Below are 71,384 nucleotides of genomic sequence, written 5' to 3'. Positions count from 1 at the left end.
ATACATCAGCACCAAGTTTGGGGTTTTTTTTGCAAAACAAGGTTCTAAAGAAATAGATTGTCCTTTGAGGTGTTGAATGACACCACGGATACACAAGTGGACCACTGAATATCAGTAGGGCTTTTAAGAGAAGCAAAGATGTCATAATTGAGCTGATGGACACAGCTGCCTTACCAGCTGGTGGCTGGAAGAGGCGAACACAAGGGCTTGATTCACTCAGACTGTTCTGGTTCCAGCACCACACGTCCATGTTTTGTCCTCTCTAGCAGTGGAATTTGTGCCAGTTTCTGGCCACAGGCATCTGCCACTTGTACAGAGCTAGCTGCTCTAAGACCTCGCATCCACGTTACGAGTTTGGTGGATGATTGCCTGCTGCATAGAAGAGCTCTTCTATGCCATAAATCACCCATGTAGACTGTACCTGAGTGTAACAAGGCTGTGAAAAGTGGTATACTTGTACTTTGAGTGATAAAAACAACTGGGATTGAGAACCACCTGATATTTCATCCAGGAGACAAAATACCTGTACTCATGTGAAGACTGTAACTTATTCCTGCTTCGTGTCATGCAAAGAGGTGATCTCAGCTGTGTAGCAATTCCTCCTTGTTGTTTTGTGTTCTGTACAGCCTGTGGATCTTTATTTCAGAAGACTTCACAGACTTTTTTTTTTTCATTCTTCCCAAAAAGTGTTTATTTTCTTCTGTCTTGGCTGGCTCCATCATCTTTATTATTCTTTTTTTTTCTATTGTTTTCTTTTGGAGCGCTCAGCCAGGGAGATATCAGTGCCACATGTGCAGTAGAGCATTAAGGAGTTTCAGAGTCAGAACTACTGTTCTGTTTGCAGACAAGGAGGGTTTGCTAATGCAGCCATACAGCTGTCCTCTGTGCTTCAGAATATTCCTTGCCATATAAATCAGAGTAGACTTTATGTCCAGGCAAGAGCTCCATTCTGAAATGCTGAAATTTTCATGCTGTAATAAGCACCTGCTGGAGCTTTACTTCGGTAATGTGGATGTTGTGGTTGCAACTAGGCAGCTGCAGTAGATCCCTGGCCAATCTTAATAGCCTTGGATTTAATAAATCACAAATGAGAGCAAACAAGGTTCTGTGACATGGACAGACACCTTGACTTTTTCGTACTTTCAGCGGAGTTTAAACTTGCCAGTGACCTGAAGGCGTGCTCCTTTATGCTCTCTGAGCAGACAGTGATTTATGTGGAGCACAGAGTGTGTTTTTAATGTAGCTTTCTTGGGCCTTGCTCCAGACACAAAGCTATTATGTGATGTTCATCTCATCCACTTCCCATCAGAGGAGTGCAGATCTTGCACTTGGTTTTATTACAGCCGTTGCTGCTGTGTGCTTGATGGCTACTTCTTGTTAATTTGTGCACAGGCCAGGCAAGCTAACAGCAGCGTCTCAGTGTGACAGGGTCCAGTTAGATTAATCAAGACTTGCTGAATCCCAGGCGCTGCGGTGAAAGATGTTTTCTCTGACAGCTGAACAAATTATTTCTCATTTATTTTACATCTGTGCCAGGTTAATGAGGAATAAATAGAGTTTGTACCTGGCTGGGAATGTTTATGACATTTTTGCAAGAATGAGCCAAGAGCGGTTTTGATTAAGGGCTCTTGACCAAAGGTTAGGAAGGGCTTTTCAGCTTCTCTCCTCCATTTCAGGAATAATCATTTCTCAGGTTTGTGGGCCTCCAGTGCTGTCACACTCTGTGGACTGAATACAGAGATTAAATAGTTTTCTAAAGATAGAAGCACGGACAACGTGATAATATTTCCAGTGTACCTTCACAGAGGCTGACAATGTCCTTGCACATGACTAGTTCACAGCATCCTTGGGATACAGCCTGCTTGTCTGCTTTTACTCCTTTTTCTCCTTCAAATCAGTAGTGTTGTGTGGATCCTGTGCTGCCAGGAGCTGGTTACTTCGTCTCCCTCAGGGGAACGTTATGTAGTTCTGTGTGGTGCCAGCAGTGAGTCTATATGGCCAGGAATCAAAAGTTACTACGCACACACCGTAGTGAAATGCACTTAAGATTGCATGGTTTTCAGTCTCAGAGAAGGCAGCATGGTGGGATATTCACCTTGCCTGACCCGAGCTGCTAAAATCTGGGCTGTAGCTCCATGGCGATTCAAGCAGTGATGGCTGGCTGTGCTGCCCAGTCCACTTCTCGTGCTTCAGCCTTTCCTCCACGTAATCTCTGGCACTGGCTTGCTCGTGCACTGTGCTGCTTTGGCACTTCAAGCTGGCAAAACTTAACCTGGCAACAAAGACAACTGGCTCATGCCAGCAGAGCCATGGGAATCTCAGAGTCAAAGCAAAGGAAGGGAACACAGCAGGGCCCTGTTGGTGCCAGACGGCTCTTGAGTAGGCACAGCAGTCCCCTGAAGCCTCAGCCAAGCTGGGAGGTGCTGCTGCTGGGGATGATGGGCTCCTGGGGGGCAGGACAGCAGTGCAGAGTGGTCACCCACCATTAGTATGGTCAGTAATGAAGAACTTTGGCTGGAAATACTATTTCTCAGTTCACTGGCCGTACGATTACACAACCTTGGCACACTTGTCTTTGCTCATCTCAGGCAACATCTGCAGAGATCAGGGCTGAGCAGGGCTGGCAGTTTTGAGTGCAGTTAACCTCGCTTTGATTCCCCATCCTTTGGATGATAGTGAAACATCTGGTAGATTGCTCCTCTTGACGCTGTTCTCTATCCTGTGTGATCCAGGAAGAGAAACTTAGTGACCCAGTTGGCCCAGCATCTTCTGTGGCCTCTCCAGACTACCAGATTATAAATAAATAGATAGATAAATAAATAAATCCTGCTTCTATGTCTTATTTGATTTTATACAGTGCAAACGTTTGGATCTGTTAATTTGTCTGAGTTAATTAATCACATAGAACTTGACGCACTGTGCACTCAGCAGCTGCACAGCAGCCAGGAATGGCCATGTTCATAGAATGTTTGATCTGGAGAACTTTCTCTGTCCTGTCACTCTCCTGTGACAAACCTGGGGAGCGAGAGCCTGAAGATGCACACAGCTGTGCCTCCGGGGGCTCTATAAAGCCCATGTCTACTTCTGTGCGCAGATATGTGCAATATCAAGCCCAAGGACTATCCTGTTAAGTGCTTTATTCTGAATCAGCTTTAGTTGAAGCAGCTTATTAGTCACTTGTGTGCTGTATTCCTTGGCAGCAGTAAACTTTTTACACATGCACTTGCTGCTTAAATGTATCTTAGCTGCAAATATTCACAGTCAGGTAATCCTTTATCTCACAGTGTTTCAGCAGCTGGTCTTTCTCCTCTCCAGGTCTGCTAGCTAAGTATAGCAACAAAGTCCTGTTTTTACTCCATAAAACTTGGCTCTCTTGATTTCAGATTGTATCATTTTAGGGAGGGAAGTCATTTTGTATTTCAAAGTTTCAGGGTTTTAAAGGCTGCTGATCTCTTGGGATTATCTGGAGAAATCATTTGAGGCTTTCAGCTACAATGAGTGGGAAATTTATATTTATTAAGCTTTGTTCCAGATTTCCATCAGGCTCATATTAAGTGTTTCTTAATTGGCTGTAAATTATAATAATGGCCAAGCAGAGCATGAAAAAGATGTGCTGCATACCACTAAACAAAGGCACTATTACTGTTATTTAGTAGTCTCTTCCGTCAAGTCACATTGCAGAACACCTTCCTATTCCTGAGCCTTGGCTCACAAGGGAACTGCCCCTTGATACTGGGTGGCTGTGCACCAGTCCAGCTGGGCAGTGGTCTCTGCACATTCTTCATGTCAAGCAAATGCAAGCAATATGACAGAGACTTAAACCATTAGGATTACGTCAGTCTGAATTTGCTATAGACCAAGGAGCCATGCATTATACTTATTACTGTGATGTTTGACAATTTACTGAGCTAACATCCCTGTGTGTGTGAGTAGTAACTGCCCTTCAGTGGCCAATGTTGGCACATACTGATTTAAGGATGAAAACATTCTGACAGTGCTTCTCTATTGCAGATACCAGAACTGCTGGAGCTTCTTTTATTCCTTGTTGAATACAGGAAGGAATGACATTTTTGCATTGCCATCAAATAATCAACAATTTAGCCTTTTGCTAAATTCTGAGGTAGATTTCACAGTATAATATGCCACATAAGTTGCTGCACCTGATACTGTTTTGTCTTGTGGCTTCTTCTTCTTGCTGCTTTCCGTTGAGGGAGACAACTCAGAAAACTGAGTGATGGAAGTATTTTAATGATTGCACCATTAATTCATGGCACCGTGGCAAGAGGCCATCAGAATGAATAATGCTAATGGCTGGGACAGGGTATTCTTGTCTAAGACAAGATTATGGATTTTTAGTTCTTCAGTATTTGCTTTAGTCCCTGTCAGGGGAGGTTTTGTCACAGCAGGTCAGTATCCTGCTAGGTTTTACAGCTCTTGGTTCAGCTGTGAGTTGTTTCCCTAACAAAACCATTCTACTTCTTATTGTATTTATTGATAGTGCTTAGGTACAGAATCATCCCTAAGTTCTTGTGAAACTGAAATGCAGTAGCAGAATTTTCTGTGTTTTGTATGCGTATTTTATATAGCAGCTTCAGATGTATTCTTTATGTTAATATTCTTAATGCTCTTTTCTTCCAGTATTAAATTAAATTTATTTTAAAATATTCACTGTATTTTATTCTACCAGAGTAAGCTGCAGGGAAAGTTATATGATCACACACACACAGAATGGCTGAGGGTGGAAGGAACCTTGGAGATCACCTGGTCCAAGCCCCCTTCTCAAGCAGGGACACCTTGAACACGTTGCACGTTATCACATCCAGGAAGGTTTTGCATACCTCCAGAGAAGAAGACTGCACATCCCCCCCTAGCAATGCGTTCCAGTGCTCTGTACCCTCACAGTACATTTTTCCTCATATTCACCTGGAATTTGCAGTATTTCACTTTGTGCCTCTAGCCTCTTGCCCTGTCGCTGGGTACCACTGAAGTCTGGTCCCATCCTTTTGACACCTCCCTTAAGATATTTATAAGTTTAGATAAGGTCCACTCTTCAGGCTAAACAGGCCCAGCTTTTCCTCCTGAGAGGTGCTGCAGTCTCCTACTCATCCTTGTAGCTCTTTGCTGGACTCTCTCCAGTAGCTCCATGTCCCTGTACTGCAGGCCCAGCACTGGATACAGCACTCCAGATGTCCCTCCTCTGAGGCTGAGTAGAGAGGGAAGATCACCTCCCTCAACTTCTTGGCTGTACTTTTCCTAATGCACCCCTAAAATAACAACAATGCAACCCAAAGTCATTTGTGAGGGTATCTGACTGAATTCTAGAAGGGTATTTTCATTAATCTTTTGGACAGGCTTTCGTAGATTTGCCTTTCTAAGGCAGGGCTAACAGACTAGCTTTGCTTCTGGTTTAGGTCAAGAAATACAAGCAAGGAGACTGGTAAATGGTGAGGTTCTACATGGAACTACTGCTAAGGGATGCCAAGTGCATGTTTTCTTCTTTTCCAGAGATGTGTCAAAACGTAATTATTTCCATAGTAGCTGCTTTGTTGTTGTTTGTTTGTTTGTTTTTCCTCCCAGAGGTTTCATTGCCTCTCAAAAGGTGCACTGTTTGCATTCATTTCTGTTCCACTCTCTTCAATGCCATTGTCCAAGCAGAGCTTACCCACCCTTGGAGCTGCTATCATAGATTTCCTCAAGCACCAAACTGTGTGGAGCTGCTAGCACCGGCTCTGCTGCTGCTGTTCCCAAACAGGTCCTCTACAATTCCCTCGGTCCTGAATTTATTTATGTTTTCAGATGTGAACTTGATATTCTCTGTTTGCACATGAGTAGCGTGCGTGCAGCCTAACATAGAAGTGTCTCTACGCAGGATTTAGGAGGAGGCATGGAAAGCCCCTCAAACGTGTGTGTGCTTTTATTACAGAAAACCAAGATGAAGCTGTATTGTTGAAACATCTGTTAGCTGGTTTATGTTATGCTTTGTTTTCATGTTTTAAGTGCCTAATGATTTTTTGTTGTCAAGGAGGCAATGGTTTCACTGGTATAATGCATACTTGGAATTCTGCACTTGTTACTTGCTCTGTAATAGAATATTTTTGCAGTTTCTGTTTGGAAATAAAGACTTATTGGGCATAATTGTGATTTTATTTTTCCCTTTTGAATTCCCAAGTCTTAATAATAACTTCAGTCTTTTCTGTTTCTGTATGGCATCGCAATTAACCATTTTCTTTTGTTACTTCTAATGCCTGGAAATTATTTGCTTGTTTATTTATGTATTTCTACTTCAGCAAATGAATTGAAGAAAAAGCAAACAAGAGAAAGAACTAAACAAGGAAAAAAAATTACAGTTTTTCTCTGAAATTAGCCATCAGTTTTGAATAATATCCCTAAAAGCAACTGAACACTTTGAAATGTGATTAACTGGAAATGTTAAAACCACTCATGTAAAAGATTTTCATAGAAAGCACTGATCACAAATACACACCCAGTAGACATGTATCTTGTAGACCTCAGGGTTTTGCTTATAGAGTACATACACAGATACCTGTAGTGAGTGAATTTCAAATGTATGAATTTCAGAAGAAAGTCTTTTCCTTCACTGCAGTTACTTCTTCCTTCAAGGCATAATAAGGCCATATAGTTCTGTGCTGCTTACTGTGACTTCTCCAAATAGAAGCTGACTGTCTCATCAACTCAAGGCAAATATATACATACAGCTGTTTTGTGATGTGGACTGTTATCCTTTAGGGCCCTCTAGGGACTGAACTGTAATTGCCAAATTTTATTACAGCCAGAAGAGAGGATTAGAACTGAAAGATTTTATTTGACGTCACAGACCACCAAGTGGCTTCTGCCCAAAGGTGAAGATCTAGGCGGCTGTTGCCTCTCCCCGCATTGTGTCAGTCTTCCATAGATAAACAAAAGCGAAGAGTTTTGCTGGAATTGCATAGATGAGTGATACAAATGTAAATATGATGTATTGGTTTTAAATGTACAGATGGAAACAAAATGTACAGAAGGTATATAAGTGAATAAGTAAAGGAAAAACTCACCAATGGTGGTGCCTTGACTGAAGCAGCTGAGGCAGTCCTCCCTGGTGAGCGATCTCCAAGAGATACTGCTCCAGTGGGAGTCAGCCCTTAAATGAGGTCTCAGAGGGGATGGAGTCAAGCTCCACCCCTCCCGGGAGCACAGCTACATCACTCTCACCTGTGCTCCCACAGCTGACCCCATACTTGCCTCAGCTGATTAATCAGAGGTTCAGGCTGTGATTACCAATCTCCCATACACATGTCCTCATAAACAGAAACATTTCTAAAGTAGAAGTGTAAGAAATAATCTTAAAAAGATCTCAACCATCGCAAATATTTAGCTGAAGGGCCATTACTTGCCAAAAGAGCAGCACTGGCTGTTGATGAGGGCTGCTTGGTCCAGGTACAGAATAAGTAAGCGCTGCCCTAGGCATTTTTTGGTTTTGTAGCGAGATTAGCCAAAACCAGGCTAGGTTTTCCTCCGCTCTCAAAATTTTGTCAGGTAAAAACTGTCATGTGAAGATGTTGCAACATAAAGACACTTATGGTCATTGGGTTAGTCCAGGAGAAGAGAATGGCTAAAAGCCAGTCCACACAACGAAAGTCATGGCAGTGGACTGGCATACCTAGGGACATGGCCATACTGCTTCACTGTTCAATACCATCGCCCTCAACTGCAAAAATACTCATATGGGCTGAAGAAGACTATCAGCATTTTAGAAAGAGAGCCAAGAGAGCTTCCTCTGCAGGATCCCTTAATCTAGTGTCTGAATCTGCCCGGGATTTGAGATTCACATACAAGTTTTAGCTTGTCTCTTGCATCCTACATGAAGTGTCTGTGCCATCCTCACTCTGTGTCCAGAGCCAATTCATAGCAGGTGGGAATGGTAGGGTCTCACAGACTGCAGGGCCTGATAGATGGAACCATCTGATAAATGGAGATGCTGTTATGAAAGCCATAGCTCTTAAGTATACAAATGCAGATGAAATTCTTTTATCATGTAAGTGAAAAAAGAGAAAGCCCAGCAAGGACCGTATTTAAGCTGTTGCCCATTTTCTGCAGCAAAGAGAATCAAAGCTGAATTAGTCCAGAAGGTCACATCCTGCTGCTGTTATTGGAGGAAGAAATACTGGGTATGCTGTGAGAAAGATATAAGTATTAGAAATGGAAAAACTTTCATCTTCTAAATTACTTTATTAGGCATTTTGGGAGACTTTAGGGGCAAAAATAATTGGACTGAATTGTAAAAGCAGTGCTGCTTCTGTAACTCTAAACCTGCAAGGGCATTAGTTCTTTTGTTCAGCTTTTAATCTTCTTTGTAAGAAATAAAATTGCTCTTTTACTATGTATGGAGTTTTAACAGAGAAAAAACGCTCACTAATGGCCCCTCAATTCGAGCTTCACCATGAACAAATAAGTATACATTATGCAGAATTTGCTGTTTGCGGGGGAGGCAGCCCCGTGCTTTCTCTGCCATCTAACAGCGCTTAGTCCCAGCCTCTGCCTGAGGGCTATCAGTGACTCGTGTCTGCAAAGGCCAGCAGCTGGGTGCCTAAAGCTCTTTCCAGAAAGGCAGAAACTGCAAATGTGAATCACCTGTAGGAGAGGAAGGAGCTGAGCTGGAAGTAGGATGCCCTGGTAAACATCCTAAAACTGGGTTATGATATAAAAGAGGAACAAAGGAGTCTTATCCTAGCTGGATTTTAAATGCATCAATTCCAGTCTTCCAAAATCCAGAGTTGTCAGAAAAGGATTCAGAGCTGGTTGCAGAGAAAGCAAAAATATTCTCTGAGGCGCTGGAACAGAAGTAAGAGAGACCAGATTTAATATCCTTTGGATATGCTCATGCATGACACATCACAGAGAAATGTGATGAAAGAAGGAAGAGGGATCATTATTAAGTGACATGGGTAATGACCTACAATGGGAGATTATGGTACTTTAATGATAAATACTGTTCATCAAAAACTAGCATAGAATAACTTCCTTTCAAAGAGCCAAACACTGAAGTTCCAGATGGCAGCTGCAGGAGGCAGATCTAGCAGCGGTGACACAAGTTGACTGGCTGTCTTTGGGCACTTCACTTTGCCATAAAGCCAAATGAGGCAGTAGACAAAAACAGCCTGAGATTTGTCTCACCAACTGCAGTCCCCCCTTCAAGGTAGGACAACTTGTGTGCTAAACTCTATGCTCCATAATAACCAGATGCTATTTCATAGCCAGAGTAAGTACTTGGTATGTAAATTTCTACATCACAAACTCCTACTCTTTTCAGACAAGTCCCATCGTTTCTGTCCAACAGTTCTCATGTCTGCATTGAATGGTTTTTAACAGTGCCTTAATTACAGAGCTCTGAACTCTCTTGGCCCTGCTCGCTGTTCTGTAACATGGATAATAATTTCTAGGATGAAATCTCTTTTTCTGAATATATTTAACATTTTTTATAAGAGTCTAAAATAGAAACTCTGAGAACATTAACTTAGAGCACTTTTCAAGTTCATCTCACTTGCAGTGCATTAAAGTGAAGTGACAAGCGAGGTGTGACGTGGAGTAATTATACTGATTGTGTTGTATGTGCTCTGCAGGAGCTGAATGATTTGCTGAGGAGATTAATTTCAAAAGCCAGACAGCAAGAGATCAGCTGAGATGAAAGATCACTGCAAAGTGACCTCAGACCAGGGGAAAAGAAAAGGAGAAGAGGGTGATGTGGTTCAGAATGGGAATTTGGTGCTGTATAGTCTAGCAGTGAACCACATCAGATGTATTTTGACACCAAAGGTGATCTTCATGTGACTATGGTCACGGTCTATGAAGAGAAGGGGAGCATAATTCACCTGGCTTATTTTAGATAGTGACACTGGGATGTGATAAATTAATACCCTAGACTCACAGGTTTATAAAACTTGGGCATAATTTCTGCAGTCAGATGCCTCACTCCAGAGCCCACAGGGTTGGTGAAGGGTAGGTACGTATAAACCTAAAATGAGTCACTACCTGCCTTGTAGCTAAGTAGAGACAGCATATAATGAGAACAAGTTGATCAGGACCTTTGTAAAAAACAAGCATAGTAAACTTAATTTCTTTGATCTTTAAAACAATTTTCACAATCATGAGAAGTTAACAAGAATTTAAAAGCTTTTCTCCGTTAAATGTTCACTGTTAAAATCAGTATTGAATTTGTGTAGTTAAGCTGTTATACATCCCTGAATAGATACATTAAAAGAAGTTTAATCTTACTGTACTTTGGCTTAGTTGGCAATCTAGCAGTACAAGTAATACTGCTTTCACTTAGGGATTGTCACTGCTTCACTTTAATAAATTAATTAGCAAGGCATAAACTGAGTGAATCTGAGGGCCTGTGAGAGCCATGGGCTTGATCTTCCCCAGAGAACCAAAAGCAGTGGTAGGTGGGTGCCAGTTCTCAGTGTAGCACAGCATTAATGAAGAGGTTGTCATGAAGCTTGTTTGGGTGCCATATTCCTTGAGTCTGACTATCTGAGCTTATCTGTGCTCAGAGTAGGAGGTAGACAGCAGCAAAAGCATGATTCTGTGCTAACAAGGACCTCCATCCTCAATCCGCTCCACACTACTTCATCTGCCAGAAGAAAAGACAAATTACTTTTGTTAGACTGAAATGTTGATTTGGCCAAGAAACAATGCTTTGTCACGTCCAAACAAAATAAAAACAAAACTCTGTAATCAGCATGGCCGTCATGGTTACTGGCTCAGACTCTACAGGGCTAAACACAGGCAGTTCCTGAGCTGGAAGCCTTTGGCTCATAGGCTTGAGGCACATGCTTGAGGATCCCTGGGCACTTGTATTTGCAGCTGATAAGGGTCAGCCTGTGCTGAAGAAGACTGGACAATGGAACCTCTCCACTGAAAAGTCTGGGTGCACCTGACCCTCATCAGCTGTCAGTGAACTTTTTGGAAATGAGTCTTTTGTCTCATCCACCAAGGTGCTGATATACGTCCAAGAAAGCCAATTCAGACAAGGCGTTTAACTTTCTGACAGATAACACAGAAGAAAGGATCATGTTGCTCATTAAGGTTCTGTCCTTTTATGACATCAACTGCATCAGTACTACAGCCTCTGCAATACAGGCACCATCTGTGGACATGTTGGTGAGAAGGAATGATAAGCAATTTCTGGCCATCAGGAATCTTTTCTCTCTTTCCTTCCCACACACACCCTTGGAAATGAGGTATGATTTTGCTGTTCAGAGAGAAGGATACCTTTGTAAGGATCATTTAATTTCCATGTAGTGATAGTAGTAAGCAGTCTCTTGATTTCTCTATGGCCAAACACTTCATCCCATGTTATTCCCTCTTTAAGATGGGAAAAGGGATGTTTGATCCTCTCCCATTAATGCCACAGGGGTAAATACACAACTATCTTAAGGTTCATTTTTGTTCTATGTGATGAAATCTACCTATGAACTGCAGACAGACGGCTTGCTTTCTCTCTTAAAACTTCGGTTCATTTATTGCTGCTGTTTCACAGCTTGATCTGCTTTTTGTTGGACCATGATATAAAGCACAACTGAATGGTTTAGATGTATAGTGCCATGATTATGAAACCTGAATTACAAAGACAGAAAACAAATCAGAAGAACAAGGAGAGAATTAAACATTTTTGATCAGCCTTTCTCCTGCACTTCCTATTTCATTTAAACCAGAGCTGTTTCTTTTCGTCGTAGTCATTCATCTCCAAGAAGTGAAAATACACTTGCAAAACTAATAAATGTGAATCTATTTGCAAAGAAATGTATTTATACGCCCGGCACTTCAGGGTGTTTAGAGGGTAATCTCAAACTGTGAGCACTGCACTCTGTAAATTTTGAAGCGATTTTTCTAAATGTCAAGTATTTATTACATGAAAAAAACATTTGGAGTGTGGAGCAGGTCCCTGGTGATATATGGTGCATTTGGGGAAGGGCTTCTTGGATGAACGGAAATAATATCTGAGTGCTGAAAAGCAAATCCTCTGCGTGAAATTTCTTTGTGTACACGGAAAGGAAATTGAACAAAGCTGGAAAGCCAGCCAAATATTTTGCTTTGTCTCTTGCATAAACTTAATATAAAATAGTGATTTTCCAAGCCTTTTATATGTAAGCTTATTCCAGTCTTTTCTTAGTCTTGTGGCACTTCTGCCTCCTCAGCTCAGATTGCTGCTGTCTCCTTCTCATCCCCTTAACAGCTCCAGAGGGCTCAGTTCAGACCACAAGCAAATAAACCCTGCAGGATTTATTCATGTTAGCTTTTACCCACATAATACCTCACCTTAATGGCAACATATCTCAAAGTGCAAAGTAGTGAAGTGCATCTCTCTGACTGGAGGCTGATGATGTGGAATATCAGGTAGAAGTTTTACTCACCTCCCTTGGAAGACTGACTTCTCATTAAAGCCTCAGCCTTTAATGTTCCTCAAGAGAAAAACAGCCAATATAGTTGGTTCTTTGTGTTCAGTCTAGGAGTTGGTCAACTGCTTTCTACCAATAGCACTGTAACAGTTTCCCTTCTGCTTTTATGCCTCTTTTTGTGTCCAGATATAGCCTTATGCTCTCTATTTACACCACAGCTAGTGCATATTCTAAAACAACCATATTACTGTTGTGTACTGTTTGTGTTGCTTGGCCTTTCAGTTCCTGGGCAAAGTGATGCAGACTGAGAAACTGATACACTGCTGGTTGCTCTACTGATTGCAGTACTGAGTGTAGGGAAGCAGCACAGAACACTGTGATCACAGAATCATTAATTTTGGAAAAGACCTCTATGATCATCTAATTCAACCATCGACCCATCACCACCATACCGCTAAACCATGTCCCTCAGTGCCATATCTACCCTTTTCTTGAACACCTTCAGGGACAGTGACTACAAGCCTCCCTGGACAGCTTGTTCCAGTGCCTTACCACTCTTTTCGGGAAGAAATTTTTCCTTATACCCAACCCAAACCTCTTCTAGTGCAACTTAAAGCCATTACTTCTTTTCCTCTCTCTAGTTACATAGAAGAGGCTGACTCCCACCTTGATACAATCTCCTTTCAGGTAGTTGTAGAGAGCAATGAGGTTTCCCCTGAGCCTCCCTTTCTCCAGACTGAACAATTCTAGTTTCCTCGGCTGCTCCACCTAAGACTTGCTCTCCAGACCCCTCACCCTCTTTGTTGCTCTTCTCTGCACACGCTCCAGGAAATCTCAATGTCTTTCCTGTAGTGAGGGGCCTGAAAACGAGCCAAACTTGCTGTCTTTACGTGGTCCACCTCACTGCGACCTTCAAAGCAATGCAACCTCCTGTAGAGACCCACCTCTGAGAGGAAAACTGAAATCTTTGTAAAGTGTGTGCATCTACACTACTCAGCAGGGATATCACTGCCCACTCCTTCAGGAGTTTGCCCAGTAAAGAGGTGTATCTATGGACTTGAGCTAGGTTACACTGACTCATTAGGTGAATGGTGGCATCAGGTTACCCATCTGCATTGTTGTCAGTGCTGCTTTCCTCATGTCCAAGGTTCCAACCTGTGAAGGCATAAGCAAGGATCTTGACCAGTTCCCCCTCCTTGCTCAAAGGCAGACTTCCCACATTCCCCTCAGAGAGCTGAGTGCCAGGCAGATGGGGGCAGGAGGGTCTCTAGTGGGTAGGCCCTGCCGTGCTGGACCCTGAGACAAGGTGTGTGAAAAGAGACCTTGTATCTTAATAGTCCATCTTATACATTTGGGGAAGAGAATTAACAAGCTTTCATCTGAAAGTCCTTTCTCATGTCTAAAATAGGTGACACAGTGTTCAAAGCAGTTGCTTCAAGTTCAATTATATACGCTGGAGCTGCACTGCATGAAGGAAAAGGTGGTTAGACACTTATGGATAAAAGGTGAGAAATGCTAAGAATATATCTTGCAAAGGGAAGAGAGATGTGTAATTTATACTCTGCGTGAAAAGCGAAAGGTTAGTGGTGATGAGGACAGAGCAGTTGCAAGCACCGACATTAAATATCCAACCAGGAAGGAAAAATGCCCTGGAAATCCACTTCAATCAAGCTGAACTTCAAAAGGGAGTTTTCATCAAACTTAAGCACCAATTCTTTTATTATTATTATTAAAAAAAAAAAAAAAAAAAAAAAAAAAAAAAAAAGCTGAAAGTTGAGAAGCCACAAAGAGACATTTTGATACCATATTAAATACTGAACACTGCCTCTTTATCTTGCAGAAAACCCTCTTAAAAACAAACAAGCAAACAAAAAATACCCCCCCGCAAAACAGCTCAATTAAAAGAAAACTGAGATGTACTATTAAATTTGACCAAAATTGTGTTCAAATGAGAAAAACAGAAAATTCTGGAAAGTAAATGAAAAGTAAATCTCCAGATTGAAAACCAGCTCAAGAGACATTTTGCTAATAAAAAATACTTTCACACACATCCAAAACATCGTGCCTACTTGAAACTTAGTGCAACTCCAAATGCAAGACTGAAGAGGCAAAAGGATTGCTCAACAAACGTAAGGCCATAGGAAAAGCATTGCATGATTACAGCTTGTTAATAATAAGGCCAGGGAGTCCCATTTCACAGATGAAGAACAATCTCAAACTGAAGAGGTTTAGGGACAAATAGGTAAGAAAAATAGGGGATGACGACCATCAAATAGGCCTGAAGTGACTCAACATGAAAGTGCTAATTTCATGTGCTGTTCAGTGCTGCATTCAGTGCTGGAGGAATAGTCAATGGCCAGTAAAACTTCAGACTCCAAAAAGGCTCCAGGGCAATGCTGAAATCTATAGAGCAATAAATTTAACATTTTTATCTCATAAAATCAGAGGAACGTTCAGAGTGACTATACTGTGTAAAATTCTGCATGCATTGTCTTCCTGAGGAAGTCATGCCTCATGAGTCTAGTGGCAATGTCTGTAAGGATTTTACAAGTCTGGTAGGAGCCATTGAGTCCCTCAGAGGCAGAGGGGCCTCACAGAGAGATCATGGTAAACCAGAGGACTGGGCAACCACCAACTACGTGAAGTTTGACAAGAACAATTGCTGAATTCTGCACTTGGGTCAGAGCAATCCTGCAAGCATTGACAGTTTAGGGGATGAGTGGCTGGACAGACACCCCATGGAGAAAGGTCTGGTGGTTCTGGCTGAAGGTAAGGTGAATGTGAGCCAGCAGTGTGCCCTGGCAGCCCAAATGGCCAACTGTGCCCTGGGGTGCACCCAGCCCAGCACTGCCACCAGGCAAGGGAGGGGCTGTCCCACTCTGCTCTATGCAGCCTCAGCTCCAGCACTGGGTGCAGTCTGGAGTGCCACAGTACAGAAAGGACATAAAACTACTAGAGACTGTCCAATGAAAGCCTATGAAAGCGGTGAAGAGTCTAAAGGTCAAAACATATGAGGGGCAGCTGAGGTCCCTGTGTTTGCTCGGCCCAGAGCAGAGGAGCTGAGTGGAGGTCTCGTGGCGGCTGCAGCTCCTCACAGGGAGCAGAGGGGCAGTGCTGAGCTCTGCTCTGTGACAGTAACAGGGCCTGAGGGAACGACATGGAGCTGTACAAGGAGAGGGGCAGTTGGGGTTGGGTGGGGGCATGGAACGGGCTGCCCAGGGCACTGGATGCAGCCTCAATACTGATTGAAGGAGTGTCTAGACAGTGCTTGCAGTCACCGCATTTGGATGTTGGGTGGTCCTGTGTAGAGCCAGGGGCTGGACTCCATGGTCCTTGTGGGTCCCTTCCAACTCTGGGATATTCTATGGTTTTGTGATTCTTTGTGGGTAAGGGTGAGAAAAATGAAAAGTTTTGTCAGAAGTTTTTATAGAAATCTAAGGAATAACAGGAAAAAAAAATCCTCTCTATTTCTCTCTATTTCAAGTCAGAAAGTGGATAGAAAGACATAAATAACTGTAGTGGAAATGCTGAATCATGGCTTGCAACGGTGATTGAGCAGCTGGTGGGAAGGCAGATCAAGTCCAGAGGAGCTCAGGTGCAAGCATTGCACTGGAGTGACTAGAAGGGTTGCAACCAGGATCCACCCTTTCCCAGACCTCATTTAAGGGCTAGCAGGGGAGGCTGGAGATCCTTGTACCTGAGGCCTTCTAAGGGTAAGTAGCTTTTTTTTTTTTTTCCTTTGTTTCTTTGCCTATGGCTGTTTTTATTTAAGCAAGTCTTCACTTGCTGCAGCCTAGGATTTTGCTGCTTTTGCTGTTGTTTCTGTGCTTTCCATCACATTATAGCATTGCAATAACAGATGGCCTTCACTGTACAGGGGGGTTGTCAGTGTGCTCCCACAAGTATTTGCAGTTTAGATTTTACCATTTGATATATTCCTCGGTGACCTAGCAAAGAATGAATAGTAAGTTAACAAAGTTTTCTGTTCTTGCAGATTTATTAAACACAGTCACTATTAATACCAAGCTTAAAGTTGCAGAAGGATATTGTAGTTGGCTTGATGACTGGGAGGTCAAACAGCAGATGTAATTTTAATGTCAATGACTGCAAAGCATAGGGAAAAAATAACTCTATGTATCTGGAGTTCTGAATTAGCTATTAGTCCTTAGGAAATAGAACTTCAAGTCAATGTGAATAACTTCCTCAAAATGTCAGCACAGTACTGAGCAGCCATCAAAACTCTAGATGGGATATTTTTACTCACCTTAAAATAACTGAGCACAAAGCGGGAGTTCCCGTTATGTCATTCTGTTGCTCTAATGCACGTGTCTTGAAGACTGCTTGTTCCTTTGGCCACTATGTTTTAAATAGATGATAGCAAAACTAAAGAAGAGTGATGATGATTCTAGGGTTCTTAAATGAGAGCTCCTAGATAACAAGACAGTATGAACAGTAGAAGCATGCAGGGGTGCCTCAGGGACCTGCTGGAGAAGCCTGCTAAGTAAGGGTTGACATTGAGGGAGTGAATGCAGAATGAATGTTTACAATGTTTCATAACACAGGAACTACTGGGAAGTCAATGAAATGATCAGAAAGTGAGGATAAAATCATCAGAAGCTTTCTTTTTGTTTCACTGTCAAATTATAAGATACAGGATGTTAGAAGAAAAGGATATCAAATGTTTCAAAATAGATCAGACAAGTTTCAGAATGATCTGGATGAAGGCGCTGGCTTAAAAACTTCCAAAAAATGAAGGTTATTTTTGGAATTGGGGTCCTGTTTCTTAAGTCAGTGCTTTCAGCAAGCGCTTGAACAGACTAGTTGGATAGTTGGTCTGGCCCATTATGCCTGTTCATAAGTTACAGCAAAGCTCTTGCCTTAACCTACCCTCCCATCTGCCAGGTTACACCCCCCCCCCCTCCCCCCCGTGGATCCTTTCCATGACCAGTCAGAGTAATTCCACAGTGAAGCTACACTTTCTGAGGAGCACAGTCACCTCTACACAGCCCTGGTGAGGCCCATCTGCAGTGCTTTGTCCAGCTGTAGGCTCCCCGCTCCAAGAGAGGCATGGACATACCAGAGCAAGTCCAGCAGAAGGGCCTGAATCATCTGACATAGCAGAAGAGACCATGATAGCTAGGACTGTTCAGCCTGGAGAGGAGAAAGCTCAGGAAAAATGCTGGGAGGGGTTGCAGTTGGGACAACTGATCCAAATGGGCTAAAGGGTATCCTTATTGTAGAGCATGGTGCTGAAAAAGATTATAGTGCAGATAATCTTGATGGAAGTCACACAGCATTTGTGGGACAGCTGGGGGATCAGGCCTAACTAGTATGGGTTCGTGAAAGGCAGATCCTGCTTGACCAAGCTGATCTCCTATGATTGAGTGATCTGCCTGGTGGGTGAGGAAAAGGCTGTTGATGTAGTTTACCTAGACTTTGACTCTTCCACAGTATCCTCCTGGAGTAGCTAGCAGTCCATGGCTTGGACTGGTATACTCTTTGCTGGGTAAAGATCTGGCTGGGCCCAGGGAATAGTGGTGAGTGGAGTTAAATCCAGCTGGCGACTGATCACAAGTGATGTTCCCCCAGAGTTGGTATTGGTCTGTCCTGTGCAAAGTCTTTATGATGGCCTGGATGAGGGCACTGAGTATGTGCTCAGTAAGTTTGAAAATGACACCAATTTAGCAGGAAGTGTTGATTTGCCAAGGGGTAGGAGGGCCCTACAGAGCAATCTGGACAGGCAGAATCTGGGCTGAGGCCAATGGGATGAAGTTCAACAAGACTAAGTGCCTGCACTTTGGCCAAAACAGTGCCATGCAATGCTACAAGCTTGGGGCAGAGTGGCTGGAAGACTGTGTAGAATAAACTACCCTGGGGGTGCTGATTGACACTCAGCCGAACATACACCAGCAATCTGCCTAGCTGGCCAAGAAGGCTGATGGTATCCTGCCTTGTATCAGAAATGGTGTTGCCAGCAGGATCAAGGAAGTGATCATGCCTCTGTACTCAGCCCCAGTGAGGTCACATCTTGAATATAGTGCTCAGTTTTGGGCTCCTCACTACAAGGAAGACATTGAAGCCCTGGAGTGTGTTCAGAGAAGGACAACAAAGCTGGTGGTGATGGGTCTGGAGCACAAGTCTTATGAGGAGCAGCTGAAGGAGCTGAGATTGTTTCTTCAGGAGAAGAAGAGGCTCAGGGAGACTGCATTGCACTCTACAACTTGCTGAAGGAAGGTTGCAGTGAGGTAGGGTTGGCCTTTTCTCCCATGTGTGATTTGTGATAGGACCGAAGGGAATGGCCTCAAGTGGCACTGGAGAGATTCACATAGGATATTAGGGGAAAAACAACTTCTGGCATGTGGTCAGGCACTGTAACAAGCTGCCCTGGGAGGAGGTGGTTGAGACAGTGTCCCTGGAGGTGTTCAAGAAACGTTTAGATGTTGTACTGAGAAGCATGGTTTAGTGGGAAGTATTGGTGATATGTGGATGGTTGGACTGGATGACCTTGAAGGTCTTTCCCAGTCTTGGTGATTCTGTGATTCTATGCCCAGCAATAAAATCTAAGATAAAGTGAGTAGAAAGGCTTTTGCCTTCTGAGCTGCCCCATGTACAGTGACTGGCTGACCATCAGCCTGTCTGTAGCAGCGTTGTACGACTTCCTCTGCTTTTCTCATGTTTTTTTCCTTTTTCCTTTGCCTATCAAGCTGTCTTTATCTCAGCCTGCAGTCTTCCTCCCTTTTGTTTCTCCTATTTTTTCCCACTGTGTGGGGGTGGGAAAGCAGCTATGGGTGCTTAGCTGCTGGCTGAAGCCAATCCTCCACACTTCTCCATCCTGGAAGTGATTTTGCTTGCTGTCTACCAAATCTGAGACATCTTCAGAATCATCACTTCCATCTGTTACTGTACAGTCCTGTGCAGCGTACTTGATGTAAGGATCCATCGGACAGGAGAGACATTTCCACAGGCTGCAGTTCACGTAACCCACCACAGGGAGACAGCTGCAATACGTCTCTGAAAAAGAGATGGGTGGAAAATGTCAGGCTGAGGAGTTTGTATGGGAGCTATTACACACCATTGCGCAGAGATGAGGCTACTACGAACTTGCCCTTTTCTGAGGTGGTGAGTTTGGCTGCTGTGGGCCAAAGCTCAAAACGAGCTTTCACCTGTGGGCTCTTCATGGAGTATCCAGGATCCCAAGGGTGGCTTTGGTGGTTGTTCCACCTGGTCCCATGTGTGTGACATCCACCTCATGGGACTTGTGAACACTCACTGTAGCAAGGTGTGCTTTGTGCACTGTATGAGGCAAAGTCCGTGAGTTTGCAGCTGAAACCTGTAGTATTCTGCATGAGCACAAAAGGACCAAGTGAAGATTCAAAATGTGATTTTTATTTTTGGCACCTCCTAGTTCTGCATGCATGACTGCACTCAAGCAAATGTCTGTCTAAGCAATTAATTATATGCAAATGACTTTAGAGATTTCAATAATGTTCAGGCTTCTCTTCCTTTCCTTTATAAATTGATTTGTAATTAAAATGTCTGATGTTTACCTGCCATTAGGACATCAGTGAGCTCTTCTATCCAGCTACTTAGCCACACATCTCTGAATGGGGGGGTTCACACTCCTGGGCATCTCCCTTCATGCCAGCTGGCATAAGCAACCCCTGTGTTGTGAGACCTCATCTGGAGTACTGCATCTAGATGTGGAGTCCTCAGTACAGGAAAGATGTGGAGCTGTTGGAACTCATCCAGAGGAGGGACACAAAAATGATCCAAGGGATGAAGCACCTCCCATACGAGGACAGGTTGAGAAAGCTGGGGCTGTGTAGCCTGGAGAAGGCTCTGAGGAGGTCTGAGAGTAGCCTTTTGTTATCTAAACATTTACAGCAGTTATGTATGAGCATAAGCCTGGTGTGCTCCAATCCAATTGCTATTTACACAGCCACCACGTGCTCTCCTTTCTGCTGTGAGAACACTGTGCTTGCACAGACCGCAGGTTTGGAATAGCCTTCTGCAGTCTTCTTATCCCCTTGGCAACCAAATTTTATTTTTGTTTATTTCTCTATTTATTTGCAGGATTGAAAGCTCTATTGCATATTTCTCTGGGCTGTGAGTAACCCTGAACACAAAAGAGCCAGGAATAACTCCTTTGCTTTGCTGTCAGGCTTGACGCTGTCACTACTTTTATCTTGTTGGTGAGGAAATAAGGGCAACAGAAAGAACTGAACTGGGCAACTGGTGTCAGGGAGAGAAGCGGTGTGTGAAAGGCTCTCATAACTCAGGTGATCTCCAGCAGCATGTGCCACACGCAGGTTCCTGCTGTCTCCAGGCACAGCCTGCTCCTCCTGCTCAGCAGTGCCACTGCTCAGTGCTCCCCAGTACTTCAGCAGGACTGAGCTCTTAGTGCACAAAGCTGCTGTGGGCAGGATTGAAGTGCCTTACTGCACTCTTATCCTTAAAGGCTGCAGATGCTTGTGTCAGGTAAGTGCTCACAATGAGCTGTTACACATACCCAGAGCTACCACTATCATAAAGGGCATCTCTCAGCTGTAGTTGTATGTAACATAAAAAGCCTTGTGTCTGTAACCTCTACAACATGAGATGCTGGGTTCAGTCTCACTTTTCAGTGAGAGTATCCTGCTCACCAGGCTGTTCCTGACTAACTTCCCCTTTAGCATTTTGGTTACTACATAACCCCTGGCTGGGTGCTACAGCTGGTGGCATAAAAACGTGCACATCTACTGCCCCCTCCCACCAGACCCTGTGCTGCTTCTGTTAATCATCGTGCACTGAAACAAAGGGAAGAACTAATTAATAGCAATGAAAAAAAGGTGTGTATTTTTGTGGGTCTTTTTTTTTGTCTGGTTAATCTTTTCATAAAGAAAGATCGGCTCCCACACATTTATGAAAGCATTGGCACAACACTGGCCTTAACCTTTGTGTCTTCACCTTGAGAAAGGAATGAATGCAGTTCATACTTGTAGAACAATTCCTGTCCTCATTTATTCATCCAGCAAATGAGGTCTTACTGAATTCTTACAGAAAGATTTACAGAAGAAGTAATGCAGAACGAAGGTTACTTTTGTATCTTGACTACATTAATTTGAAGTGTTTTGCTTTTCTTCTAAAACCCTTCATTGAGAACTGAAACCTCTCCCTTCACTCAGAAGGCTGTTAGTCCAGATGGGAGTTGCCCCCATTTTGCTGCACTGAGGCTGATCTTCAGCAGAAAACACAGATCAGTGAGGATCTCTTTCAGAAAAGCATTCAGAAAGAGCTGATATTACAGCACAGCTAGGGAAAGCTGTTTTCCTTCTTTTCCCTTTAAATATCACCTCCGTAACCCACTACTTCAGCTGAAGCCTTCATTTTTAGTTTCTGTAGTACAGTCAAGCCTTTGGGAACTAATCTTTCCTGGAAAGTGAAGTCAATACATCAAGTCAGCTGTTAATTTTGCAAAGGTGCTGTCTCAGATAAGGGTGTGCATGAGCTACGTGTCTCATTTATCTACCACATTTTATACAGCTTAGCTCCAAAGTATTTTGAGTACTCTTAGCTCATCAACTGGATAACTGATATATGAAAGCAAGATTAATTTTTATTAGCTTGAAGTATCATTTTATTCAACTGATAAGAAGTATCAATACATTATGCATCTGCCAGTTATAGTCCATTTTAATTGGTTCCAAAACCTAAGCATTAAATGGGGAAAAAAAGTTTGTCTAGTTAATCTGAAAACAATATTCCACACAATCATTACTGGAGTTATCAACCGTATAGTAATTCCAGCATTAAGTTATGGCTTTGCAGAAAGTCATGAAGTTAAATTAGAACACATCAAGAGCCATTTTCCAAAGATTTATTGAAGTAGCGACAGGTTGCTCATACTGTGCTGGAAAAAGCAGTTTTATTAAATTCAGATACTTAAAAACAGTATTGCAGCACAAGATATTGCTATTTGTAAACTAGACTCCATTGTAAACTCTAATCCTTCAGGGAGAGTCAGTTTGCAAGATCTAAGACCTATTTCCTAGCATAATAATCTTGCGCTCATGGAAAAACTGGAGAAAGGCACTTGAAAGCTGTTTCTTTCTTTAAGACATGAACTTTTAAACCCTTGCTGGTAAGAATTTCTCCTGCATTAAATCTGCATCTTCACTTCAGCTTTACTCCAAGTCATCATGATGCTGGGAAGTTTCATTAATAACCTGTTGAAAAACAAACACTTGCATTAGCTTAAGACAGCTGTTATAAAGAGTTACAACTGAAACAAATAGTGGCACATGTGCACTAAGATATCAGCACTTGCCTATGAATGAGAAGTTTAAATAGTACCTGCACATGCTTAACCATCTGAACTTGAATTTAGTCCAAATACACTATTCCACCCCTAATGAATGCTTCTCCTACAACAGTTTTCTAATGTGACAGGAGAAATCTTGAAAACTTGCAACTCAGTTGAACCTAAGATCTCCTCTAAGGAGAGGCTGTCAGCCACTAAGCTGTTCTCAGATCTGTTTTGTGGTCTGTTCCACGTAAGTATATTTGCTACATCTGCATGCCCAGCCATGCAGCTTGGACTGCCAGACACTGCCATGTATTGACTGCACCAGTCAGTGGCACAGAGTACAGAACTGGGCAAAGGAACCAGCTGAGATAGAAATTGAAAAGAAAAAAAGAAGTTACCACCAACCTGTCCATCTCTAGTTTCCACAGTCTTAATTAGAAGTGTCCTCTTCGAGTGAGTGTCAACCATTGGCTGAGACTCAATGTTGGTTTCTGCAGAAGAAAATGTATTGTTACCAAAGTGTGAATGAAGTGCCTCCTCAACAAACTGACCAACGTCAGTACCTGCTTTCAGAATCCCAGTTTAGTATATGAAGAAACTCTCTTCTCTTCGAATGATAATGAATGATAAACTAGCTTTACTTATTTTCTCCTTATTCCTCTTAAAGCAGCTTCAGCAGAAATCCAAATCATTTGTTATGATATTGATATTTCCTTATGTGTACACCCAGGAATAAAGTACCACCTCTCATCCAAAATTAAGTAACTGCAAATACTGTAGTTGTGTGTAAGAATGACTTTCTGCTGCATTTATACCAGTTCGATTACTAGAGTAAAAGGAACCATGCATGACCTTTTTGCTAAAGATTAAGAACAGCTGCCTACACAGACCCAAATGAAGCAGCTTACCTCTCAGGTTCAAAGAAGCAAAGGTTGGAATAGGCATGTTAATCCTGAAGGAAAAGAAGAGATGGATCAAGTCAAACAACGGTACAGAATCTCAAACAGTAACTGCTAGAAAGTAGGTGTCTGCATGTGATTTTTACCTGCTCTCTTCTCCCTCCAGCAGTTTTCTGTAGGTAGCAATCTCAATATCAAGAGCCATCTTTACATTCAGCAGGTCCTGGTACTCACGAAGATGGCGAGCCATTTCTTCCTTCATGTTCTGAATCTCATCCTGCAGGCGGCCAATAGTGTCTTGGTAGTTAGCAGCTTCAACAGCAAAATTCTCCTCCATTTCACGCATCTGGCGCTCCAGGGATTCATTCTGGGAGAGAATAAAGTCAAGTACAGCTACAGTTCAGCCACTCCTTCTAATGTCAATGCCCCTCATAACTTATAAGAAAAAGCACAAAGGGAAGTTGAACGACAGTGTCCTTTCTGAAAAGGCTCAAACATGTCCCCTTTTATCATCTTATCCTCCCCTTGTGAAGCCCTGCGAGTGTGTTATTCTGGTGTCTGATGAGACATGTTTCACATTTATGCTACCAGACAGCAAAGCAAACCCCCACAGTAAGCCAAACACACACAGTACAAGTCAGCATGCAGATAGTACTTGGTGAGGGAGTCTACAGGTGTACTATACAGTTACCTCCATTTCAAGCCAGCCTTTCAGGCAACTAGATTCTAGAAAGTGCAAAATCTGCACTTTTCCACTGCTCCCTCAGGCTTCTTATAGCTCATTCTGTAATGTTTACACCTTGAGAAAGACCAATTCAGTATAGGAATCTGAGCAGTGCACTACACAGTACATGCAGACAAATGGAGCCCAATGAGTCTTTTTCAGGAAGGATGGGTACACTGTTGTCTTGTATGGGAGATCAGCTGCAGCCATGTCCATCCACTGAACTACAGCATAGTGCTTAAATAGCTGCATCAGAAAGAACAACATCTACTTACACTTCCTTTAAGGGCATCAACTTCACAGGTGAGAGACTGAATCTGTCTGCGGTATTCATTAGCTTCTTGTTTGGCCTGGCGCAGGGCATCGTTGTTCCTATTAGCAGCTTCGGAGAGATCTGCAAACTGTGGAAACACCCAGTTTGGTTAGCATAACTCTTCACAAAAATGGTGTTACAGGCTACATCTAGACCCAGGATTTGGAAGCAACTGAAGCCATTACAGGGAAGTTCTAGCACATGAAATATTTAAACGTGAACATCACACTGAACTTTTCTATTCCTGATTGTTATGTTTCAGATCCTTTCATGCATTTATTCATCCCTTTCTTAAGTCTATACTTAAGAACTCCCTCCAGCTACAAGAATAGGGAAGAACAGGAAATGAGCCCATTAGTTTGATGCTGCACTTAGGGCACAAATAATTTTTCCAACTGTATTCTTCCCAGATCGATAGTTTAAAGACTACCCTACTCTGTGGCTGTGCAAGAATTCAGTACAGAAAGAACACTGAGTGCTACAGCAAAGCTGTTACCTAAAATTCATTTGAATGCCTGCTGCATCTGTATAATCTTACAACACATTTTACTTACTTTGGACTTGTACCACTCTTCAGCTTCCTGAAGATTCTTAGCAGCAACACTTTCATATTGTTGACGAACATCACGCAGGGCAGCAGTAAGATCAGGCTTAGAAACATCCATATCGATTTGGATGTGCTGTTCCTGGATTTGAGCCTGCAGTTCCCGGATTTCCTTAGAGAGAAGTAGACAGTGTTAATAAACAACACTATGCAGAAAATGCATAGGTTAGGACTTGGGGCCAGAACCAGAGAGTTTACTTGTTCACTTGACTGACAGTGCCCAGATACAGATCTCATTATTCAGCTTACCTCATCATGAAGCTTCTTCAAGAAGACAATTTCTTCTTGCAGGGACTCAACTTTGCGCTCAAGATCAAGGCGTGCCAGAGAGGCATTGTCAACATCCTGATCAGAGAGAACAATTAGTAATCCTATTTTTTGCTCCTTCCAACCCCAGCCTCAGAGATCACTAGATGCTGCTTTATCACAACTTTGTGAACTATGCAGCATATGAAAATATCATCTTTGCTATGATACTGCTGACTGTGACCAAGGGCACGCATCATGGTGGATGAACACTTTGTTCATCTCCTTTGGACTCCTCAGAGACGCACCACAGAGCCCCTTGGCTCCGCAGATCACAACTTGAAGGCACTCTGTTAAATCTAGGGATGTGTGTGTAAGGACCACAGACTACCCCAAGCAGTTTGACAGACGTCCCTGGAGGAAAAGGTATGAGCATAAACACAAATGGAGTCAGTCACTGCTGCCTACACCCTCGCATTAGCTGGCAAATACTCCACCCTTTGCTGGGCAGAGATAGTCTTAATCAACAGCAAAAATTCATTTAAGGCACAAGGGATGATATGCCACGAATGTTACATGGAAACAGTGTTAATTTGTTCAAAAAAATAACTGAAAATTAACCATTGATCAGAAACTTCTTACATTTTAAAGACACAAGTAAAGCATTTTATAAAGTGAAGACATCCTTTCACATTGGCTGCCCGGTTATGTTCCTATGGTATTAATATAAGCATCCTGTTTTCACAACTTGCATTACAGCCAGTCTGTATTTTGTCCAGAATATAAACATTCCTACTCAGCAGTGCTCACTATTACAACACCTCTGAAACAGGAAAAGTTTGCTCTAGACTACCAGGACGCCATCCTTTGGATTACTGCTATCCTGGGATTAAGGCTTTTGCACCAGAAGAATTCTCCAGCATTCATTATGCAGCAGAACGCCCCTTTGATGTGTTACGAAAGTTTCTTATCAACTCCAGTTGCAGACCACACTTCATCTTGGCTCTGTTTTCCAGTTCAGAAAAAAAAATTCCTTAACGCGTTTGTTCTCCTCCCAAACAAACTCCAAGACCATTCTAGAAGGAAATTACACAACTATGACCTAACATGTTTACATGACTACCGAGAAATCCAAAGGCTTTCCAGTGGATTTTGCACAACTCTCAATACTAAAAGGGATTTCATTTTTTTCTTCCCCTGAATCAAAGAGCTACAGAAGTTTTAGCAACTCCTAATATGCAGAAAGCATCTTAAACTGGAGGCTTGTTCAGTACTTAATGTGTATTTTACTGTATTTTTGCTAAGTGCACTTACTCTGCACACTTTAGAGCCATGTAGATGAAAAAGTTATTAATAGCCTGAGCAAACAAGGTTTCAGTCACACATATGAGTAATTGGACTGACTACATATTGATTTTATCTGAAGAGAGTCTTTAATGGCTGAACATCCTCGTTTATTTCAGGAAACCCCTTGTTAGCCAAGGGCTGACCTGTGTGCCTTGTCATGGGCTCAGATCTGTTCCCTGCTGTCAGAGCATCTGACAAAGCTGCGGTACATAACTTCCTCACTAATTATGATGCCTCTTTCGTTGCACGAAGTAGTCACCAAATCCCTAGGCTTATTTGATACAGGACACCCCACAGTATATGTGGAAAGTAACCGGGCATCTCTTGTTTAGAGGAAAAAAAAAAATCAGTAACTGTCAAGCTGTACTTTCTCTTCTAAATCTGCATGTTAGAACTACTCTTGTGGCAGGGAAAACCTGGGTATACTTTTGTTCAAACCAAACTCAGCAGCATGCACTATTTGTGCCACTGATCAACTTAGACAATGATCTGCACTTTTAACATGTAAAGCTGAGTGGTTACGTGGGCTCAGTGCATGGGCAGAGCAGCTGGAGGCTGAGCGACAGGGCAGGGAAGCAGACAATGAATGTGAGGCACGCACAGCACAGCTCACATAATAGCCCGCAGCCTTCACAAAGCTGCATCGCTTGGAGAGAGAGGAAGACGTGCCTTGAAGTGCACCAGAGAAGCACGCATGATTAAACTAGTTTTAAGCCAAAGGAGCTTGTGCTTGAACTCTAGTAATTTAAAACAAAAAAGGGAAATGCATCTGCACTGACTTGGCAACTACTTGGATCGGCTCAGCCCTAGCAACACAGCAGCCTAGGTTAAAGGCAGTACCTGGAGCTGCTATTTCAAGCTTCAGCCCCTAGAATGTCAGTGGACACCTCATTCCCAGACTCTCACTGCCCCACTAAGACCACCAGGGAAATGTTAAAAACCAAATGACAGCTTCCTACGTGGTGACACCTACTATTGCCTATGGAGAGCTCTAGGATGGTCAGCCTGCGCCCAGCTGTCTGGAGATACAGGGCAGCTGCTTCCAGCTCAGAGGAGTGATAGCAGTGTTTTTTCACACCAGCAGTTTTCAGGAAGTTATCTTGTTTTGAGAAGGCACATTCCTAAACGTCTGCTCGTCCAAACAGCCCTCAATCCAAGAGCTGTTTTTGCACAAATCAAAACTTGAGCTCAGAACTTTCTGCAGAATTCACAGTTGGTTCTGGCTGTCACATCGGCTTTGGTTCAGCTGTGTGACACCGCAGCTTCCTACCGAGCGAACTCCGGTGCACTGTATCTTAAGTTAACATCTTTGCTTATAAGGGATTGAATTCTACATTCTTAATGCACATGAAGGGGATACAGACAGCTGCTGTGAGCTCATCCCAAGGAACCATTGTCTGCTTCTGATCAGCAGACACCACTGATAGGAAATACTTCAAATCTGGGATAGTTTCCTGAGAGCCACAAACTGATGTGGCTCATCCAGAACTGAGTTCTGTATTTTACAGAGTCTCCCCCAGGAACGTGGCCCCCACCATTACACATTTGGTAGGAATGCAGCCCACGGCACCCTCCCCTCCAACACAAAGGGATCCATTATTTCAATCTGCTGCCACCACACCGGCCATAATGCCTGGATCTGCATTCCTCGGTGAATCCCATAGAAACCATTAATACCCTTCAGCCCGGCGCGCAGATGGCTGCGCCTTTTCATAACTATTGGATCAGAAAGCGATTCCACGTCGGAGCGCTTTTGTGGAGCCGGCTAGACCGGGATAAAGTGGGACAATAGCCTCGCCCTCCCCTCCGGACTGCGGCACCCCCCTAAAGAAAACAACGGGGAGAACAAGGGGCTGCGCCTTTTGTGCGGGCAGAGCCAGCCCGCAGAGCCGGCCCCCAGCCCCAGCCCCGACCCTCCGCCCCCAGCGCCCCGCGGCGGCCGCGCCCACCTGTCGGAAGGACTGCAGGGTGCTCTCGGCCTCCTCCCGCTGCAGCATCTCCTCCTGCAACCTGCAAGCAGCGACACACGGGCGAGGTGAGGGAGGTGAGGGAGGGGTGGGTGCCCGCCCCGCGCCCAGCCCCGGCCCCGCACTCACTTCTCCCGCAGGCGCATGATGTCGTCGGCCAGGTTGTCGCGCTCCACCTCGACGCGGGCCTTGTCGTTGGTCAGCTGGTCCACCTGCCGCCGCAGCTCCCGCATCTCCTCCTCGTACAGGTCGCCCAGGCGGGACGTGCCTTTGCCCTTGAGCTGCTCCAGCTCGGCCAGCAGGATCTTGTTCTGCTGCTCCAGGAAGCGCACCTTGTCGATGTAGTTGGCGAAGCGGTCGTTGAGCTCCTGCAGCTCTACCTTCTCGTTGGTGCGGTTCGCCTTGAACTCCGTGTTGATGGCGTCCGCCAGGGTGAAATCCACGGCGTCGTGCATCCGCATGGGCGGCATGCTGCTCCGCAGCCGCACCGACGTCGCCTTGGTGGCGTACACGCCGCCGGGCGAGGCGGACACGTAGCGGGCGCTGCTGGGCCGCAGGGCGCTGCCCAGGGAATAGCGGGTGCTGGACGTGATGTAGCGGGTGCCGCTGCTGGGCCGGCTGCCCCCGCCGAACATGCGGCGGTACGAGGAGTTCTTGCTGCTGGTGAAGCTCATGGCGGCGAGGAACGGAGCGGCTTTGTAATCCGGGAGCGGAGCGGGGCTCGGAGCGCGGCGGGCGAAGAAGGGCGGTGTCCCCAACTCAGGGCCCCTCTTATGGGGCGCCGCCGCCCCGCCCCGCCCCGTCCGTCTCCAATGGCCGCTTCGGACCCGGGGAGGGGCGGGGGGAGGGGGGCCGCGGCGGCGGCTCGGGGACAAAGGCGGCGGGACCAGGGGAGATTGCCGAGGTTCTTTGGGGCCCTACGCCCCTCCGACAGCGCAGTGATTCCGAGGGTAGGACGGGCTGCGGTGCTCCGACAGCGCTCCTGGCACGGGCCGAGTGCTTAAGAATGTGTCTGTGCAACTTTGTGCGAGCTCCGTACCTTTCTCCGTAGCTTGCTGAAAGTCACCGGGATCGGGGGAGCGATGCTCGCTATTCACTAATGGCTACCGGACATCCAAAGCAGGCAGATAGAATCGTGAACTGTCGATAGGTTTGGGGTTAGCTGCTTCCGACGGCACCCCACAGCCTCCCGTCCTGTGCTCAGGGCTCAGCGCTCTCCCCGCAGCGCCCGGGGTCCCGCCCAGCCTCCTTGATGCCGACGGAGCTGCGCTCATTGCGGACGGGCTCTGCGGCACTGCCACGGCTGCAGCAGGGGCACCGCTCTGCCTTCGGGCGCTGGGCTCCTGGTCACTTGGGGTTGGGCAGGAGCGGTTTTCACCAAGGGTCTGTTTGCTTTTAGTTTTCTGTGGGCACACGGTCACTGTTTCAGAAAAGTGCTCTTACAAAAAGCTCATTAGAAATGATCCCCAAAGAGCCTCAAAGGCAGGACATGCCTCATGCTTCTACTGCAGCTGCACTATCGCAGTGGGGCTGCCAAGCGAAACAGGAGAACCAATAGCATTGGCATAACATTCGATGGGAAAAACCTGAGCATCAGTAAAAGAATTCCCCAAGACCATTTTCAGCGTGAGTGCAGAGTGGCGTAAGGGAGGTGCTGAGATCCCTGTCCCTTAGGGAACATCAAGCTGGGCTGCCCAAGGCACGTTCTCCCAGGAAGCTATCCCACTCTGATGCATCTGATTGGTGACACCATTTTCCTCCTTGCTCTAAAAGTGACTGACACAATGCAAAGATATCTGCATTTATGGGATATAATGCTACCACTGCTTTTAGTTTTTCTAACTTGCAGTCCTGCAGAAGCAATGTCTGTGTTGGGAGTTCTGATAAACCTGAACATGAGCAGCAGGCAGGGAGTGAGGTGATGTCCGTACCCCAACTCACAGTGGGATTGGCTATTGCCCTTCAGGTGCTTTACCTTATGGGAAGAATTGGAGCCCATATATTTAATTAAGGTTGTAGTGGGAGATTTTTGGTTGGCTGCTCAGTGACTGTGTTCCTTTCTGTGCTGTAGTTTGGTTCTGATGGCGATGAGAAGTAAAGGAACACAGACAAAAAGCACAGAGGCAGGCAGCAAGCGACTCCCTGAGGGAAGATGCTACACTGCGCTCACCCAGAGCTGTCACAGATTGCTGGGCTGCTAAGGTGCACTTGGCTCCATCTGCTTCTCTTAATGACCCACAGCTTGTTTATGCTCCACAAAGCCCTTATGGCACACAAATGCAACTGCCATCCTTCGTTCCGACAATGCTCTGCTCCTGAAATTCAGGGAGGTGTTTGTTCTGGTAAAGAAACAGGACCTCGTTCCCTCTTGTTTTGGATATAATTTTCATATGTTTGTGTCAGCGCTGCCATATGTGCTCTTGGCCACCTGCCTCATTGCTGTTTCTCTCTGCGAAATTTCCCTAAAAATGCAAAGATATTCAGTTATAAGGACTACAATAAACCCCACTGTACCTTCTGCTGGTGGGCTCTTACACAGGTGCGGAAATGGAGGAAGTTTCTTGTACAGCTGCAATGAATGTAGTCCACATTTGCATCCCAAGCCCAAAGGGGAATGTGAACTGGCCTCTTTGAAATATCTCCACAGTACTTGTCAGGAAAGACCGCTTCTCACCATAGCTGCAGGAATCACAGAGAGCTGAGGAGCGAGGGCAGAGGGGAGCTGATGGCTGCAGCCAAGAGGATGCAGATGTACTGCTATGTACTGAAAATCTGCTACACTAAGAATGAAAAAATCCCTGTAATAGTCTGGAAAGTCTGTATTTCCAAAAACATCACTGAAAATCATGGCATTCACAGTTTCCTTACATTTTCAATTTGACTTAGGCAGCAAGAAACTAAAGGAATTTAGTCCATGTAGCACATTTTGGAATGTGCTTTCCGATTATCCCAGACCTTGACTAAACTAATTTGAATAATTTCATCAATTGGACTCCTGTAGTTTTAGTGAGGGTTCTGCTTTAAAGTGTGAAATGATTATTTTTCTTCCCCAGAAAGTATATAATGACCCGTAAGCCTAAGACATCCAGCCAAAACATCCTGCGATGCAAATGCAGTTCCCTTTGTTGTCAGTTTGATAAAGCAGCCCAGAGTCCTTTAGGGAGCAAGGACTGGAAGGCATCGGCCTACAGAGGCTTTCCTTCACACTTCCCCCAGATCCATGAATATTGAACACTCTCTGTGCAAGAAGGACTGCTTCAACAGGAGAATATGAAAGAGGGTTAATGTCCTGCAGCAGCTGAATAGGGAATCTCCATAATATTCAGACACACAAGTGCTGGAGCTGCTGCTTGACTGAACGCCATATCTTCTGGTGAAAAGAGCACTTCCTCTTTCAGCTGTGGTTTGAGAAGTCTTTGGCTTCTCTGGTTTTGAAAGCAGAAAGGCCCCAGGTTCTCATTTCCGAATAAATAGTTGTAAATTCTGTTGTAACCGTTCTGCTGGGGCAGTCCTTCCCTCTGGCTGGTTGCTGGGTGTAGCTGAGCCTGGAGGAAGGATGGTGCTCCCCGCAGCCTGGTCCAGCTCTGTACATTGTGCTGAGAGCACCTCTGCTGAGCACAGAGAAAAAGCTGCTTTTTCTGAACCCCAAGAGCCTTGAGAGAAGCTGCTGTGGGTTTGTGAACCCCCAAATTTACTGACACCTAAGTGTTCAGGCCCATAAGCCTCCTTTTCTGAGTAACTCGAATTCATGATCTCAGGAAGTGAATTGAAAATTCTTTTATGAAAGTTATTTTTCAAATTGCATTGCCTATGGTAGTTGTCACTGTTACAAAACACAGCAAATGTCTATAAGTATCCACTGATTTTTACAAGGAAATGAGTACATGACACACTCAAGGCTAACCACGTCTTTCTGCAGTACTGTATTTTAATGTCAGAGGAATGATATGAAACCGGTGGGTTTTTCATCACTGGGGAAGTGTTCTGATTATGACTTGTGCCACCCAGTTGCATGCTATTATTACTGTTGCACACAAAGTTCCCCTCTCTTATGGTTTCTGGTTGGCAGAGCAGGGTATTTTCTGTCCCCTTTTGTCTGTCTTTTACCAAAACAGGCAATCATTTCCAAAGCCAGCACACCTCTGCCCAAGTTGTGGGGTTGTCTCAAACAGCATGCAAAATTCTAGCAGCACAGAGCAGAGAACTGGAAGTTTTTCAGTTCTTTCATAGGTATAACAATAAATGTAATCCATCCCGTAAAGAAAAGAAACCAACTGGAATGCTCTGACTCACTGCACTTAATGGCAATAGCACTGATGACTCTCAGCAGCGTCTTTAGCAGTGACTGCGACATAAAGACCAAGATTTTCCAAGCTGACAAAAGGCATGACATACTCTGAGGCTCACTGCTCAGCCTTAAACTCGAAGCAGAACTAATTGCCAGAACATGCCAAGTGTTTCAGTCTTGATTTGGGCCTCCAAAAAAGAAATGTAATTTGAAATTTCAGCTATTTGTTTTCCTTGTTTTATGAAGCTTGAATTTAACTCAAGTTGGGCAGAATTCTCAAAGAACAAGAGAGGTGCATGAGGATTTTGAATGTAAATGAGAGTAGTTACACTGTTATTTCAATCCAGTTAATTTTTATAGACATGAAAGCCCTTTTTACTTAGAGAAACTGGATTTTTAGGAGAGATTTATTGCAGTAGGAATAAGAAAATAAGTATTTGGATAGCCATGTATACGCACGTACAGAAGAAAAGAAAGCACATAACTGAGAAATTATGGTAATGGAAAGGGCAACAGAAATTGTAGACTGAGGAAGACATCAGAATAAATGAACATGGTATAATCAGGGCCCATTTCTTCCTATTTTTGTGAGGGGGGAAAAAGGCACCAAATTCAGTAGCAGAAGGATGTCGATTCTGAAATCGGATTGCTGAGTGGAAAAATAAGGAATGTGGTACTGAAATTGCACTGTGGTTTAATTATTGTATAGCAAGATGCAGAAAGTAGGAATGAGAGAAGATGTAGGGTGTGTTGAAAACCCATATAACAATTACAAGAGTGCAGAAGAGAAAGCCTTGAGAAGAAAATGAATTTCACTTTATGTTTCTACAGCTTGGAGAGACATTAAGACATTCAGGGGAAAATACAGGGAAGACAGAGAATAATTTTTTGACTCTTTCTTCCTGACTCGTTCCTGAGACTGATACAAAACCAGAGGAGCTACGGATTGCTGACAGGAACAGCAAAGTCTTGCTGAAAGACCGCTCTGTCAGTCCCTGCCACCTAGTGCTTTATTAAAGGTCTTGTGGCCTCAAATTCTTTGATTTGATGGAGTTAGCATCTGCTAATTGTTCTCCTACAGCACACAGCTTGCCTAGCTCATCACAAATTAATTGAGGGAGGAAGGGGGAGAAATTATTTCTGCACTGTTCACATCACACCCAATACCTATACTGGAACTTGTTCATTGTAGCGGAAATGCTAAGTCAGGGACTGAACCAGTGATTGAGCACCTGATGGGAAGGCAGGGCCGGCTCAGGGCAGCTCAGGTACATACATCTGGATCCTGGCTCCACCCGTTCCCAGACCTCATTTAAGGGTTGGCAGTGGGCTCATTAATATCTTGCTGGAGGTCCCTGCTTACTTTGAGGCCTTACAAGGGTAAGTGGATTTTTTTCTTTGATTTTGTGGCTGTTGTATTTGAGCAAATCCTTTCTTGCTACAGCCTAGGACTTTACTACCTTTCTATCATTGCTGTGCTTTTCATCATATTGTAGCATTATATTTATGTATGTTTAATTATAATTGATTATCACAAATGGAATAAAGGAATACGGTAAATGTATGAAGATGATTTTTCTAGAATATCGTATTTTCCATCAGTATCAGTGTGGACAATTTCAGTGTACATCGTAATGAGTGTATAGCTATTTCTTTTTACAAGAAACTACTCAAGGTTTGTGATGGACACAGGTAGTTAGCACAGGTAGAAGTCAACAGCATGAATGAACATTCATTTATCACATTGGAATAGAAAGCCATCTTGTCTGTCTTAAGTGTTGAGATTGTAAACCTTTTCAGAGATGAATCATCCATCCATTTTCTCTTTTGGAGAAGGCTGAAAGAAGTAATTCTAGTGTGTGATTAACAAACCCTGCTGCTTACACATTTGCTACTTTTTGGCCAAGCTTTTTCAAAAGAAATTGCTTAGAGAACTCCTAGCCAAAAAAAGAAAAAAACCAACAACCACACACACAGAAAATCCCAATTAAATTTGGCATTGATTTCTCTCTTCTGTCTCTCCCAAGTCCATCACTTACAAAAAGCATAAATAGCATAATGTTTTCTTGCCATGATATACCAGGAAATGATGTTTTTTTCTGAGGAAGGGGCAGGACACAGCAATGGAATTATTAATTACATGCAGCAATTGTTCAGATCTTCCCTTGAGATGCCCAGAACAAGCAGAACGTTACTAGCTGAGGGCCAAGTTTTTACTGGATTCCTCAGCCCGAGTTCTTGTGCCAAATCCTTGGTTCCAATGTGTCTCATAAACTGACTGTACATTGTGTTAGCCACTCTGGGATTAGTTAGCTTTTACAAAAGGGAAGAGGACGTGGCTCACACACCCCAAAATGAAGGAGATCAAGTTTCTAAGAAGAGTTGCTTTTACATGCCAGTTCCACGTCTAATATTCAAACACCATTATACTCTAGCTGGCTGGGGCTGAGGATGGAAGATGATCCAAATTTAAGTAGATGGTATGCAAAAAAATATTGTGGGCTATAGGGATGGAGTAGGAAATTTATTAAACACATACATAAGATGTGCATAGCTGTAGAAGGAAGAGATAAAGTATCTAGAAGAGTGGAGAAATTCATGGGAAGGGGGGTGGGGGGGAAGGTGTAGAGGTGTCCTGCTTTCTGTTACAAATACAGACTCAATGTCAATCTTCTTTTTTATAATATGTCTCATGGATATGGTTATTATTGAGTTATTATGCCTGTATAGGGTGCTCTGACAGTTATTTTGCTTTGTGGATGTTTTGTGTTGACTCTTAAATCTTGTGTTTTTGGCTGCTCATTTGACATGGAATTGACATTTCCCATAAGGTCCAGGGTATGGAGGTTACCGAGCCTACAAACCAAAGTCTAAAGCACACCATGACAAGAGAACTCTCTGCATAATGAAGGAGCCTTCTAGACCATGACACAACATATAGGTAAGGTGGCAGGCCCTTCCAAAGGCTGTGGAATGGATTACTCAGAATACGGTAATAGTGCCAATGGACATATTCCTACAGTAATCAACTTCGGTGGTGCCAAGAGAAATCTTGAAATTTATCCTTAATGAATTCTCTCACTAACACTCTTGTACTGTAATACACATGATGCTTGGACTGGTACTGACAATGGGGTTTATGCACAGTATAGATTCATTAATGTCTTGAGGTTTAAATCCATTACTTTTCTAACTTTTCAACAACTTTGTACTAACCGTAGGAGACGAGCGCTATATGTGACTTGGCACTGTTAATGCAATGAAGTCATCCTCAGGAACTTCAGCTGCTGTGCAGGGTCCCTGACAGATGATTCCAACAATATCCCATTGTATTTCTCTTATGAATTATGTGAAACATGGTTGCTGGAGTCTTAAATCAGCCCAGCTCCCTGCAGCTGGAAATTGACTTCTAGTCCATACTGGATGTGCTGTTGTTCAACAAGACTTCTCTTTATCAAAAAGAACTAATTTAGACTTGACCCATATAGGTTAGGCTTCTTTGTCCCCACACTGTCTAAGCAAAATTAACATTTTAAACTTTAGGATACCCAAAGCTTTTCCTTCTTAGTTGAGGCACTGGAAAAAGGGATACAAAAAACCCAGCAGCCATAAGTGATGCTTCTATAATTAAGTTGGAATAACTTTTCAGTCTATCCTTGGTTTCACTTAACCTTTATAGATTCTCACGATTTCTTCAAATATGTTCTTTTCTACAGGCTATTTTCTAAGAGGCTTTCTGTTAAAACAGAACTGTGGCCCAGCTGATGGTATGCTTGATAGACATTTCTAGACACAGATATAGTGAGAAAATATTTACACTGCAATCATTTCTGTAATTACTTTTAAATAACTTTGAAGTAACTCACTTGCAAAGTGCCAGTAATATAACAAGGGTAGAAGACACCTCAGTGCTGCTGAGGCACCAAGTGCTCAGCTTCTTGGGCAGGTTTTGGAGCCAGCCCTCAGCGAGTGAGTTTGTGGTTTTATGCTGTTCAAAAGCAGACAGCTTTTCATTTCATTTGCCTACAAAGACTTTGTCCTGTGAAGATGCATTAAGCTGCTTATCTTGCTTAACATAGACCTGTTGGAGTTCGTCCAGAAGAGGGCCACAAAAATGGTTTGAAGGATGGAATGTCCTCTCTGTGATGACAGGCAGAGAGAGCTGGGGATGTGCAGCCTGGAGAAGAGAAGGCTCTGGGAAGAGCTGAGAGTGGCCTTTCAGTATTGACAGGGGGGCTTTAAGGGAGAAGGGGACTCTGATCCAGTTGTAGGTGTCCCTGTTGATTGCAGGGGATTTGGACCAGATGACCTTGAAGTGTCCCTTCCAAGGCAAAAGATTCTATGTTTCTATAAACTTTCAGAATGTAAATAAACCAACGGGACAGTTCAGGTGCTCACAAGTGCATGACAGATTTTCTTTCTCTCTGGAAGAAACATCCTACTACTGAAATCCTACTGCCATGGTGACCAGCAAGGCATCTCATTTCCTGTGCCTCTGCTGGCTGCAGGCTTAGTCACAGATCTCCTCAGAAAAAATGAAGTTGGGTCAGGGAAGAACACAAGGCTGTGGTATACAAAAGCTCTGGTGATAGCAGATAGGTTTGAGACCAAAGGCATAATCAACATAGAGCTATGAGTCTTTCTCAGACTGTCACTCTGTACACTATGTGCTATGCACACCGTGTGGGGATGCTGGAGATTAAAGCTCTTGCCAAAAGCAAAAAGGTAAGAAGCCTATCTTCACTTATCTATTTCTCTTCTCTTGTAAGTTTTCCTTTGAGAGAACAGTGGGCATGCTGCTGCCAACTCCTCCTGCCCCACAGGCATCCCCCTTACCCGTGCTTGGTGTCATGCCTGCTGTCGCCAACTTCTGTAACCCCGTGGGTCTGGTAGAGCTCAGAGTCTGTTTTGTTCAGTCCAGCAAAGATTTTTCAGTATACATGTATATATTGCTTACTGGCCTTTTTTTATCCTTTATTTTTGGTAGAGTGCTGGAATGTGTAAGTACAACAAGAAAGTCAACAATGCTGTGTTGACATAATGTTCCTCATCCAGCCGAGGTTACCACTGCAGGCCAACCATAACAAACAGGCTGGATTTATTTGTATTTATTTCAACAGAAAAGAGAAGAATTCACTGGCAAAGCAATGTCCTTTTGTTTTTCTATTCCTTATAGAGTATGTGCATATCTCCAAAGCCTGAAAATAAAATCTTGAAGTGTAGACAATAACCTATTTGAAAATAAAAAGGTTAAAATATTTGTTTTTCTCTTCTAAATAATTTCAGTTATGTAATTTTTCCCTGTATATGGAGTTTTCAGAAGTGGGTTGAGAGAGTTTAAGAAATCCCCTTCAGTGTGGGGTTTCATTTCTAGTCTTGCAGATGTGTGGGATTGCAGATGCAAACTGTGGGTTTCAGTGCCACACTGGCACAGCCCAGCAGGGTTCCATCATGTTGGTAGCTGAAACAACTTTACTGAGCATCACTTCATCAGAAACCAGGTCTGATAAAGTCCCTCCTGAAATATTACACTCAGACAGCTCAATTTCAACTAATTACGAAAGGTTTCCAGTATGAGTAACATACTGGGCCAGTGGTTATGGAAACAGTAATTTATGCTAGATATTCTCCATGAATTTTTTTTCAATTCAGTGATTGCATTGCAAGGGTATGTCATGCCTCGCATTCCTTCCTAGCCACAGTGATTTCTGACCCAGAACATGAGCCTCTCCTATAGACAGCTGAGATGCCTGTATACTTTTCCTGACCCTCATTTAAATATTTAGTAGGTTATATGAGACACTGGGACATGTGAAGCCTTATTTGTTCAGCCATAAACAATATTTGCTTCATCTACAGCTTTGGATGATGACTGTAAATGCAGTTTTAAACATCTGCTGTGTCAGCAGAGTTATTTATTTTTCTCATGTTCTCCTCATTTTTGCTCACAGAGGAAAATGCTCGCAAATGCTTTGTAGTATGTATCCGCCTTGTCTCACATTCAGAGGAAACCAAGTAACTTATACAGCTCCAGCATTTTGGCATCAGTAGAGCCCTGTGACATGCATTGTGGAGTGGCGGCCTTCTGCCCACAGACGGGTGTGCACAGCCACCTCACTGGCCTGTTAGTCACTGCTCCCTGCAGCTGGGATGGGGTGGGAGAGGGGGGCAGGGAGGGACTGCAGAGCTGACTCTAACTGTAAATGGTCTGAGATGCCACAGTTCCTTACTTTGTTTCAGTAGCCAGTAGAGTGAAATACAGAATCTCAAGGTAATGTTTTTAATGTTTTCATGATGGTGTTTTGCACCATTGGTAACTGTAACATTTTTAACAATTCTAAAGCATTTTAAGAGGAGAAAATAGTGCCGTGGTTTTGCTTGCATGTTCTTCTTACCACATACGTCTGTTTCACTGGATGTGTTTACTAGTTACCAGGACAACAGTTTCAGATCTGACATGATTACCTGTATCATAACAACCATCAGAGATGTGGGCAAACTTCAGGAACTTCTAATCTGAGCAAACGCTGTTGGGAAGCAGGAGCTTTCAAAAGCTGTCTCAATGAAAATGCTGATATCATATGCTGTTGTCACTGGCTTTAACAGAATTTGTTTAAATGATCAGTTTAATTAATGGGTTTGCAGTAAAATATACATTCAAGTTAAGAAAATAAATGCTTGGTCATTGTACTATCGTAGTTCTACAGATGTGCTCATTTAAAATAAACTTATTTTTTTTCTAAAAGCCTTATTCAAAGCCAGCATGTTGTTGAGGTGTAACTGATATATGAAGTGGACCCCATGCATGTGCTAAAGGCTAAGACACACAGCTGCAGGATCTGAAATTCCTTATCAGGAAGCCAAAATCAGAAGGGTCACAGGACAAACAACGTCTTCCTTTGAAGTCTTAAAGAATTTAAAGAACTTTTACTGAGTGTAGAATAGGCTATTATGAATCTCTTCTAGTCAAACTGAATTGTAACTGAGGTTTGTGGGAATCCTATCCATCCTATATGTATGAAGTACAGGAGGAGATGCCACAACATCTAAATTTTGGTAGTCAGGCAGTTGGTAAGTTGTGCAGTGATGCAGCTGTTGCCAGGCCACAAGGCTGAGTGAGCAACAATTTAGCTTTCTCTGTAGCAGTGTGTTGCCAACTTCAACATGTGTTACCAAGTTCTCCTAAGATAACAGCAATCACTTCCGCTGGGCACACTTGCTCTGTGGAGTCGCTCTTCTTGTTTTGAGAGAAGCAAGGTGTGAGTGACTGCTGATCTTGGTACTTCTCAGCCATTGCTCCAATCTCTGGAATAGACAGCATACCTTAAATTCTATTATGCAATGTCTGGCCAAAAGATTATTATTATTATGCTGGCTTCATATTTATAGAGAAGAACACCAAAAGTAATTGTTTCCAGATTGTTTTGATTATTGTTTTTTTCATAGTTATCAATTAATAAGGAGAACCAAGCCAGGACGGAGAGTTCTAAAGCTGATTACTGGAAGTTGTTTAAAAATGAGCACAAGGGAAATGTTGGTGTTTTCCATTCTTTGCAAGATTAAGCCAACAAAATCTCAGACTAGTCTATGAATTTCTTTGTTGTCTGAGTGGAGGTGTGCTGAATGAATCCTCTGGTTTGCTACACACAGGATGCCTGGTAGATGAGGTAGGCAGAGAACTTCCCCTAAGCAAAGAATTTTCCACTGACATGAATACGGCAGAGGTATCCACTTCCTTCACCAGCCTCCACCTTTACTGTATGTGAATGGCAAGAATACTGTGGAGTCAGGGAAAGGAAAGCAAAAGAAAGGGCTCAACTCTATCTCTCCTGATATAAGGAAATGCTGTCCCTCTGTAGCTTTAATTGCTATGGGAATTGGGCAGCTCCAAATAGATGAACTGCTCCTGACTGCCTACTGCTCATTACAGTGTTTAGCTTTGCTATGGTGGATATAGATTGTATATCAATTATTGCACTAGTGATACAAGGAGATAAAAATCATTCATCAGCTTTGCTCATTTCACTCATCTAAAAGCTGTGTTTTTCTTTACCTTCACCTCCTATCTATATCTTGAAAGGCTCCTACTGAAGTTTATCTTAACAGACACCAACCTTGTTCATTACAGCCATCTTGACCCTGAATCCTCACCTTCAGAGTCTTCTTCTCCATCTTTGTCCGATGACTGCCTTCTCCTGCAGCATATCCCCCGCTTTGTTATGCCGTGTGATTCAGCCACCTTTCTCAGTTCTCCATCCACTGTTTGTGCAAACTACCTGTCTCACCACTTCCTGCAACGTCTACTGCTCTCCTCTTCGGTATCTCAGCTGCCGCACTTCCTTTCAGACATAATCAAAGTAGGCCTTGGGTTTGTTTTCACAGAATCACAGAATCACAGAATTATAGGGGTTGGAAGGGACCTCTAGAGATCATCGAGTCCAACCCCCCTGCCAAAGCAGGCTCCCTACACCACGTCGCACAGGTAGGCGTCCAGGCGGGTCTTGAATATCTCCAGAGAAGGAGACTCCACCACCTCCCTGGGCAGCCTGTTCCAGTGCTCCGTCACCCTCACCGTAAAGAAGTTCTTGCGCACATTCGTGCGGAACTTCCTATGCTGGAGTTTCAGCCCATTGCCCCTAGTCCTGTCCCCACGCACTACTGAAAAGAGACCAGCCTCGCCACTATAGCTCCCACACCTCAGGTATTTATAAACCTGGATCAAGTCCCCTCTCAGCCTTCTTTTCTCAAGGCTAAACAGACCCAGTTCCCTAAGTCTCTCCTCATAGGGGAGATGGTCCAGGCCCTTCACCATCTTTGTGGCCCTCCGCTGGACTCTTTCCAAGAGATCCCTGTTTTCTTAGTCACCTGCTTACTTCCATGGCTGACAGGTAAAGCAACAGCCCCTGACTCTGATGGTGAAGATCCACAGGGAATGACAGAACTTTAATGACAGGTGGAATGGCAGACTGTATGAAGCAGCTGATAAGGAAAAAGAAGTATTCCTGAGACACATCTTATTTCTGACAGGTTTCTAGGAGGTGCCGGAAAATTGTGATCAACTTAAGAAGTAACTCAAGAAACATGTCCAGATTTTTAACTAATTTATTTCAGTTTTCATCCTCTCTTCAGACTCTAAATCTGTGATCTGAGGCATAGGCAAGTATCTGTGCTTGTGGGAGGAAGGTAATCCACATTTTACCCTGCAGGATATTTACTCTTTGCATTCTATGTATACATGAAAATGCATCTGTCTGGCCTCTGTTGTTACAAGCGGGCTGCTTGTCAGGGGCAACAATGTTTTTGAGTCATTTCTTTAATCTAGGGAAAGCGATTTCACAACGTTAAGACAAATTAGAACAGTTTCACCAGCCATTTCCTTCCTTCCTATTCCACCAGCAGTGCAGGCTTTGAAACAGCTTTTCAAACCATCCCCGCGCTCTAACATCACTCCTGCCAATAAAAAGGAGAATCGCTGCGGCCCGCAGAACTGCCACACGCCATCAGCATCAGCTGCCCATCCGGACAGCAGGCCGCCACCATCCCCTTTCACGGCCCCCTTCTCCCCTCTCTTCCCATGCCCACCACGCGTGGCTTGGGAAGCGCTGATGCAGCCCCCTGGCACTGAAAGCTCACGTAGGTGAGCGGACGGGTTGTTCCAGGGGGTGGCTTCGTCCGCAGGGCCTAACCCCTGAACGGAGCTAATGAGCGAGAAGCAGTGCCACAGTGAAGCGCTCCTCCGTGGCTGCGCGGCGGGCGGGGGTTGGCACGGAGCCGCCGGGCGATCAGGAAGGAAGAGGGCGGGCAGGGGGGGAACGAAATAGCAGCGGAACGGACGTGCGGTGCTCGGGGAGGAGGTCGGGAGGGTTGTGCTTTGCGCTGAAGCATGGCGGCGCTGCGGGTGCTGGAGCTGTACAGCGGCATCGGGGGGATGCACCAGGCCCTGAAAGGTACCCGGCAGCCCGGCCGTGCGGCTCCTCACCTCGCTCCTCGTCGCCTCCCCCCCTCTTTGGACGCCATCTTCTCGCCTCGCTCCCGGCCCCCGGGGGGTTATGAGGAACGCCATCTTCTCGAGGGGACTAAGATGGCCCCTCGCCTCGGCCCCTTTCCCACTCTGCGTGTCCCCCCACTGTCGTGGACGGACACGCGGAAGGAAGCTGTGGGCTGGCAGGCAGCCCCGCTCCCCTCATCCCATAGCTTGGAGGCATGTCCTCCCCCATCTTAGAGGCTGGAATGGGGCAGTGGGGCTCGTGTTGAAGGGAAGGGGGCTGTGCCCATGGAGCAGACACGGGGGTAAGTTGTAAGGGAGATGTTAAAGGTTCTGGTGAAGTGGTTGTGTTAGTGGGCCAGAGCTGTAAGCTGGGCCCCAAAGCGTCGTGGCCTGTTGGGTATCGCCATGCACCCAGGAGTGTACCAGGACAGAGGTCAGGGATCTGTGGTCCTGCCTCCACCCAGGAGAGCGGTGATACTGTGTGCATTAATACGTACTGTGTCTTCTGCTGGCTCACCCACATTGTGTATGGGGTGGGCAGGGTGATGCTCAGTCAGATTAGCCTGGGTGTCCCATAGGTGTGCAGGTAGATCGCATGTTCTCATGAACATAGTTGGTGAATAGCTGGCACGTGCTTTGTTGTTAACCTGGCCGTGTGGGGTTGGTTTGACATTTTCTAAATAAGAAAATAAAATGTAGAATTTGAGCTGGTATAGTGAGTTGGGCTAGATCGTGTGCCCGGCTGTTTCTCAGCTGGTATAGGGAAACCTGGAGCTGATTTTAGTGGATTATTGAAACTATGGCCTAGGTAACCTTCACCAAGTCCAGTAGACCATCTGTGGATTGGCTTCTCCAGATAAAAAGCTAAGCCAGGACTATTGATGTGGGCTTTATTGCTGTTCTAAGTATGGATTTACTTGCAAATCTACGGCATTTCCAAAAAATAACTGTAATGATTTTAATTGCTATTACGGTCCTTCAAATACTCATACCCTTCTGTAAAAAACCACAATAAAAACAAAACTGCAATAATGCTGTTTGGAGTTGAGAGTTTGCTCTATCAAAAAAGCTGTTTATCAGCATAGGCACCACCATTGGTTGTGCATTTTCACCTGTGGTGAACAAGAGCCTGCATATGCCACACTTGCCAAAATCTTTACCAGCGAAGGTGATCCGCTGTCACTGTTGCCGCTGCTGAAATGCATCACCTACCACCAAGCATTGATGAATGTCAATGGGTGTAACTTTTTCTGCATTCAGTGACACACCTTTTATGTGCTTTCATGTCAGACACCAATTTGTCAGTGCCTGTCTGCTGCCATTTGTCGTGCTGCAACCAAATATAATGGAGTATTGGTGGGAAGGTTCAGCTTCTACTGCTGTACCACCAGCATCCACCTCTGATGTCTTGGGTCAATAAGGGCTTGTAATAAAACATGAGGCATTATTTTCGGAGCAGTCATATAGTCTGTAAAAATACACAGCATACCAAAATAGGTACCTCTGTTATTACTGTAAATAATCCTTGCCACTTGGTATAGTAATGCAGTTTCAGAGTTATCCTTGCAATACTAAAAGCAAAGTATTTCTTTGTTTGGAATTGTCGGTTTTGGAGTCTTTGTGGAGTGAAAAGAGTGTTTCAGCTAATGGTAATGCTTTTCCAGTAGTGTTGTTTCTTAAAGTGGTGGGGAGCTACCTGTGTGTTAGAGACAGTTTACATAGAAAGTGGATTCCTGGAACTTGGGTTACATTTTGGCCCTTCACTTGGTGGTTTGTCATGTGTGGGTGTTTGTTTGTATGTGTGTAACAGGTACTTACTGAGTGCTATCTGGCTCTGATCTTAGCATAGTAACAGATGTCTTGTGAATGTTTGGTGAAGTTCTGCAGTAATTAATGAATTGCAATACCAGGCACGGTACTCTGTGGCGATCTCCATCCCTAGTAAAGAAAAGATCATTTGCAACACAACAGAATACCTAAAAGAATGGGTATGCTGGGAATGCAGCAACCTTACATGATTACCAGAATACTATATTCTTACACCCTAAAGATGCACTGCTTGAACCATGCCAAAGGGGCGAAGGCTTGGAAACGTATATAACTTACATTCTGTGTAGTTTGGGATCTGAAGGAATTAACCAGTAAGATGAAAGTCTTGCAGTTAAAGTCTAGTGAAAACTGATAGGCATCTGAATAAAAAGGGTTCTATATAACTTGCACTGAATTTTGTTTGATAGCAGGCCGCTGTATAAAACTGGTTTTGATGAAATGAATTGCATTCGGGAATACTGATACAGTCAGGAGGTTTGATCTGTTCTGCTGTCTTTTCTTTTTAAGCCTTTTAGACATCTGGATTCAGTTTTCTTAGTTTATGGAGGAAGAAAGGAAAGTCAAGGGGGATTTAAGTGTTTGCTTTTATGTGGAAGTCAAGCAGAGAAAAGTGAACGTTCCTTTCAAAGTGCTTTCTGTATGATAATAATAGGATTTCTTATATGTTTTAGGCCTATACATGTACATGGAACCATGCTGCTCTGAAGAGGTCTGGTGCATTTATTCTGCAGTCTTTTTCTTTCTTTCTTTCTTTTTTTTTTTTTTTGGTATAAATATGAAGCTTGAAAGAAAGTCCTTCATTTTGCCAGTGCTTTTTTAAGCCTGATACGTGAGAGATGAATGCGATGTGTGATTGTGTGATGCTTTATTTTCTTGATGTGGTCTCCAGTGAATCTGGAGCCAAGAAAAATAACAGAATCATTTAGGAAAGAGAGAGAACATAGAAGACTTGAGTGCAGCCACTCCAGGAAAGCTACTTGTTCTACAGCAGGGATTGTGCAGTTCTGGCAAGCTTAGCTCAGTGTTGGTTACTGGCAGTGTTACATGGCCGGCTCTTGGGCCAGTTAAGTTCAGCAGCACTGGTCCTGCTTGATTTTTTTTTCTGCCTATTTGTCAGTGTTTTTAATTAGCAAACGGTTATTTTTCAGGAAATCTGATGCTGCCTTTTTTGCTTGGATGTCATTTTTTGGCTGTGATTTTTTTTTTTTTTTTTAATAAACTTTCCTTTAGGGTAGCATATAATTGAGTTTGCAGGACGAGGATGTTTGTTGTTTTGGCAGCTGTCACTAAACTAGATTGCGTTTGGCAACAAGTAGCACACAATTGGTTTCTAGATTATTCTCACCTACGCTAAAAGAATAGCTGAATTTTAATAAATGCATCCCACTTTTCCTCTGTTGCTACGTACTGATTAAGGTCAGAAGTCATTGAGTCAGTTGGTATTCTCTCCCTTGAAGAACTGAGGCAGCAAAGAGATGGGAATGTTTTTCTTTCCTCCCACCCTATGCTCCGAGCATTGCAAGGTTTGCAAATGTTTAGATCGTGTATGTCTAAACCTATTATATTTTATATGCGTATATGTGAATGGTTTGGCTGTGTACATAGTGCAGGGTTTCTGCATTGAAAAATACAATGTTTTATTTTTAGGAGATCTCTTGCTTCAGCTTATTTCCTTAGCAACTTTCCATCAAACAAACAGTCTGTGCTAACTCATTCCCAACCAAAGCAAATTTAAAATGGCATATTAATGTAGGCAGTTTTCCCATGAAAAAATGTATTCCCTGTCTCTGCCTCAAGCATTTGTAACTTGCCAGGTCATGAAGAAGCACTTTGAGCATGAAGTGTGAAAGAGCAATGTTTAAAAAATATTGTCATTTTTCAGCCATGAAGGTAGCGATAGTTTTTTCTCCTGTAGTTTGTATGTTTAAGTTTTTGGGTATAGGAATATTCTTTTGTAACCTCTCTTCTCTGCTTAATGTTATTCAATGTATTTGGTAACCCCTGTGAGTTGGACAGCACAATGAAGTAAGTAGGTAGCACAGCTACCTCAGGAGGAGGGGAAGAGGAGAACACGCCAGCCAGCAGTCACAACATTTAGCACAATGCAAAAACATTGCTGTTTTGAGTGCCCTTTAGCACTGTGGTTAATTGCTCCCTAAAATATGGCACTTTGTGGCACAGGATGGTGCCGGTTGTGCTGCAGTGTGAATTTACATAGTTTTTATGGCCGAGCGTGAACAAAGCCTGTACAAATAGAGCAGTGGAAAAAAGTTGCTCAGTATCCTGCAGGAAGTGAGTATCGGGTTTGCTGATAATCGCGTTAACTGCAGTCACGGATGGTTCCGCCTGATCACTTAGGCCACGAGCCGGCAGCTCAGAATGAAATCTTCGCTGTTTGTTTGAAAGGGAAACAGAACTGACACAATATGTGACTAATCTTCCCTTTTCCATCTGTTCCCGTATACCTGTTAGGGTTGATAATTGTTTTGACTCTGATTTGCGGCGCAGTGGGATCTGCTGGGCTGTGCCCTTGGTGTAACACCACGCTGTCTGACATTGATGGGTCCAGTACGTAAGTAGAAGGGTGAATATAAACCGATCCATGCTAATTTTAAGGTCTGCGTGACAAAAGGGATCAATACTTCTGCAGTGGGAAAGGACAAATATAGTAATGTCAGAATTTTTTATATTCAGACTTTGAAGATGACACCCCCCCGGGCCTGATTTTTTTTCCAAATCCGAAGCTAACACAGACATCCTGCCTGTCTTTGTTTGAGGTGCTACACCTTTCAGTCACTGCAGCAGCATCCCTTTCACACCAGTGGTGCCTGAAGTTTGGTCGCTGCCTCTGTAACTTAATTAAATATTAATTAAATATTGAGTTACAGAGCTCCTCATCTGCTTATTCAAGAGGTTTTAAAACTCAAGTGCAAAATCGATGTGATAGAACTTTGAGTTCACCTGATTTCAGCTGAGAGGACTAAAAACAGGCCATGACATCCACGACACCTCCCTCAGTACCTGCCCCGTGGCTTCCTTTTGAGCTCTGACATCTCTCAGAAATACGCGGTGTTGGTTTGGGAGCTGTGCTGAGGAGGAGTGTTGCAAACCAGATATTCCACCAGCTAATCGGTGTCATGTGGAAGATGCGTGTTTTCTTCAGCCTGCCTGAAACTGAATTCTTTTCTTCAGGGGTGCAGTTCTCTTAATGGCTGTATTTGGAAAATTTCACTTGTGTTTAAAAACAGCAGAACATCTAGAGCCGTATATGTTCCAATATGAAAGTTCTGCTCTACATTCTGTGGAGCTCATTCAGTATCTTACTATTTGAGCAGTTCGGGGGCTCTTTCATATATCTGAGTTGATTTTGTCCCTTTTGTCAGTGGAGACAGCTTAACACAATCTTGATTATGTTTTTATGCAGACTGCTCTCTTCTTATGATGTGGTCTTACAATTATTTTCAAGTAATATATAGAATTGTCACAGCAAAATCAAGTATCACGGTTTAACATCGAAAGTATTTAAATTTCAGGAGAAGAGTGGTTCAAATTTGTTTCCTTTTCACATTGTGTGAAATCTGCACAAGCTTTTCTTTGTTAGGTTTGATGTGTGAGATCTGCTCGTTTGCTTGAGGCCCTTCATACATTTCTAGGGTATTTACACACACACACGCAAAAATACACTTAATCAGCTTTAGAGGGAGGCTGTTTTGTAACAGGAACTCCTAAGTGAGTCACAGCTATTGAGTGGAAAAGAGAAGCTTTGAAAAAGTAATTGGGTCTTGGAATAGCAAAAAGATTATGGTGGGTGGAATCGTTTGGGGGGAGTTGTCTCTCTGTGTGCGGGTGACCATCTCTAGTAGGCTGAATGTCTCCTTGCATGGAGGTTTGATAAGTTGTCAGCTGTGTGCTCTTGGGATATCCAGGCGTTGTGCCTGATGAAGTTCCCTCCTGCAAATCCCCGGTATTTCTTTCTTTCTTGCATATATGAAAGGAGAGATTGAGCTGAGGTTAGTAAAAGAACAAACATCCAAATCATGAGTTGCAAGGGAAAGCACGCTGCCTGCTTTCCAACTGTTGTTTTTAAACTGTGTGTGAATTTACATAATAACTTGAAATTCTTGATTTATTTATTTATTCTTTTGGAGTGCCTGGAACACAGTAAGGATCTGTTTGTCAGGAAAATGCACATTCAAAGACGTGAGAGTAAATGAGGAAAGCAGTCTCTTGAACAGTGCTTGAAGTTTGTTTCCATTACTTAGTTGTTGTAACTTTGTTTTGGGATAGGGAAAGCATGAGCTCTTGACTTTGCTTTTTAGTTTAGACAGTCGGTCTGCAAAGGTGATGCTCTTTTCACACTAGATGTCAGTGTTAACATACCTGTTCTGTAATCTCAGGTGTAGGTATTCTGTTGTCCTTATGACTACACCTGTATTTAAGTTTGGTTGCAATTTATGGTCAGAATATCAACACAGTAACTGCAAATAATGATTCGTATGTTATCCCTTAGTGGGCCATCCCTAATTCTTTTTCTTGGAGAAGCTCTTGCTCATCTTGCCATTTATTGCACTCCATAATCACAGAACGAGACTGATCTTTATTGAGGCATCTACTGCAACCTTTGCAATACTCAGATTTCTCTTTCATCTTAGATTTGAATAGGATTACCTTGAAAACATGCATGGCAAAAGATAGTAGATGGGTAGTAACTGCATCACTCAAAACTATACAGCTGTTTTTTCAAACTGTAAATAATTAGCCGGGTCACAGTAATTTGTTAGGTATCTCATAAGGTCATTTGTTAATGTGTCACTTGAGTATGTTGTGGGACTACGTGAAGGCAAATGGCTTTTTTGCCTTGTTTCTTTTGGCTTGTTCAAGCGTTGTTAAAATGGCTCACGTTTCAATGGGAGCTTTGTGACAGTGGCCATAATGTAGGCTTCCTAGTTGTTGAAGTTGGTGTCGTGTATCATAGGAAGCAGGCTGGCTGTTCTCTGCCTGCAGGTCTACCAGTGACTGCAGCCTATCCAACAAAAAGCCTCAGTGAGGGTATAGTGTTCGTAATAGTGAATAAAGTGAAGAGCAGTAGATTAAACTCTGTTTTTTTATTTGTTTATGGTTTCTGTAGAACTCATTGTTACTGTACAAACCAGCTATGTTTATTTGTATTTTTCTTAGCTGTTAGTAGGTTGTTATCGTGTCTACCTTTTTTTCCATTAATACTCTAAATGTGCCAAAATGCTTTGTTTGATATCAAGAGATCAGGACCTGCCAAATGTCCTTCAAAACCTTTGATATTTTGGGGGCGTTGGACCCAAAGCAATTGGGTTTGGGGCCCAAGTTGTTATGAAGAATATGCACACAAAAGTTCTTTGGATACCTTCTTACAGTTTTTTGTCAGCAGTATGCATATCTCTGGCATATTTTAGTCTCACAGCGAGCTGAGAACCAATCAATTACCTGTCTTGTAAGTTGCAAACAGCTGGAGAGCTGCAGGCAGCTGCTGTGGGACTCAGCAGATTGACTTGGGCTGCCTTCCTGTAGTGAGGGTACTTAATCACCACAGAAGGTGACTGCAGGTGAGAAAGTTGTAGGGTACAACCTGTTTGGAATTTGTGTGTGATTGTATCTACAAATTAAGAAGTGCACAGTTAGCTTCCCTTTTTGGATGTGTAAGGGAGGGAGTTTTTGCCATCTGATTAGTAACAGTATTTCATACAAAGTTTTAAAGGCAGCACAGCAGAGTTTGATTTGATCATTTCTCTTTTATTTTTGCGCATAGCTGCAATACAACTGAACAAACTTAATTTTCAAGAGTTACGAATAGAATCTACGGTTTTCAGCTTTATTTTATTTTAATTTTAGAAAGCTGCGTGTGTGCAGAAGTTGTTGCTGCTGTGGATGTGAACACTCTTGCCAATGAAGTTTATAAGCATAACTTTCCCAGCACACCATTATGGGCAAAGACAATTGAGGTGAGTAATGACTCTTTTCCTTCTAGCCTGGCATTTCTAGTAGTAGATTGTCTTCTTATCCATATTAGTACCAAAGAGAAACAGGCAGACTTAATTAACCATGTTAGAGGAACAGCAGTTTTACAATAACTGCCATTTCATGTGCTGTATTTGCTTGCTGAAGCAGATGAATACTTACAAGGGGATCTTTTCCTGGAAGTCTCGGTTGCTGCATTACGGAGGGTTATGTGAATGTCAGGTGGAATGTTTACCAGCTCTAAAGGAACAACAGAAATCACATTTTTAGATTAGAAAAATAAATATTTTCAAGTGTTTTGAAAGGATTTCATTAAATCCGTTGGAGTCATGCCTTTACTTTGTAATTATAGTTGATCTGAGTAAAACACAGGAAAATATACTAGATGTCTTGCATTTTTTTGTGGGCTCAGTAGGTCAAATGCTTTAGGAATTCTGTTTCTTTTCCAAATTATTAGAGAAGAAATAGGTACAGTTGTATGGGATTTTACTTGCAGAAGTTACTGCATACTTTTTAAACTTCTTTTGCAGTTTTACAACATGACAGATAATGAATTTGTTTCAAGATATCAGCTTAATTGAGGTGGCTAAAGGTTAGCTGCTTATTCAGCATTCAGTAATAGCAGACTAATAATAATTTACAGTTTAATGTGGGAAAAGATGAGGAAAGGTTGCCTGTATCTTCCTGTAGCAGGGAAGAGCAGATTGCAGTCAGTAAGACCTTCCTTAAATTGACTGAAAGACAGAGGAAACTTTGTTTAGCTTCCATGGGCAGCTATGTTACGCTTTATAGGTATGCTGCAAAGCAGTGATTTCTTTGTCTCATTTGTGGTTATTTGATGGATTCTTTTCTCTTCTTGGCCTCTTAATATATTGACCTACTGTTAGAATTTAATATAGAATTTAATAGTCAAGCATACAGCTTTTTTAGTTGTGTGCATGATGACTTAGAAATTGTGGATTATTATCTAAGAGTTTACCGTATCTCAAAAACTGCCATTAAGCAAACATTTTTTTTTTAAATACCCTTTTAAAATAAATCAGGATCTACTGAAAAATCATGAACTAGTACACCTTGTAGGTGAAAATTCAGTGTTATGTATAGATGCTGGTATCATCAGTGTCTTGGGTTCATTTTCAAGGCTGTTAATGCGTATTTGCTCTGTATGGTTTGCTGAGGTAGAAGAGAATGGAATTATTAGGTTAAGTGGGAGGTTAGGGAGCTTCTTTCTATATGGAACAAGTTGTGCATGTAATGGGGTAGTTTTGTCTGAAGGTCGGTTTAATAGTTCTGTATAGTTCACATCACTGAACATTTTCATATTTCTTTTTCCCTTATTCAGGGCATTACGCTGAAAGAATTTGACAGATTATCTTTTGATATGATTTTGATGAGTCCTCCCTGTCAGCCATTTACAAGGTACATACAGCACCCTTTGGAGTAAAGTGCAGTTTTTACTGTTTATGCTGTTAAAGAATAAATGTTTTCAAGCATGTTATGGGCCCATCTGTGTATCTTCCTAAAGAATCATTTTGTGACTGTATTCACCATGAGGTGAATAGAAATGCAGGAATTTGAATTTGAATTATTGATGATGCTTTGAGTGTATATTTTAATTCAGTTAAAATGGATTGGACTGCTTAAAGCACCTGTTCTGTACACAATACTATTTGTCTGAGAGTGGAATTAATAAGTCTGCATTTAGAAGTGTTTCCTTTCCCTTTAATTGGCAGTCTGATCTTTCAGTGGGGTAGGGGAAGATCTGGAATTTCTCCTTTCTGTGTGTGATTAAGGTTGGAATCTGTTCTTTAATAAGAACTTTGTAAGTACTTTAAAAATTGCATGTGCATACAGTTTAATTCTGAGGAATGTTCCTGTTTTAGCCAAGATAAGTGTATTGGTATTTGCATATAGATATAAGTTACATTTTCAAAATGTTGTGTTGGCTTTGAAATGATTTTGTGGATAACATAGAGAAATTTCTTTATTGTTTAAGTACTGAAATTACTAGAAGTTTATTTGTCAGACTTACTTCAAATTCAACGAGTTTGACAGCCGTGATTGTTGGAGGAGAGTTTATCTCAACTATAATATAGTTACATTATTACAGTTAGGAAACATAGGAGATATGGTTGTCTTTGCTATATATATATTTTCTTTTGTAATGTAATGAGAAGAATGGACTGTGGATGACTAATTAATCTAGAGATATGCTAAAATTCTTCTACCAAGGCTTATGTATTTTAAACAACTACTACAAGTTATGGAAACCAAGTCCTGAATTCATTATCCTATTATTATTATAAGTTAAATGAGCTGTCCAGTTTAATAGTACAAAATTGGTTGCAAAGTTATCCACATCAGGCTCAATCCTGCAAAATGGTGAGCACTATGACCTTAACTCGTCTGAGTAATTTAATATATTCAGTATAAAGTAATTGGTATTCCAAAGTGCTTCTTAGTTGTTTTTGTTGTTGTTGTTGTTCCTTCAGGAGTTTTTTTACTGGCTAAGACCTCAGTGCTAATGCTGTGCACACTGGGGTCTGAGTTTCATTACTGAATGCTTTAGTGTTAACCTTGTGATGGATTTCAGGTCACACTCATTCCTGATGGCATTTCATAGAACACTGCCTCATGTCTGGGCATGGTGATTTTGCAGAATCTCTTTTCAAAACTTGAAGCAAAAAGTGTCAGCATTCTGTAGAAAAATGTAAGTCAAATGGCAGTGTGCTCCAAGTAAAACACGGTTGTTTCCTTATTATTTTGTAGAATTGGCCTACAAGGTGATGTATCTGATCCGCGGACAAAGAGCTTTCTTTATATTCTTGATATTCTCCCAAGGTACAAGTTAACTTCCACCTCAACTCTTAAGCCCTTGGTGTTACTAAGTAGTTATTTTACGTTGTAGCAAGATGAGTAATCTGTGATGTTCTGCAAGGATGCTGCTAATATTCTATTGTATTATTCATTTATTTTCATATGATCAAAAATAATTTATATTTTACTAACATCATTAAGTAGCATTTTGAAGACTTCATTAAAGCGTGATATTGGCTGCACAATACAATCCATCCTCTTTCCCCTTTCACTCTTTCTTAAAGTGTCTGTTCTGTCTTTCTGGTGCTACTTCTAGCTATCTTATGGCAGACCGTGTATTTGTTGGTTTGTAATACAGTCTTATGTTTTGAGTAGTAACACTAAAGTTTCAAGTAGCGTTGATCTGTCTGAACAGTGCTCTTTTGTTGTGTCCATCTCTTCTTTTTGTCTGGTCAGACTGGTTCCTAATAAAACAGCCTTAATTGTGTTATTCATGCGTTACATTTGAAACAGTAAATCCAAACAGTGTTTCTTGCTGACATAAATTGTTCATGTTAAGTGTTTTAAAAATCAGCTTCAAGTAGTGCTTGTAGTCTTTCCTGGGAGGAGATGCATAGCACTTGAAGCACCTTTGTATGTGAGTGGAGCAAGCAAGAAGTTGCCCAGGGAGATGAATTTTGCAGAAATCTCTGCCTTTGGATTGAGATGTCCATTGGGCATCAGCTTGAAAGTTTGCATGAGTTACGATCCACCAGACTCTTATTCATCATAAACAAGGACAGCTGTTCACTCTGTATTCCTCTGTTGGCTAATCTTACTTCCAAAAGTGGAGGAGGAGGAAAGAAAAAGGTCTGTCTTTCTCTTCTTACCACCACACTCCTGTAGGCTTTTCTTCCAATCTATTATTAGCATTGATGTTAGTTTCTTCACTGTTCTTCCAGAACCAGCTTTGCCTCTGGCAGCATTGGGGAGAGTGTTGCTTTGTCCTCATCAGCAGCAGATAGAGAATATAGATAAAGAAAAGCTGAGTGGCTTCACTGAGGTCACCTGTGGAATCTGTGACAGAGAACACAGAACCCCTGTTTCATTAGGTTCTGTAGCTCAGGATGTTAGATAAATAATGGGTAAAAAGGAAGAATATTGTTTCTCCTCCACATCTAGTAGAGGCAAAATATATATATATAGGGAAATATTGTGTGTTTCAGAAAATTGTGGAAAATGTATTTTTTGAAGAAGAAAAAAATGTCAGTTCTCCTCATGACTGATCTTTCAAAATGACAAATTAAAAACATCAGGCAGTATATGCTTGTCAAAATTATAGTACCTTTCTTATCCTTAAGGAAATCCTGACTGAACTATTCCTTTCCATTAAACTGAGACGCAGTTAAGAGTAGGGCTGTTGTTGTGACACTGTTGTGCGTTAGTATGAGTGTGTCTCTTCCTGGTTGCTGTGAGTTTAACTGGATAAAGGGCAGAGACTTTTCCTTCCCAAAACCAATGCTATAGATACTTCAGGACATATGTTTCTCGTCATGGTGATGCAGAGAAGCTGGGCCTGGCCGTGACACTTTATCTCAACAGCCCATGAGACACTGCTGACATCCCTTATCACCCTTGGGCAGGTTGTTTCTAGGGCAGTAGCTACTGTAAGCTGTCTGTAATGCATTCAAGATGGTGACTTCTGCTTAGTTTCTTGGTTCCATTAGATTTATGTTTTACTGAGATAGTGTTTGTGTATGTTTTGAAGGAGACATGTTTGTCAGACATTGAGTGGGGAGTATTTCAGCCCTAAAAAGGGAAATTCTTAATATAGGAACTCTCACTGAGCATTCAAAATAGATACGGCGTGCATTCAATTTGTGGAAACTATAGACATTTTTTTAATTCTTTGGCTGTTCCTCCCTTATGTTCTGCCTTTTACAACAAAAATGTAGCTGAAAGGAGGCTCAAAGGCTGGGGAGGCAAATATTAAAGGCACAGAAAGGGCAAGTTCTAGATCTGAAAATGCCTGGGAAATCTTTCCAGCCCCCAGCTAGTGAACGCAAGGGCTGGCCCAATGGGTCAGGTACTGTCTGTTTATTGTATCCAAACCATAACCCAGGGAAATCTAATACTAAGACTTCAATGTTTGTTAATTTTACAAAGAAGTTAGTGATGTTAAGACCTGCCAAGTATTTAACACATACTCTTTGTATAGTGATTATTTGCCTTGTGACATGTTGATCCTGCACGAGCTTTTGCACTTCAGGCTCTGCTGTGGATTCATTACTCCAAAAATAAGTTTCACAGTAGGTGACGGTGATGTTGCAGATGGGTAAACATACAAACAGATACGTTCTCCATTCCTGCCCAGGGGGGTTGGCTGATGGTTTTTTTTTTCACCTCAATGTTATTTTCAGTACTTTCGTATTTGCTGTAGTGTTTGTACACTTTCAGATTTCTTGTCAAACGTTGGAATTATTCATGTGAATTTCTGTAACTGATGATATTTTGGAATTTGCCAAAACAAATTCTGCTGTGATTTACATCAGTACAGTCTGAAATCACTTCCCGACTTAAATAAACCTGGAATTACTGTCTGTTGGCATTAATGTTCTGTTCCTCTACACTGTCCTGAGATCTTGTATGTTGTAGACATTGTGTATCTATGTTAGTCTTACTGGAGTATTAGTTCCAATGGATGTTCCTTGTAACTTCAGTCTGAATCATTTATGGCTTTAAATTGTCCAAATGGTCCCTGGCACAATTTTGGTATGTTTCTTTCTCCAGAGACTTAATAAACTGGTTTTGGAATTTCCAGATCTCTGCACTGATGTTGCTTAACCTCAGTTACTTCTCCTTCCCTTCTCATGAAAAGGAAAAGATTAAGTACAGAAAATTGAGAGGATGTGGAGTTTGAACTCTAAATGTAGTATTTGTTAAAGCAATTAAATGAATACTGACTTTGATGTTTTGCCACTAATGTAGGTGTGGTATTTTAACATTGATTTCAGATTTAAGTACTTAAATAAAAAAAAAGTTCTATTCCATAGGTAAATTGTAGTATTTTTCATCCCCTGTAATTTTCTATTTCAAACTTAATCTCTGTGTTGCAATAACGTGCTTTAGGAAATGGACAGTGCTGTATGTTTTCAAAAGTACATGCATAGGATCTGTCCATGAAAGTGGTTTTTATTGTTGTTTGGAATAGCCAACAGTTCACATTTCTAATTCATATGTGAATTACTTGATCTGTGCAACCTTGGAAGTTGAGGTACATCTTTTTATGGACTAGCGTGGTATAGAAATATTTTGATCTTGTAGCTAAACAAATATGTAGATAAACATAATAATACAGTTTATTTCTTGCAACTATTGATATTTTCTTCTTTCTTTTAGGCTTCAGAAGCTTCCAAAATACCTACTTTTAGAAAATGTTAAAGGATTTGAATCCTCTTCTGCAAGGTAAAGTCTGACTTATATAAGAAAATAGTGAGATTGCAGTTAGTTGTAGCTAAAAGATACTGTTTTAATTTGGGAATTAAAGTCTTGGGATGTGAAAGGAACATGATAAATAACTATTTATTTCTCTAAGCAGATAAAACAGGCTAGAACTTGACTGCTGTTTTTCTTGGATGACTTGGTGTCCTTTACAGAGGAACAATATTGTTTTTCAAGGAGTGTTTTTGGATTTTACTGGATTTACAGGATCTCTTGGTATCCTGTGCTGAGATCACAATAGAATGAAGTAGCTTTCTTCAGTACTTTTGGTGGTAGTATGCTCTCACTGGTTCACTGTTGCTATAAAATGGTTCATAAAGAGAGTATGAAATATGGAAGAGGAAAGTTGGTGGTAAGATTACTTAATGACAACAGGACCATTTTCCTCACTTGTGAGGGGACAGAGATTTAGTCATCTTTTCTCATTTCTTGCTGGGAATAAAGTAGGATCTTTTCCTTGCATTTCTTAAATCAAAAGGAGAGCAGTCAGCTTCTTCACGCTTCCTAATGTATTTGCCAGGCAGCAGGGAGACATTTTCAGCTCTCAGTGATGAAAGCATGCAGCAGTCCTGTTGGAGATTTGGACTGCTCCTGGAGAGCCTGAGATTTCTAAGGCTGTTCCTTGCTGGCCAGTGTTTGAAACAGTTTGTAACTCAGAAAATGCTCTGGTCAGAATGCTTGCTTTGTCTTGGGATGCAGTGTCACATACAGTGTCAGATACAGGTCACAGTTTGTGATTTACATATAGCCTGCGTATATACAGCCTGCATAGAATAGGTAAGGCAAGTCATTTCAGGAAGACTTCAGTGTCAGTGATTTTTATTTTTTTTTTAATGCTTGCATAGTCCAAGCTTGCTTTTATTGTCAGATCCACAACTTTTTGGCTTGACCATTTTATTAAGTTTAGCTGATATCATATGCATGAACAGAGGGAAACAGTGAGCCATTTGTATCAGTTTTAGTGTCAAGTTTTATAATTCACATTGAAGAGGAAGTTTTGCTTTCTTATTTTCCTTGCTGTCATGCTCACCTAGAAATGTACGCTTCTAGAGATGGAATATTTTCAAAGGGGTGTTTGCACCAAAATAAGTGTTAGGTACTTGTGAATTAGTAGTGGTCATTTTTAGCTGCAGTAACACTGCATTTTGTATGTTGTCTCTACAAGTTCAGAAATGGGTTACATTACATGTGTAATTCTCTGATTCTTTTCACTAAATGTGAAATGTCAGTACCTAAAGTATTACATTTGATGTGTTTTTACTTAGGATAAAAAGAACTTAAAGGGTCTATAAGGTCTTATGAAGAGCATAATTGCTTCTCGATTCTTCTCGCTGCCAGATGCGAACTTCTGCGAACACTAGAAACATGTGGATATAAATATCAAGAATTCCTCTTGTCTCCAACCTGTGTGAGTATTAATTTTATTCTAAGATTATTTAACTGTTCACTGAGCCCAAGGACATCTGAAAATGATGTGTTTTATTAGAAAAGTGGATCTCCTGAGTGAGAGCCATCTGACATGACCGATTTCTCATTGGTACACTGGCATGATCTTACTGATGTTATCATTGTGATTCTAGTCATGCATTTTTTTCCACCACTTTTTTTAAAGTAGACATGAACATAAACCTTCAACCAAAAAGGTGCTTCCCTGTAGGAGCCTCATTGCTTCAGAACTGCTGATGCCTGTGATTTTTCAGCACAGAAAATGTGACTGTCATTTGTGGGGGCAGGGCCACTGTTTGCGTGTTTCCTTGGCAACTGGAAAAGAATTAAGAGAGGTGCCAGATTGTGCAAGACTAAATAGGATCAGTGAAGTACCTCATGTATTTGACAAAATGTGGTAGAGAGTAACTTGAAAGCCAGTTGTACATTTATTTCATTGTTGGAAGTCCTGTAGTTCCTTGTAACAAAAGGAGAATGTGGCTCATCATAAGGAAAAAAATGCTTACTTGTTTCTTTGAGGTTACCTAGGCATGGGAGTTATGTTCATGGTTCATTAGAAGTATTTAGGTACTACCAATTAATTTTGATATCTCTTACGTGGCAAAATACATTAGTGTGAAGGAATTTTATTGCTGTAAATAGTAATAGGTAACTTTTACAACACAATAGATCATTTCTTCTCTGTTTATGACATTGACTAAAAACTGGTGGATTTTTGCTTGCAGCTTGGCATTCCCAATTCTAGGCTGCGGTATTTTCTAATCGCAAAGCTTCACCAAAAGCCATTTTTCTTTCATGTTCCTGGTCAGGTGAGTCTTAATGTCTGTTATTTAAATTGTCTTGATTTAATGAAGATTGTGGTTTAAATTTTCAGTTCAGCAGTATGGACGCGAATGGATTAGAGATGTTCTAGGCTGGTTGTGGCTCCAGGCTGGATATGGCTCTGGGCAGCCTGGTCAAGTGGTTGGCAACCCTGCCAGAGGTGTTGAAACTATCTAATCTTTGGGGTCCATTTCAAGCCAGGACAATCTGCGATATCAACAGAAAAGTGAAATTCTGTCTCCTTTTCTTTGGCCTGTATGCTGTGTCTTCTAAGGACTGAAACGCATGTCAATAGCTTAGCTGGCTTTAAGCAGTTGAGGAGGAAACTCTTAGTAAAGGCAACTATTTGCAATTGTTTCCATCATCATTGCTGTTACGTCAGCTAATCTCAATGCTAACATTTTATTTCTGTTTTTTTTTGTTTTTTTTTTTTTTAATCTTTGTAAAAATAACACCAAATGGGTATTTGCATCTCTAAAGTAGTTCTTAATTGCTACAGTTTCTGCTGTCAAGTTGTTTATCAAGTGAAGTTCCTTAATCTTTCGCATAATTTATTTCTTAGATATTGACAAGATTCCCAGATCAAAATCTAGAAGAGTTATGCAAGGACAAAGTTGCTGACAAAGCTAGTTCTTCCTTTCCTTCTGGAGAGAAGAGTCTGGATTCAAATACTGATCCTGACTGCAGCAGCAAGAAGGGACACTTACCAAAGGGGGCCTTTCTTTTTAAGCTTGAAACAGCAGAACAAATAGTAAGGAAGCATAGTCAAGACAATGATTCCTCTATTCAAATGTTAGAAGATTTCCTGGAAGAGGAAAATGAAGAAATGAGTCAGTATTTTTTAGCACCCAAGTCCTTGGTACGCTACGCTTTCCTGTTAGACATTGTTAAACCTACTTGCCGGAGATCCACATGCTTTACAAAAGGGTAAGTTGCAATTAAAGTGTATTGCTGAATCATGTCCTGAAACTATGAGTGTGTATTGTGATTTCATTTGTATACTAAAAATTAAATAAATTAAAAAAATAATAATAATAAACAGGCATCTGAGAAGAAAAAGATAGAAAAAATCTCCTTATATAGCATGCTTCCTAATTGAATGGAATGCCAGCATGAGACTGTCTGGCAGAACATCATGTGCCCACTCCAAAAATGCGTTCACAAAAGACACTGCCATTTGTTATTGACCTTCACAGAAGCTTAATTACCCCTGCGGAAATATGGTTCCAGTAGACTGGTATAGTACTGATTCATTAATGAATTTCTTTATATTGCTCACTGCTTTTACAAAGTGCCATGCATGACAGATCTATTCCTCATTAAAACTGTCTCCACTGTACATTTTATTGATTTCCTGAATATTTCAGTTGTGTAGGTCAAAATAGCTGTGAATTGGCCGTATATCATAAAACCAGTTAGGTTGCAGCATTACAAATCATATTTGATGGAGCAGAACATCAGTGCTTTTCTGTCTAGTAGTTTTCTGATTCATGCTTTGGAATTTTAAGTTTGACTGGCAGAGGTTGTTGAGTCTTTTGAAATACCACAGGCAACCTGTCAGGAGCTTCTCCAATGGATGCACTGGTATTGGAAAGTGCCAGTTAGAGCCTGGAGGTTTGTGTTTGAGTTCTCAAGGTGTTTCAACAGAATAATACTCAGTTAACGAATTAAAGCTAATTATAGCATTTTTTTTTTTATTGTTAGTAGTAGAAATTAGAATGTCAGATTAACTGAATTCCTGCAGATTTTGTGATTTCAGCTTTTCGATAATAAAAAAGCTGAGAAGAAAGATTCTCAAAATTCATGCAACAGGAAAGGCTTTCCTTCACCTCTCACTGATATATGCCTTTTCTGCCCTCACTGCTGTGAGTCGTGGGGAAGTCAGCATTTGTGGGAGCTGTTTCATAACTAAAGTTGTCAAATAAAAAAATGTAGGCCAGAACGATGATCTTTTATATACCTCTTGTGTTTGTATTTGTCGCCTTTCTGCTGATGTGGGAGGAGTCAGGCCGGATAGTTGTAGTTCTTGGCTCATGGTTTACTGGCTGTCTTTGTTCCCTTTGGAACAAAGAATTGAAAAGGGAAGATATCCAATGTGGTTCTCCATGTGGTCATATAATTTACAACTCAGCACTAAGACAGTTGTCAATAAGACAGTTGAATACAAACAGTCTTCATCCAGAGCTCTTTCTGAGACTTAGAGTCCATTGCTGCTGTAAGCAGTCTAGGAGATCTCTGAAGTGTCAGATTTAGGAAAGGGGATCCTGAATGAAGCAGAACAGTACTCAGAGCAGAGGAAAGAATCTCTTTGCTGGGGTACTTGTATGGTGTCTTCCTTACCAGTCATACTGCTCACCAGCATTTTCCCCTAGTTCTGACCAGTCCTGAGATATCTCCAGCAGGGTTTGTGTGCTGAAGATGATCTGGATATGCCTCCTTGCTAATTCAGAGACCTCCAACACATTACATCACTGCTTTTGTTGGCCTTTCTGCTTTTGACATAATGCTGCGTCTTCTGGGGGTCAGAAAGCTCTGATGGAGTTCAAGGCAAAATGTGATGTTTGAGACGTGGAGCGGAACCTGCCAGCTTGGGCTCCTAGATAATTTGAAGATGGCTGCTGAGTTTCTTGAGAGCACAAATGCCATTGGTTTCTCTAAGGAATGTGTTTGTAAGGTCTGAAGTTGTGAAGGAGGAAAATTACTGTTTTGAAGAACAGAGTAAATGAAAACTATTTATTTGATTCGAATTATTCTGGACTCATAAATTCTTGCTGTGCTGACAAGAACAGCTTTCAGAAATAGTGCAATATTAGTTACAGAAAATTCTCTCTAAGGACGGAATATGTCAGGAAATAACGTATTAATATTTGAAACTTGGCTTTTTATAAAGCTTAGAAATAAAGATGGGGTGTAAGGAAACAGTCGTGAAAATTTAGGACTGCAATTTCTTAAGCCACCTGCTTCCTTCATTATAACTGCTAATGAAATATCCCAAAATCAATGCATCATTTTTCACTGTGGCAAAATTTCCCATTTCTAATTATGTTCTGAGTCTAAGGTAGGCATGTTAATTTTTCTGTAGTCAGCAACTGCAATAATAATGAATGACATTCAAGCTAACACTGCCCATCTGTCCACATTTAAAGAAAGAAAAGATGGGACAACCTTCATTTTTGAATCTAGTTGGCTCTACCAACTGGATTTTTTTTGGTGCTTTCTTTAGTGACAGTTATTGTAGAGTGTATTACAAGACATGTATTGCTTTTAAAAAATCCTCTTTTCCCCATAAAACTCTGAACAACCACTTTGAAATTTATCCTTGTTTATTTATTTTGTCTCAGATGCATCCATCTGAAGTCAGATCAAATAGTATTAGATACTATGTAAGATGAGGGTTCCTCGGTGCTGTGTGTTTCACCTTATTAAATGTGGCATTAGGGAATTTTCAGAGTGCTGCTAACCAATGAAGTATTATATGTTTACAGTTCAATTTCATGTGGTGTTGGTGTTTGGGTCACTTTGTCCTGATCTGAAACAAGATTTATTCGTAGTTTATGTTAAAAGTTGCTGTTGGTTTCACTGACGCTGGTGGAACTACTCGTAAGTGTTTCCAGATGAAGAAATTCTCAAGATTTGAGTCATATTGGGTCATTATGGCTTTGATGAAGGCAGACCACTCCTTTATTCATTGTGTAGTTAGTAGGCTTGAAACACAATGGTCTTTACAGTAATGCAGAGAAAACTTGAGGATAGTATATATTAATGGTTGATGTAGATCACTCCTGTCTGATGTGGGGATCTTCCAGATTCTCCTGCACTGCAAAAGCCATTGCGAGTGATTGACTTGATTCAGTCTTGCTCTGTTCAGTACTTTCATTTGTATCATAGTTAGACCATCAGAGCATGTTTCTGAAAGCCCGTGATTATATTTAAATGATAGCCTGGAAGAGAGCACAGAGTAAACATATTGTTATGCAATCAACCACAAAGCATCCAAAAAAGCTGTCCTATGTTTTTATAGTGTAAGTGCGCTTACGGTTTAGTTTGATGCTGCTTCTCATTTCTTTCTTTCTTCTGCTTCTCTGCATAGAAGCCCATCCCCCATCCCTTCCCTTTGTGGAAAATCTGCAAGCAAGCAGAAGTTAAATCTGACTGAACTACTTTGTTCCTAATGGATTGATTGAAAAGCTGCAGGATCACGCTTAATGGTCCTGCTTTTAATATGGTCGGCCAATTAGAACCAGGACCATTTGGCCTTTGACATATTTTGCCTTAGTGTAAAATCAATGTTTGCAATGTGGATGGGCCTTTCTGATGATGCTGTGCTTGAGTTCCTTTCCTTATATAAGGCATTAGCGTGCTTAAACCCTTGTGCATTGATTGCAGACTCATCCCCAGAGGTTATCTTCAGAGGCTACCGCATTTCAAGAATTAGCATTGTAACAAGGCCTTTTCCTTAATCAATCCAGAAGGCTGTTTGTTAATTACAGCAAATGAAGTTCATCCTGCTTTTTTGCAGTTGTTAGTGCCAAGGTCCAATGAAAATACTCATTTAAGATTGTTTTTGTTAAGGTATGGGCACTATGTAGAAGGGACTGGCTCAGTTCTGCAGACAGCAGTAGATGTGCAGGTGAGTATGACTAGACTAACATATGAGAAATACTTAACGCTTGTTTTGTCTTACTTCTGCTTTGTTTCTCTGAATATTACAACAAAAATGCCATTATAGAAACTAAGTTTCTATCTCATGTACTTAGAGTTTCCAAACAGTAGTTTAATTGAATCAAGATATACTTGTGCCTCTCTCTGTGGAGAATGAATTGGTATTTTACTGTTTGTAGTGTCATGTGGAGATTTCACAGTGAAAACATTTCAGCATAAAACATTAAAATTGACTAATTCTATTGACACAGTGCTAAGCTGTGATTCTAGGGACATTTTTGTGTGAGCATTGTCAAAGGTTTAATATTAAAATCTGTGAATGTCAACATTATTATTTATCTGGAAGGACATAATGTTTTGAAAAGTTGTGCTGTAGGTACTAAGTTCACCACAAAGCATGGGGAAAGGTAAATATATATATATATAAATATTATATGTTTATACAAAATATGTATTATTGTATATGTATAAAACGTATATGTATATATATGTGTGTATATATATATATATGAATGATCATTCAAAGATACTGTTCGCATATTACGTTTTGCAGATGAGCATTTCCTCTTGCACTTTTGTACCACTCACTAATATTGTAAGGTATTTCTAAGCATAAGAGGAATTCAGTTTGGAATTCAGAATAATCCCAAAGTAAATGGATTAAAGCAGTTAAGCTGCATCTGTACTACTTAACTTGCATACATGTATGATAATTCTGAGCTATACTAAGTCAATATTTTGTCATTAACAAATGTTTGATTGCCTCATTAAGTATTGGTACAGCTTGTAAACTTGGGGAAGATGTGATTCCTTCATGGCAATGTTGACTTTGTTCTTGTTGGTGCTCATATTGAGATATTGGCTGCAAAAATAGAACAGTTAACACACTCTCAAATTGACTTTGGCACTGTGATAATCGAAGAAATACTCTGTTGTGATGTGAGTGTTACAGTGTAATTTCACTTTCTGCCTGTGTCAGTGATTCCTGTTGTTTTGGATATTCTCTGTAGCTTGAATCAGTGTTTAAGGACATTGAGAATTTAACAGAAGAAGAGAAGCTTATGAAACTGTCAACACTAAAACTGAGATATTTTACTCCAAGAGAAATAGCAAATCTGCATGGATTCCCTCCAGAATTTGGTATGTGCTCACATAGTACGCGCTTCTACTTCATTCTCCAGTTATGCCAGTGTAGTTTTTTGTTGGGAGTAATGTGTACGTTTTATTTTGCAAGTTTTTTTCTGACCATTTGGCTTTTCTGATCTGTTCTTACTGTCTGACTTTTCTCTAAATTTCCTTTTACCACGAGAAGTGCTGTCTTACTGAATGGCAGTGAAGGAATATCTTTGTTTTACAGTTGAAACTATTTACTCAGCAGCCAATATTACCCATAACCAATAAGTCAACATGTCCTTCCATCTTAGTATGTCTTAGTTCTCACTGTTTGAGCTGCTTGCTCTCTTTCATACGTTTGCAGCTGGTAACAGAAAGGGAATAACTTCACAGTATACAAATGCTTCTTTGTTCAGGAGTAACAAATCTCTTCAATTAACGACTTTTTAAGTCTTCTCTAATTTCTAGAAAAGGCAGTCCTAGCCCTTGGTCAGTTACTTCATTTTCTGTTTTTGTGGAGATGAGGGAGTCAAGGAGCAAGACTGGGCAATACCAGTATGTTACACACCTGTGAACTGGAATTAAGCCAGCAATAAATGCACCAGAGTTTTCCTTGCTCTTCATCAAGGAAAGACAAGGAAATGGAGCTGTTACTGTCTGCTGAGGAACTTGGTCTGCTGCCATCACATCAGATCTTTTATTGTCTCTCAGCAATACAAACTTCCAGGACACCAGTGACCCTGAGTAACTTGTAATATATTCCAACTTCTGAGCAGCTTCTGGTTCTGAGGAGTGCTGATAGTTTGCATAATTTCTTTCCTTCTGTATCACTAGGGTTGTTTTTTTTTTTTTTTCTTTTTTTTTTTTTGTATTTATTCCTAGAAATTGCATTTTAAAAAATACATTAAAACAATGTCATCAAGGTTGCACAGCCATTAGAGTTGACTCCACTAAGCTTACTTGTTCAGTGCATTTTTCATGAGTGCCATGTTGAGTTAGATGTCAATATGCAGGAGTATTTCATAGCCTGCCTTCTTTAATAGATCTGACTTTTTGGAAGATGTCATTTTTCTTACCATCTCTCAGTTCCATACTGACTTTTGTTGTTGTAAAGAAACTTGAGCTAAGCATGCCTAGATTAGTCATGTATGGGCTTATAATAATGTTTAAGTTCTATTTTGGACACAGAATCACCTCTTTTCTCTTTTTGTAAATACAGTGCTTGTTTAATAGCTTGTGTTTTCCAAATGTTGGATCAGTCTTTGCAATACCACTAAGAGGTGTACTGGAGTTAACGTTGCTTGTATTTAATAGAGGCTGAACCAAGGCACAGAGATTTATGTTTGGATGATTCCCCGTGTTTGAGTGAGATTTATTGTTTGAGAGCACTTGGGATGATGCTAAGCTTTCTCTGTACAGAGCTCACCTTCAGGGGCAGCTGTTACTTTTCATGTTTCTGCAAACCACAAGTGAACTCTCAAGACAAGTTTCTGAATTTGAAGAGCATCCAGATAGTGACTATCTGTGAAGTGATCACTTGGCAAACTTGTCTTGTCACCAGAGAAATGCACAGCAGCCAGGGACAGATCACAGCTCTTACAGTGCTAGACTCTTCTGCCTTAATGATGGAACCTCCTTAAAAGCTCTTGCAGTTCCCTTCTTCACTAAACTACTTTTCCAACTTCCACAACATATGGGACGAGGCTCGTATCCAATGGCTTCCTGCATCATGTAATCCTGATTCATATTATGACAGTAAGGTTTTCCCAGTGCACTGAGTCACAAGTCTGACATTTCATAGAATCACAGAGTCATAGAATTCTATACTAAGTCTGACATTTGCTTTAATCTAGATGTTTACCACTTTGTACGTGTAGGTAGGAAAAAAAAAGTGTTACTCTATGCTGATGGGAATCTGGTGAACTGAGCTACTGTGAGTTTCTTTTCAGGATTTACATTTTCTTGAAAAGACCTGAAGTTGCCGTATTTATGGCTACTGCAAAGGGCGCGTCACTGATTGCATTTCTTCCGTACTAAATTTCAGATGCGAGGTGTGGAATTTTCAGAGGAAAATACACTGTAATTTCAGTGCATCTGTGTTCTTCAGCAAAAATTTGGTTGAAATGTTGAGTGCCAGGAAGCCTGGAGTTGTACCCACTGCAACTGTTTGTTCAAGAATTGAGTGAATGAACAAACGAGAAAACTAGAAGAGCTGAAAATGAAACGAGCAGAATGTCGGGAAGCTTTGTCACAAATACCAACACATTGCTACCTGCAGCTACAGTGTTTTTATAGCAAACGTTTTTGTGTCTAAATGCAGCATAATTGTGTCTCTATTTTAACAGATGGATGGTCTTTTCAAGTACACGAGATGTGGAGCTAAAATCACTGTCTTGTCTTAACATTAACAGATTTATTTGTGCTTTTAACATCTCAGTGTATAAATTGTAATTGCGCTGTAGGTCAGTGAAAAAATGTGCAGTCATTTGTCTTAATCACGGGTCCCACAGCAATATCATTAAAAGGGATCAGAGCATTTTTGCACCTGCGACCTGCTTTCATGAGGGTGATGTCAGGAGGCCTTTTCCATTTTTCCTCTTAGCAATGTATGTAAGCTATTAAGAAACAAATGTCAGGCTGGTGGAAAGCCAGCACTCTGTGGTAGTGCACGTTGTCAAGGCTTCACCATTGCCAAGTAACGTGCGAGACCTAAATGATATGGTGAGATCTGTGCAGCAAGTACCAGTGTTCTGGTATGAGTTGTTAAATCTGTCCTGATGAAGGTTACTCTTGCTCCAAGACAGGAGATAATGTAAACAGGCAGATGGAAGGAGGTTTGGGATAAAGAAAGCAGCCTTGAAAATGAATTCTGGCTTCCAGTTGCCAAAAGGCAGAAGGAGAAACTGAAACGATCAGTGTTCAGATAAGCTTCTTGAGCTTTAAGAACACGTGTGTGTGTGTGCATAAATACACATTTATTTTCATATACTCTTCTGAAATGTGTAGTTTCTATACCTTATTCAGTGATACAACGTGAAAACTATTTAAGTAAGTGTGTGGGGAAATGCAAACAGTTGTTCCAAAGCGAGAAGAATGGGTGCCCAAATTTGAGCACTGAGAAGCTGAGCAGAATGGCTAGAGTTGGCAGAAAACATGTTTACCAAAGCAGCCCACATTCAAGGCATTAATAACTGGCAAAGAAGGATGGAACAATTCCTCCCAGACACCTCCTCCTCAGCTTCCCACCCTTGGCTCAGCAGCTATCCAGCCATCTTCTCTCCTGAGCTCTGTCTGGACAAGGATTTTTCTGAGGTGCTCTGGGAACTTCAGAATATAGATATCACTTCTTCCTCACACCAATTGTTTGTGCATTAACGCTAAGCCAGGTGGTGATGAGCTCAGGGTCAAATTTAGGTGTTTCTTCTTAGGGAATGAGCAAATAATTGAATGTGATGAAGTTTCAGCAGCTTAGCAGATGACCATAACAGCTGAATCGCCACTGCTTTTCATCTTTCAGTCAGTTTGAAGCAGACGTGCTTTAGTTTGTAGCTGGAGTAAGCTGAGAGTGCAAGCAAGGACGGGTACAGCAGAGCAGCCAGTTGGCAACTTCTTAACTTTCAGAAGCTTGGTCACCTTTGATTGCACATTCAATACAGAGTACAGCCCTTTCACAATACCTGGAACGGTTTAACGTTTTCTGGTCCTCCTTTCTTCTTGCCAGTCAATGTACTTACAATGTGAAGGGCATTTGATGGTGTCTGTATTTCTGAGTGCATTCCACAAGGACAGCATTGAATTACATGGAAAATTGTTCAGCTGCTTAATCTCTCCCTGAATAAACCTTCCTTATAGCCTGATCCGTACTGGTAGCGTCTCGCAATGTGAGACTAATTTAATTTTCCATAACTGGTTAGAAGGCCTCAGATTGGAGTTACAATATATTGCCTATAATGAAATGCATTTTAGTCTATCTGTGGGGTCATTTGATTTTCTTTCTCCTGTGGCTACATTGCTCTTTCCATTTTCTCCTGAGCAGCAGTTGTGCACAATTGTACTTAGAAATTTGTGAACTGGAGGGGTGTGTGTTTCTGTATAAATGAAATCTATATTTCTGGTAACTGAATTAAGAACTGTGCACTGAAAAAAGGGATAGATTAAAGCCAGGGATAGACCCGGACTAATGACTCTGTGCTGTTTTATTTTAGGCTTTCCTGACAAAGTATCGATAAAGCAATGCTACCGGCTTCTGGGAAATAGCCTCAACGTACACGTGGTGGCAAAGCTGATCTCCATTCTACTTGGGTAATTTAGAACCTGAATTGGACGACTGTGGATTGGTGACAGAAAATACTACAGTCTCTCATGAGAAAGCTGATGGCAGCCTAACAAACATCGGAGCTAAAATATACCTCCAGATATTTTGCTAAATAGTCCTGATGTGTTTAAATACCTTTCACTCGTGGTGGATTTGCACTCTGGATGTCCTTTATTGAATTGGAAGTTTCCAGGAATTAATTGCTCCTTTTAGATATTGGTTTTACTCTGCAAATGAAAAATAGCAGAAATAATCACGTGTGTCTCAATAAAAATGGAGAAAACAATTTCATCTGAAAGCTGTTCTCAGTGCAATATGAAAAGGCTGTAAATGGCAAAGCTGCTTTCATTAAGAGCAAAGACAAGGTTCTGCGTGAAAATGTTTCCACCTGTGAATATCAGCAATCCATTCTAAACAGATTTATTGTATATATGATCTAATTATTTTTTTTAAGTCTAGCAGAAGTGTTAAACTCAGTACTTTGTGAGGACTTTTTAAGAAGACCCATCGTCATCTGTGGTTTAGTTTTGTCTGATCCTTTCTGGACACTTTCAGGCTTCTGGAACCCAACTGGGTCTGTTTTGTATGATTTGTTCAGCCGAATAAAAATACTTCAAGATTATCATAGCCCTGATAACAACCTGGCCGTTTCTGTTCTCACTCACGTTATTTAGGATGAGATCATTGCTCCTTACCAACAACCTACATGTAAAAACGTAAAACTTTGTGTTTTTGTGGATTGGCATAAATAGTGTATAAAGTAGAAGCAGTCAAGGAAAATGTATGCTAAAGTGTAAGAAACTAAGTGTAAAGTCCAAAATGAATTCCAGCAAGCATCCTCCTTTTGTCTGAGCAAATATGAGTATTCCAGCGTAACAGACCTCACTAACAAAGTTGATGCTTGTTTAGCAACAACTTGCTTGAAGAGATAACTGATATCCAAGACACCATGGAAAAGGAATTACTGAGTAGTGAAAATGTTTCAGTTTAAATGTTATTGTGAGGAACGTGGAGAGATTTGTGTTATTTTTATCTTTATGTGATTAGAAGGGCTGGGGAACTGATACAGCTGTCCAAGAAAAGAAGAGCACGGTGTTAGATGCCCAGCCAGCCGTCCGGGAGCAGAAGGAAACTGGGCTGTTCTCTCAGACTTTCTTCTGCCTTGTTTTCTGACGGTGGGAGGAAGCATGGACAAGGGTCGTCCTGACAACAGTTCTGATGAAACAAGAATCAGAGCAGGAGGGACTAAAAGTACAACGTGGGATTTGGAAGGAAAATGCTTTCATGATGCTAATATGTTTACTTACATCTGGACAGTAGTAAATAGTTTTGATTAGGTCAAATGTTTGCCCTGTACATATTTAAAAAAATAAATAAATAGAGAAATGATGTTGTTTATAAATATTACACTTAAAATGGGATTCTACCCAGGACTAGTGTTTCTGAATGGCATTTTGACTGTGTATTCGTGGTACTTACCGTGTGGCATTATTCAGTCTACATGTGTTACAAGGTGAAGCATAGGGAGGAGTTCAGGATAAGGTTGGATGAATTCATTAAGAAAAGAATACCAGGCAGGTAGACCTGTGGCTGAAGTTCCCAAGTTGCAATAGATGGAAGCCAAGAGGATACTTAGGATAGGCACTGTGTGTGCTTGCCCACGTTCCCTTCCTTTCCGAACTATCTGCTCTTGGCCGTTGTTGGAGACAGAGTACTGACCTCGATGGATCTTTTTTCTCAGTCTGACCAGTCTCATTTTCTTATATCCGTGTTGTGACTGTACCAATATTTGTAGTCACATCAAAGCACGGCAAATGATGTATGAACGTAGAGTGAGCAGCTCGGGTTTAAT

General features: G+C 41.8%; 2 protein-coding genes across 6 annotated transcripts; one reads left to right on the top strand and one right to left on the bottom strand.

Moving 5' to 3' along the window:
* Positions 1-21,987: 21,987 nt before the first annotated feature.
* VIM (vimentin) lies at positions 21,988-29,546 on the bottom strand. The gene is made up of 9 exons (XM_072328298.1): positions 28,910-29,546; positions 28,763-28,823; positions 25,470-25,565; positions 25,171-25,332; positions 24,579-24,704; positions 23,726-23,946; positions 23,589-23,632; positions 23,086-23,171; positions 21,988-22,600 (listed from the first exon to the last, which is right to left on the bottom strand). The coding sequence occupies exons 1-9, from the start codon at positions 29,452-29,454 to the stop codon at positions 22,559-22,561; spliced, it is 1,383 nt and encodes a 460-aa protein (XP_072184399.1). The 5' UTR covers positions 29,455-29,546; the 3' UTR covers positions 21,988-22,558.
* On the top strand, positions 28,762-70,916 carry TRDMT1 (tRNA aspartic acid methyltransferase 1). 5 transcript variants are annotated; one of them, XM_072328304.1, is made up of 11 exons: positions 28,762-28,848; positions 50,752-50,861; positions 52,220-52,296; positions 53,647-53,718; positions 57,073-57,138; positions 58,513-58,582; positions 59,346-59,429; positions 60,005-60,369; positions 64,015-64,072; positions 65,115-65,244; positions 69,423-70,916. In XM_072328304.1, the coding sequence occupies exons 3-11, from the start codon at positions 52,259-52,261 to the stop codon at positions 69,521-69,523; spliced, it is 984 nt and encodes a 327-aa protein (XP_072184405.1). In that variant the 5' UTR covers positions 28,762-28,848; positions 50,752-50,861; positions 52,220-52,258; the 3' UTR covers positions 69,524-70,916. The 5 variants fall into 5 exon arrangements, with proteins under 5 accessions (XP_072184405.1, XP_072184400.1, XP_072184401.1 ...); XM_072328299.1 differs by lacking the exon at positions 28,762-28,848 and adding an exon at positions 42,879-43,015; XM_072328302.1 differs by lacking the exon at positions 28,762-28,848 and adding an exon at positions 43,152-43,358.
* The last annotated feature ends 468 nt before the right edge of the window (positions 70,917-71,384 follow it).

This window comes from Excalfactoria chinensis, chromosome 2 (genome assembly GCF_039878825.1).
Source record: "Excalfactoria chinensis isolate bCotChi1 chromosome 2, bCotChi1.hap2, whole genome shotgun sequence".
Lineage (NCBI taxonomy): Eukaryota > Metazoa > Chordata > Aves > Galliformes > Phasianidae > Excalfactoria > Excalfactoria chinensis.
This window is presented reverse-complemented; position numbering and strand designations above follow the sequence as displayed.

Coding starts and splice junctions, on each gene's coding strand:
- VIM (XM_072328298.1), bottom strand. CDS start 29,454: ATGAGCTTCACCAGCAGCAAGAACTCCTCGTACCGCCGCATGTTCGGC. Junction 28,824..28,909: donor ATCATGCGCCTGCGGGAGAA/GTGAGTGCGGGG, acceptor CGCTGCTTGCAG/GTTGCAGGAGGAGATGCTGC. Junction 25,566..28,762: donor CCCTGCAGTCCTTCCGACAG/GTGGGCGCGGCC, acceptor CTCTCTGATCAG/GATGTTGACAATGCCTCTCT.
- TRDMT1 (XM_072328299.1), top strand. CDS start 42,952: ATGGCGGCGCTGCGGGTGCTGGAGCTGTACAGCGGCATCGGGGGGATG. Junction 53,719..57,072: donor ATTCTTGATATTCTCCCAAG/GTACAAGTTAAC, acceptor TCTTTCTTTTAG/GCTTCAGAAGCTTCCAAAAT. Junction 64,073..65,114: donor AGACAGCAGTAGATGTGCAG/GTGAGTATGACT, acceptor TATTCTCTGTAG/CTTGAATCAGTGTTTAAGGA.